The 65631-nt window shown below is 42.1% G+C and overlaps 2 protein-coding genes across 3 annotated transcripts; one reads left to right on the top strand and one right to left on the bottom strand.

Moving 5' to 3' along the window:
* Positions 1–10970: 10970 nt before the first annotated feature.
* LOC149830733 (fasciclin-like arabinogalactan protein 17) lies at positions 10971–14902 on the top strand. Its single transcript, XM_090015917.1, has 2 exons — positions 10971–12302; positions 14296–14902. The coding sequence occupies exons 1-2, from the start codon at positions 10985–10987 to the stop codon at positions 14373–14375; spliced, it is 1398 nt and encodes a 465-aa protein (XP_089872043.1). The 5' UTR covers positions 10971–10984; the 3' UTR covers positions 14376–14902.
* A 20786-nt stretch (positions 14903–35688) lies between these two features.
* LOC149830734 (uncharacterized) lies at positions 35689–42598 on the bottom strand. Of its 2 annotated transcripts, XM_090016752.1 has the most exons (10): positions 41960–42127; positions 41826–41874; positions 41451–41599; positions 40994–41371; positions 40724–40782; positions 40561–40635; positions 40350–40431; positions 40189–40260; positions 39936–40046; positions 35689–36351 (listed from the first exon to the last, which is right to left on the bottom strand). In XM_090016752.1, exons 1-10 carry the CDS (start codon positions 41993–41995, stop codon positions 35917–35919), a joined length of 1446 nt encoding a protein of 481 aa, XP_089872878.1. In that variant the 5' UTR covers positions 41996–42127; the 3' UTR covers positions 35689–35916. The 2 variants fall into 2 exon arrangements, with proteins under 2 accessions (XP_089872878.1, XP_089872879.1); XM_090016753.1 differs by lacking the exons at positions 41826–41874; positions 41960–42127 and adding an exon at positions 42357–42598.
* Between the last annotated feature and the right edge of the window lie 23033 nt (positions 42599–65631).

Consider the following 65631-nt stretch of genomic DNA (forward strand, 5'->3'; position numbering starts at 1 on the left):
AACTCATTCATTATGCTCGGGTGTTTAAACCGAATGAGCATCTTGCCTGTAAAGGCGATTCCAATATCAATTGTATGTGTGTGTGTTTTTTTATTCTATAAATGAGAGTGCCTTGCCCTACAACTGGGTTCACAAGAACCCCTTGCTCCTCAGGATTGATACCCATACATGCATGTTCGTGCACGCCTTACGGTAACAAAACACATATCTCAATAATTCATGACAGTTTTCTTAAATCATAAGCTCCGACACAAGTCATAGACATTTCATGTATGTAAAACCTAAATACATTTCTAAAGTTAAGTTTCTTGAATTATCATGCATGCAAATCAGTTTAAGTAACTTTATTAAAAAGTGTGCATGCCAACCATTTTTCGAGAAAACATTATTAACAAACATGCATGCAAACTATTTTACATAAAAATATTATGGTTAAGCATGCATGCATAAATTATATATGTAAAATTTTATTGAAAGTATGCATGCAAACTATTTTATTTAAGATTTATGAAAAAGCGTACATACGAGCTTTATTTTATATACTTCAATAAATTTATAGTTTTAACATGATAATTGTATAAGAATATGTATATATATATTTTTGACATGAAATACATAAATATTTTAATATTAAAATCTTATATAGAGAGGTAAAAATTCTCTACCTCAAAATTAGTCACAAGATCCCAAAACTAGCAAAAGGGATTTTCCTTTAAAAATAGGCAATGTGGATTGCATTCATTGACTGTAGCCGAGTTCTGCCTCCCGGTTCAGTTAATTTTTTTTTTTTTAAAAGCCCAAGCCCAACCCTGATTCCATATGAAATAGATTTTTATCCATTTTTGTAGCCCAGTCCAAGCCCAGCCCAGTCCTAGCCCGGCCCTGACTGCAGCAAATAGTTTGATTTGTCCATATGAAATAGATTTTTATTAATAATTGTAGCCATTTTTTATTTTATCTCAAAAAAAAAAAATTCGGGGGCGCTGCCCCCCGAACCCCAGATTATCACACCAAATTATTATTTTTTTTTGCTACACCACTGTTTGCCCCCCTTCACATGAATCCTAGCTACGCCACTGGCTACTGTGATCCTGTGGCCTACTTCGCATCGATTTATCAGAGTATTGGTAGATCCACCGATCTTGATCCTCGGTGTCTCAACTCCCCAGAAGACGTAGAACTTACACCAAGATCAAGGAGTCTCTCGGGCGTCGGTGAAGTCAGGTCGACAACAGGGCAGCATAATCACGACAGTCGCTGCTGTTATAAAGTGCAGAACCACTGATCAAATGGGCATTTTTAAGGCTTGCTGCCGGAGATCTGACCAAGGTTCGAGAGGGAACCCCACATGTCCAGGATCACGTCGACCCTCTCCTAGTTGCCGGATGTTACCGGAGGGTGACAGAATCTGATCGACAACAGGGCAGCAGAATCATGACAATCACTGCTGTCATACAATGCAATAACCCAGCTGAACCACTGATCAAATGGGCGTTTTTACGCCTTGCTGCCAGAGATCTGACCAAGATTCGGGAGGTAACCCCAGGTGTCCTGAAATTACTCATGTCCAGGAAGACGTCGGCCCTTTTTTGTCACCGGATATTACAGTACGACTACGGAATATGGACCCAAAGTCTGCCGGAAAAATTGAGATTTTAATATTGCAGATTCTGCACGATCTTCCGAACGAGATTCAAACACCATTCCTCCACCGAATTGAGCCTGTAAATAGTCAATTTCGGATTTTTCGAAATGAGAAACCCAAATATAAACTTATTTTCAATCATCAGGCGACATCCTGACCGAAATTTATGCCAGAATCAGCTCGCTGAAAAGAGATAAAAGATGAAAATATGAAGATGGTGATAGTGATCTTCCGGCCACCCGGCTGCAGCAAGGAAGAAAGAAGAAAAGGAAGGAGTCAGCCACTCAGATAAACCAAGGTGCTGGGAGGCGGAGCCTCCTGTGTCCTTCCAAACTGAGAGAGAGACCATCTGAAAAAAAAGAGAGAAACGGGGAGAGGTGGTCGACCCACCTCTCATGGTTGAGAGAGAGAGAGACATGGATACGAGGTGGAGATGAAAAGAGAGAAGGGGGGAGGGGGTGTATTTATAGGCAATGCATGAGGGTTTTAAGGGAGGGGACATGCGTGAACCGTGGGATTTGAGAGGGGGAGTGGGTGAGTGAATTAGAGAGATTGGTGAGGGTTTTAGGGAGGATTTAAGGAGAAAAATACAGTTTCCCTTTATGAGATCCAAATGGATCCAATGTGGGTCGACCCTCTTTGGGTCCCCACCAAATCCAATCCCAATATATATATATATATATATATATATATATATATATATATATATATATATAGAGAGAGAGAGAGAGAGAGAGAGAGAGAGAGAGAGAGAGAGAGAGACCCTTCTTGCTAAACTGGACTAGAAGAATCTCAAATTGTCGAGTTTTTTTCAAGTTAAGAGGCATGAAAAAACCTACCTACATAAAAAGAATCGGATAACTGCACTTCAGAGAACCAAAAGCCATCCTGCTAGAGATATGAGATGTGCCACATCTTAAAAAAATATATCAACTTATAAAATGAAGAGCCATAAAAAAAAGATATGTAAAAAATCACTCAATTGCCTTTCCAACAGTTTTATGCGGCTGTTGAGTAACTGTAAAAAGACTTTAGGTGTTAAACCTTATGGGTTTGCATGAGGTTTTTGGTTCCATTATCTTTTAGTGGAAGGCATGGTCATGGAGATGTGGTGGTTGGACGCGATGGTAGAACAGCTGGGGTAATGACATCTTAACCAATCCCCCTGGTTTTTAACTTTTACCCTTACCTATGCCAAACAACTTTGGGTCATGATTGTAATGGTTCATTTTCCAATTACCATATATACTACTCGCTGGTCATTGTGCCTTTGCTTGTCTCACTGAAAGGACCCTAACTCTATTGGCTTGTTTGCTAGCTACTAATGGGTTTTGACTCGACTCCTCTCTGGTTGTATCCTCCAAGATAATCACATAGTCCCTATAAAAAATGCATGTCAAAAAAGTTTATCTTTAAGTCATTCATTTCCTATATAACCTATCATCCATGAGTTATATGCATTGCAGACCACTTCACTATCATCTATCTGGATTTTGATCCAGCAGTACTCAAACCATGGGAGCAATTTTGGCTCTAAAAACCAGAGTGAGTCCATCAGAAGCTGAGTCAACCTTCCGGCCGGTACATGGTCTGATCTAACTTTTTTGCCAACGCATTTGCACTGAAGCTCAATGATTGTGCATGAGAAGTGTATAACTTTTTATTGATCACTACATCTTGTTTTTGGAATCTCTTGTTATTGTTTCTCTTATAATTAAATAATCGTGGACTAAGTTCTGATTCTCTACATCTTGTAATGATCAGTCCTTTTATTTTTCCTTATTCTGCAGAAAAATATTGTAGCATATGCATAACTGTCGCTGGAAATGTTGTGCTGCAGATAGAGGAAAACCTTTTTTTATGGATACGGGGAGGATGGACAACACCTCTAGAGAAGGATCATGCTATCTACTGCTGAATATTTTTAGGAAATCTTCATGTTTCTTTTAATCTACTTTAACAAAGAATGGTGTCCTAACGCCAGTGGATTTGTAAAATTTGGCTGTAAAAATTCTCGAAGAAGTTGTCACTGATGTAGATCTGTCGCCAGATTTACGCAGAAACTACCAAACTACAACTATCTCTACCAACTATCTAAGCAAAAATTGAAAAAAGCAAGAAAAAAAAATGAACAATTCAAATAACCAAATATTTAAGCAAAAGAAATTAAGTAGGATTCTCGTATCAACTTTGCATTAAAGATGAAACCTGTTCTCCTCTTAAAGAAATTGGCTCTCAAGGGCATTAGATTTTGGACTTTAACAGACCTTTAATTTTGGATTACACACAATATTTATATTTATATTTGGATTTTGATTTAGATTTGTGTTTGGGTTTGAGGATTACGAATTAGAGGCTTAGACCAAGACCCGAACCCAGCTTCGGTTTGATCTTTGACTTTATTTTTAGTACTTGAAACTGTTTTAACCCTTAAGTATATTTTTGACCTTTGACCAAATATTAAATCGATTTTAACTTTGCATTAAAACCTTTTTTAATCTTCCTGAATCTGATACATCTCCGTTTGGACCTTACCCTAACATTTTGCATGGGATTTTAATAGTCAAAACGGGTTCAGTAGTCACCCTTATCCTTCATTGGTTTGACTTTTGACCTAATCTTGGTCGGATTTAACCTTGTTAGGATCATTTTTGTCCTTGTTTGATGACTACTTTTTGCCTAACGTATGAGCCTTTATGAATGACCATTTTGGCCAGCTATGGCTTTTTATTGCTAGATATTTTGGCCTCTTTATGGTTTTAATGATGACCTAAGGGCTGGGGTCTATATAAACCCTAACTCTCTCCCTTTTTTCTCATCTCTCTGCGCTCTCCTCCCCTCTTTCTTTCTCGAGCCCTCTCTCTTATTTTGGAGTTTTTGTTTGGATTCAGATCCAGCTATGGTTCTAAATCAAATCAAATCCTAAAATCCAAGTTTGGTTATAGTTCATATCCTTATCCAGGATCCAGATTTAATTGCTAATCAGACCCATATCCAATTGTTGTTTGAATCTCGACCCAATTACTGTTAGAATCTAGATACATAGTCAATTAAACCGTAGTCAAGAGGTTGTTTAAGGGGGTCCGTGTCAAGATTGTTTTGGGTTCTCACAGTGCATGGTGTGGTCCAATCATTCAAGAGAAGGTAAAAACTCGATTGTATCCTAAGAGCATAGTTGCACGAATACTGATTGCACTGATAACTTGTTCACAAGTGGGACAACTATGGCTTGAAAGGTAATGCGTTTATGCATACCTCTGAGCTCACTGGTTCAATCTCAATTGCCTGAACCACTAAGTAAGGTAAAATTTTATTTTCAGCAGAATGTCAGGCAACCTCAATGACTCATAGACCTAGCCACAGTCTGAATGGGATTTGATTACTTAAGCGCGGGTCAGAGCCTCAACTAGGTACTAAGCAAGAAACTCAGGGTTCAGGCGCTATGTGTGATTGGTCAACCCATGTCCTAGTCAATAGTAGGGAAAGTTTCCCCTGGAATTTTGCATGTGAATGCTGGTGCCACCCAGACGTAGGTCACATATGACTTGCATGTTTTTGGGCACGTATTTGTTGATTGGCCTCACATGGTTTACATTAGAAAAAGTATCGCACAGCCAGGATGAGTGTGCTTCTGCACCTGGCTGCCATCCATCTTCTTTTGGGTCGTACAACTGACAGATTGTCAGCCAAAGATGGATGGTATCAGGTGCAGCGACACACTTCAAAGTGTGCCATGTGATGGCACCTGATCCTAGCTGGGCTGGAATGGACCTCAAAGTGTGCCATGTGGATGGCACCTCCTGGCTAGGCTGGGATGGACCTTTTTAAGACAATTATTTGAAGATGTAAGGAAATGTTAGTGCTTGATTGCTGAGATGAATATGGAGAAAAACGAGTTGAGTTTTTTTTTTGGGCCAACTTTAATTCATCTTAAACAATTAATGTTTAATGAAAATCGATGGGATGGTCCAACGACATTCCACAAGGATTTACTTAGACCCAAGAAGGAGTGGGGACCTGTGTGATGGGTAGTTGCACTCCTGTGTGACCATCATTTTTTCTCCTATTCGTTGATCACGTTCTGGACTGCCATGTTTTTTACCTTTTTGCTATGATGTATATACCTCTTTGGCACTCTAGAGTGCCCCACAAGGCCTTGCGGCCTAAGAACCCGTGTATTCGGACCCTCTCTTCCCCTCTTGATGTACTTTGCTTTCAAGTATCTATAAAGAAGCTTTTTGCATCCTTGTCTCTCTCTCTCTTTCTCTCTCGCTCTTTGTGTTTGTGCATACGCGTACTCTTGCTTCCGCTCGTGCGCATGTGTTGTGCATTGCTTGTGCGCTTAAAAGGCCTACCTTCGGTGTTTGTGATTACTTGAAGCTACGTCATGGGGGCCTTCGCTTTCAAGCCCGTGACAAGTTGGTATCAGAGCCTTGTCGACATTGGGAGTGACAATGGCACCAAAGAAGATTGCCATGACCCCTTCAAGGGGTATGGTTCCTGTTGAAGAAAATTTCATGACTGATGATCGGGTGTCAGCCATCTCACGCGATGTTGTGGAGTTGGCTGGGTCAGTGACCAACATGGAGAAGTTGGTTAATGAAACTTATGTCGCTTTTAATGATCTCAATGCAGAGATTAAGACAACAGTAGAGGGAGTGGAAGACTCGGTGGAAAGTCTTGCCACTAAACTTAACTACTCGGTGGAGGACTTTTCCACCAGATTTGATGATTTTCTGGGTCGGTTCAACATCATGGCTGCTGAATTAGATGTTGTTCGACGAAAGAATGAACAGTTGGAGCGGCAGTTGAGAACTGCTCCGGATAACGGTGTTGCGACATACGTGGATAGGCCACGTTACAGGCTACCTGAGTCCGCAAAGTATAAAGGCACGCGGGACTCAAAGGATCTCAAAAATTTTATCTACGAGATGGACCAGTTTTTAGAAGTTGCGAGGATAGAGGAGGACGCAGATAAGCTGCGGACCGCAACAATGCACTTTGCGGATTAAGCGACCCTCTGGTGGAGACGTTGCTTGGGTGATGTTCGACGGGGATTGGTTGCTATAGTCTCATGGGAGGACCTCCAGAAGGAAATGTGAGACTACTTTCTACCTAAAAATCAAGAGAAAATGACCCACAAAAGGTTGTTGGCATTGAAACAGACAGGGTCAGTGCATGACTATGTCAAGGCATTCTCTTCGATAATGCTAGAAGTGGAGAGAATGGATGATTAGGATCAGTTGTTTTACTTTGACAATGGGCTGCAAGGATGGGCAAACCAAGAACTCATTCGGCATGACCCTGCAACGCTAGCTGAGGCGCTTGTGGTTGCAGAGAAACTTGCAGAGCTTGATAGAAATGACCCTGAATTTCAAGGCAGACAACAGAGAAATGATCGCAACAATCGAAAGGACATCCGAAGAAACGACCAAGGACAAAATGCTGGTCGAAAAAACCAGCAGAATCATGTTGAAGCTATTCAAGCATGAGAGCCGCCCTCTAAGGTTCCTGAGTTGCGCTCCTTCTTGGGGATTGCAAATTATTATCGATGCTTCATCAAGGGATACTCCCAGATTACGGCTGCGCTCACAGATCTGTTGAAGAAAAACAAACCAAGGCTATGGTCTGATGCCTGCCAGAAGGCTTTTGATGGGTTGAAGCATGCCTTGATCGAGGAGCCAGTGCTAAAGTTGTCTGACTGTCGACAACCGTTTGAAGTATAGACCGATGCGTCTGACTTTGCTATTTTTGGGGTGTTGCTCCAAGAAGGCCATCCTATCGTATTTGAAAGCCGAAAAGTTGAACGACGCTGAACGTTGAGACATTGTGCACGAACGCGAGATGTTGGCCGTTGTGCATTGTCTCAATACCTGGAGACACTATCTTTTGAGGTCGCAGTTTGTTGTGCGCACCGACAATGTTGCGACAAGATACTTCCAAACTCAGAAGAAGTTAAGTCCAAGGCAAGCATGTTGGCAAGATTTCTTGGCAGAATTTGACATGGTCCTCGAGTATAAGCCAGGCAGGACCACTGTTGTGGCTGATGCCTTGAGTCGAAAGGCAGAACTTGCAGCTTTGCTCGCTTGGGAGGGCAGTGTGAGCCAACCGACGAGCGATCTTCTTAAACAAGTGCGAGAAGCTTCAAAAAGTGACCCAATGGCTCAACAATTGACCACATTGGTGAAGGAAAGAAAGACGCAGAGATTCTGGCTAGAGGATGGTTTGCTCCGCACTGCGGGCGATCGTCTATATGTTCCGCGACAAGATACCTTGAGGAGGCGCTTGATGCACGAGTGCCACGATACTACTTGGGTGGGTCACCCAGGGCAACAGAGGACCTTGGCATTGTTGAAACATGCATTCTACTGGCCGCAGATGCGCGATGACGTAAATGCTTATGTGCAGACTTGCTTGATTTGCCAACAAGACAAGCCCATCAATCAGAGACTTGGTGGACTGTTGGAGCCCCTACTTGTGCCAAGTCGTCTGTGGGAGTGCATAACCATGGACTTCATTGTGAGCTTACCGAAAGCACAAGGATGCAGTTCGATTTATGTAATTGTGGATAGGTTCTCGAAGTATGTTGTCTTTGTGTTTGCCCCAACCACCTGCTCAGCTGCAGATACTGCAAAGTTATTCGTGCGAAACGTAATCAAACATTGGAGAATTCCAGAGAGTATCGTCAGTGATAGTGATGTACGCTTCACTAACAAGTTTTGGCGAGAAGTGTTTCGCTTAATGGGGACAAACTTGCATTTCAGCACAAGTTTTCACCCCCAAACCGACAGACAGACAAAGAGAATAAATGGCATGCTGGAGGAATACCTGCGGCACTTTGTCAGTGCCACTAAAGAGATTGGGTTGATTTACTTAATGCGGCTCATTTCTGCTACAACCTTCAAAAGAACGAGTCATCCGACCATAGTCCATATGAAGTCGCAACTGGAAAATAGCCGCAGACTCCGCACTCCCTTGTTGTGCAAGGACGTGGCAAATCACCTTATGCATACCAATTTGTCAGAAACTGGCAAAATCAGATAGAGTTGGCGAAGGCATATCTAAACAAGGCAACCAAGCGCATGAAGGAATGGGTAGATGAGAAACATCGTCCAACAAAATTTCGTGTTGGAGACAAAGTTTTGGCCAAGCTCTTTCCTGACCGCACAACTATCTTTCGGGGCCACCACCAAGACCTTATTCGCAAGTATGATGGTCCCTTCACAATTATCAAACGTGTGGAGAACTTGGTGTACCGGCTGGACTTGCCAACAAACTTTCAAGTGCATCCGGTATTCCACATATGCAACCTGAAACCGTTCCACGAAGATGAAGAAGATCTTCAACAGAGTATGTCTCAACGTGGTCTGATCCTGCATAAAGCTCCTTCAACAATCAGTGTACCAGACAGAAAGCAAGATGTCATCCTCAACCATTCCAACAACTATCTAGGGAAAGTAAAAAAGTACTTAGTGCAGTAGAAGGGATTGCCAGAATGTGAAGCTACCTGAGAAAAGGTCAGCAACATGTTTCAGTATCGACAACTTGTAGAAGGCTACCATGAACAATTGGCATCAAGTATGGCGCCAACTTAGGTGGGAGAACGTGTTTCGGACCACCATGTTTTTTACCTTTTTGCTATAATGTATATATCTCTTTGGCACTCTAGAGTGCCCCATAAGGCCTTACGGCCTAAGAACACCGTGTATTCGGACCCTTTCTTCCCCTCTTGATGTACTTTGCTTTCAAGTATCTATAAAAAAGCTTCTTGCATCCTTGTCTCTCTCTTTGTGTTTGTGCATACGTGTACTCTTGCTTTTGTTCTGTTGTTTGTGCACTTAAAAGGCCTGATTTCGATGTTTGTGATTGCCCGAAGTTACGTCATGGGAGCCTTCGCTTCCAAGCCCGTGACAGATCATATGCCATGTTCTTGCACTTAGTGTCCTTCTAGCGCTTGGTCGAACCCAATTGTCTTGGGATACGTCAGGAACCCTCCAGCGACATAGCATGGATAAGTAGTCTGAAAGCAAGCAAGCCAATTTGCTATTTTTACATACATCAGGCTTATTGATGATTAAACACTGCACTTGGGATTTAATCTCTTTCAGGTAATGAGAGGGAGAGAGATGATAACTATAATTAAGGGCACAGTGGAAGACAAGCAAGCATTGTGTTGGCCGGGTTCCTTATGGGTAACGAGGAGAGACTAACACGTGTCCCATCAAGGCAGATGCTACGTCTCTTTATACCAACTACCACCAAAATATCCTCCGTAAAAACAAAAATGTTCAAACTGCAGGAAAAAATAATGTCAAAAAACAAACAAAAGAAAGAAGACCTACCAACGGCGGCTACGCTTGTCTGGCAGGAGCAGTTTGTGTTGGGACGTTGCAAGTTCGAATCCCAATGGTATTAGTTGTACAACTGATAGGGATCTCCCTAACCCCAGCTTTCTCTGTCAAAAAAAAAAAAGGGTTCTGTTACCCACGCTAACGGAGGTAAACGGCGCCTCCGGGAAACGTCAAAAGATTTCGGGTGGGACGTTTCCGTCGTTGGTGCCCCTTCCAGAATGACAAACACGTCCCGCCCGAAACCTGTTTGACTTTCGTTTAGTAAACTCCGTTCCCTCATTTTTACGAATATGCCCTTATGACGACCACAATGCTATAAAAAAAAACCCACCACCATTACAAAATGTCAAGAACGCCCTTATGAACCCGTGTCCCGTAGTAGGCTTTGTAATAAAGAGCTTGTAACTTTATGAGCTACGTTGGCTTTTGGAAACGGGCCATGTTACTTACTTTGGAGGTCTGGACAATTTGTTATTGATCTCGCAAGTCCGCAACCGACCAATGTCCCTCACCTGCAAATACTTGTGACTGTGCGCCATTGGCCTGACCCGACAAAAGCTACGTAGGTGATGGGGGCTGGGATCCCGTCAGAACAAACGAAACTCAAGGGCTTTCTTGTCTTTTTCCGCTTAAAAAGATGCACATGATATGGTGAAGTAGAAGTGAAGAAGGAAGCTATTGAGGAGGAGAGGTGGGCCACCACAACCACCCTGTTTGCACATTGCCCGCCACGCTCCCTTTCCTTCCTGACCTCACGGCACAAACCACTTTATTAACCCCCTGAGACACGCAGTTCCCCGCCACCCAACCCCGAACGAAAATAAGCAACACCCCTCCATTTCCAAACAGAGGGACGCGATTCGATCGAGAGTGGAAAATTAATTTTAGCCAAAAAAAAAAAAAAACAGAAGAAAGGCGGAACTAAGAGGAAGAAAGAGAAGCTGTACGTAGCTGCGGCGCAGAGCCTCGAGGGATCTCATTCCCAGCCATGGACATCAAGATCTGCGGCTGCAAAGCATTGATATGGGCAGTCATCGTCCTCCTCCTAAGCAATGCGAGCTTCTCCGGGACGACGACGGAGCCGTCGGCTGCTGTAAACTCGAACTCGGTGCTGGTGGCGCTGCTGGACTCGCACTACACGGTGCTCGCTGAGCTGGTGGAGAAGGCGTTGCTGCTGCAGACTCTGGAGGAAGCCGTGGGAAAACACAACCTCACCATCTTCGCCCCTCGGAACGACGCCCTCGAGCGCGACCTTGACCCCGACTTCAGGCGCTTCCTGCTCGAGCCCGGCAACCTCCCCTCCCTCCAGGCGCTCCTCAAGTTCCACGTCGTCCCCCAGCGGATCCTCTCCGGCGACTGGCCCGACAACGACCTCTCACCTCGCCGGACCCTATCTTCCGGCGACGTGCTCCGCCTCTCCCGCAGGGACGGGGACAGGAAGGTGGTGGACCTCGCGACGGTCGTCCAACTGGACGCCATCGTCAGGCCCGACGGTGTCATCCATGGGATCGAGCGCCTCCTCGTGCCCCGCTCCGTCCAGGACGAGTTCAACCGCCGCCGGAGCCTGGCCGAGATCTCGGCCGTCCTGCCGGAGGGCGCGCCGGAGGTCGACACGACCACGATGAAGCTGAAGGTCAAGAAGAAGAAGCCGGACCAGTACGGGTACTCGGCTCCCCCCTACACGCCGTCGATGCCCATCTACGAGGCGATGGCGTCGGCCCCGTCGATGGCGCCGGCGCCGGCTCCCGGACCGTCGTCGGGGCACCGGTGGTTCGACGGCGAGTCGCAGGTGAAGGACTTTATCCACACGCTGCTGCATTACGGTGGGTACAACGAGCTCGCCGACATCCTGGTGAACCTGACCTCGCTCGCCACCGAGATGGGGCGGCTCGTGTCAGAGGGATACGTGCTGACGGTGCTGGCGCCAAACGACGAGGCCATGAGCCGGCTGACCACGGACCAGCTTAGCGAGCCGGGCGCGCCCGAGCAGATCGTCTACTATCACCTCATCCCCGAGTACCAGACGGAGGAGAGCATGTACAACGCGGTTAGGCGGTTCGGTTGGGTCCGCTACGACACGCTCAGGCTGCCGCACAAGGTGACAGCACAGGAGGCCGACGGCTCCGTCAGGTTGGGCCACGGCAGCGGGGCGGCCTACCTGGTCGATCCGGACATCTACGTGGACGGCAGGATATCGGTGCAGGGGATCGACAAGGTGCTCTTCCCGTCCGAGCCAAAGCCCAAGCCCACCAACACCAGGGCCTCCAAGCCCAAGGACGTCGCGCCCACCACCGCCACCCGGAGAGGTGCTCTCTCTCTCTCTCTCTCTTGATTCTTACTTTTCTCATCGTCATCATCTCATTTTGTGGACGTTTTCTTTTTTCTTTAGGCATTTTGATTGGTTGGTGACTTGAATCATTCTGCATTCCTCTGTTTTTCTTTTTCATTTTTATTAATTTTTAGAAATGTGGGTGACCTGTTGACCTTAGTCACCGATTGATTATCGCTGGCTGGCTGACAATTCGTCTATGATGAGACGTTTTAGAAGAATAGGTAGAGTGACATATACTTCATTTTGAGTGCGCTAAGCAAATGGAAGTGGAACAATGCTGGGTTTCTTTTGGGTGCCGTGCCGTGTACCCATGGCTTGGCTGGAAACCGGTAGGTTTGGCGTGCAGGGATTGAACGGAGACATGTTGGTTGATTAATTAATGCAATCTATGCAGGAAAAAAGAAAAAACCTTCGTCCCTTTGTTTGGCGTTCACAGGACAAATATGGGAAACCGATGAAGAGGTGCCATTCTAGCCAGGCGGCACCAATTCCTCCGGCTCTGCGCTCTCGCGATGTCCAGAGAATGTAGTGTTGATGGTTGTCCTATTAACCGGTTCAGATGGTACATCTGGTCCTGTTCACCCATATAGATGGTACCTCTAGGCATGGTTTACTATCATTGTTCATCCGAAAACCGGAGAAAAGGGGCACCCCTCGTGCTAGATGTCGCTAATTTCGCCCGATTTCCGACCTTGCTTAAGCCAGAAACCGGTAAATAGCACCATGGTGCTGTATAATAGTCATCGTTTATTATCTCACTACTCTGGTCGGTGTTATTATGAGTATAGTTCATTATTCTCTCGATTTATCGCCTGTGGCGGATGACAGCTAGTTCACGATCGAGATCTTTATGATCATGAGAGCATCCGAGGTCTACCAGAGTTACAGAAGTGGGGTTTTCTTTTAGGGAAATGACGGAGTCTTGTGCCCTCTACTTGTGCTACCGACAACGTCCCCATCTGAAGCGTGTCGACCTTTCCCCTGTTCCTTCCCGGAGTCTTCTGCCCAATCATTGAATGCTTCTCCCTGCATGTGGCGGTGGGCTGTCTATTTTATAAAAACTCAGGGTCGTTGCTGTCTTTTCGTCCAATTAAAGTATAGCCTACCCTTGTGATTCGTGAAACCAACTAACCCCTCTATAATCTAATGTATATTTGTTTCAAGTTTCGGGAAATGAAGAATTTATTTCTCTGTGTTTAAAAGAGGGGGATCGTTGGCTGCCTGCCCTGCCTTATTTTTTTTTATTATTATGGTTATTTACTGTTGTTATCGTGTTACCGGGTCGCCGTCGGTTTCTGGATTTGTGACGATGCTTCGTGGACTTTATGTTTGTTATTGGTGACCCAGGCTGTGTTGCATGTGTCAGAAGCATTTCTTTCCTCCATTGTGTTTGCTCTTCCTGACTATTGTATTATGATTTTTTAGTGGAACAACAATCGTGTTTGGTGAATTATGTGAAAATGGGAATTCATCCCCTGGAAGTAGAAAAGGAACAATTTGGTGCTGGTCTAGTCTACAGTGGGGTTTCATCTTCTTTTTTTTAATGGATATTGAATACGTTTTTCAGAAGAAAAATGCGGTTTACTTTTTTAAGTTCTGCAAACCTATCAATGAAAATAGGATTTTTTTTTTTTTTGGGTTTATGGGATATTTAGTGTAAACTACTAGAAACTCTAGATATCTCAGGTGCTATATGACACGGCGTGAGTGGCTGAGAAAATATGGCGGGGAGTCCAAAGTTTGATCCTTTCCCACCAAAGTAGTTTAATCGTGTTATTCTTATATTTGCTAGCTGTCATTTTCTCATTATGTTATTTTAATTGCACAAGGAAGTTGCTGGGTGTTTTTTTAACATGGAAGTTGGTAATGAGCACGCTAAAATTTTGTGGGCATTTTTATATGGTTGACCTAAAGATTTTTTCCGAAGATCGCTTAAAATATAAAGTTATTTTGGCATCTTTTGACAGGGAAATTGATCGAGCTAACGTGCAATATGCTAGCTATGATTGGACAGCATTCACGTCTCTCCACATGCCTGCGGACATGAGGTAAATTAGCCAAATTTCTTCAAATTTCCCGTTCATCATGATTTTGGCTGATATCCTTAACTTCTCTACATGCAGCATTGATGTGTGTGTGTGCGCAGAGAGATAGAGATAGAGATAGAGAGAGAGAGAGAGAGAGAGATTGGATTCTAAAACTTTGTTTGTTTTCCTTCTGTCAGACTGACATGTTTTCAAAGGATGTGTAAATTCGTGGGTGTAACCCCGACGGGAATATGATTGAAGGTGAAGATGCTCATTTTTTAAAACTATTTTTTTGGATTGGGTAAGGGTGCAAGACAGATGTTATACAAAGTTTTTCCCCAGTCTGTCAAAAGGGAGGTAGCTTGTCTAGTACATATAAATCTCAAGTTTTTGTGCTTTCAGGCGTTGTTTGAAGTCTAAAAGTTGTACGTTGACCCGTTTATGTTTCCGACGATGGAGGGACTTGTACAGAGTGTCTTCACGTGGTCTTCGCTGCCACAATAAACAGGAAAGTGAATAATAAATTCTTTTGCGTTTATAGCAACTGTAATTAAACGCATGTCCCTGGATGCTACATCATTCTTTGCCTCTCGTACTCTGTATTCTTACATGAAATTTTCTCCTACGGCGTATGAGATTTACCCAACCGTTGCTATGTTTTGAAGTTGGATGTCGGTTCTTGGATAATTAGGAAGATATGGAGGTTGGTAAAGTAACTCTATGAAAGATTACCTGGGAGATGTGGAACGCTAATCTGGTTGACCATCATTGTTAAGATATTTGGGTTATTTTGCCACTCAACTACTTGCTCGATTGTGAAAGCTGGCCTACAGGATCCAAGCAACAGCACAAGGGGGGGGGGGGGGGGTGTCTTTTTTTTTTGTTGTTGCTGAAAAGGAGCACAAGGGAGCATCTTAGGGTGTATTCTTTCAATCCACATCATAATCCCCAAAAACTTCCATTTCTTGTTAGAGATTGCTGCAACCAATATCTGAGTTGTGTCTGATTGGCCACATAGTTAAGTTGCAGCATCCTGACCAAGGAGGCTATTAGACGCTGCATGATGAATTGATCATTCACTTGCAACAGGCAAATGAAGCGCCATAGAGAGGTCCTCAAGATTAAGTTGTAATAGAGAAAATCATCTTTGTCCTTGACTTAATTGGGATATATGGGGCTCGTAATTAATGGCCCTCTACAATTTACCTCACCTCGTCCCTTTCCTTAATCCATCAGCATCCTCTGCTAATTGGAAGATTATCTTTCCCTCCAGTAGGGATGTAAACATGTCGGATCTGGGCACTACCGAGTTTGACTTAATGGGGTTCGATTTTGGATTTGAATTCAGAAGAAATTAGATAAAAAAAGAATCTGGATCCTATATTAGCTTAAAACCTGATACTTACAGGTTCAAGTTTGAATGCAAAACTCAATACTGAACCCAAATTCGATTACTAATCTGATTCGTATGTGACTACCGAACCCGACTAATTGGATTTGGGTTGGATGCTGGGCTAAATCCAACCCGTTAACATCCCTATCCTTGAGGCGTAGTCACTTTTTTTTCATTTTTTTTGGGTGGCTACCCCTGCAGAGATAGAGATAACAAGAAAAAAAAATTAATTTGCTCTTTCCAATTCCATAATTAAGGCGGCAAACCTTTTTCACCTCCTCAACAATTCATTGCAAAAGTTACTTTAGTGTCTCACCAATTTGCTTAAGGTTGAAACTTATGTCATTCTAATCATGGAGAGTTTAGAATGTGTCCATTTATGTTGCATGCATGCCACACTGTCACGGCCTTTTTTTAGGTGGCTATGCCTGCAAGTATTTTGGGTTGTGCAGAGCTAAGTAAGTCTGGCAAAAGTGGATTTGAGGCTATGCATATCTCATATCTCATGCAAGTTTAGTACAACAAAATATATAAAGTGACATAGTCGAATGAATTAATATATAGCAGGACGATGCCAAAGTCTTTGGTGCACGAGCGTTCAAGTCAAAGAGGGATGGGTGTGTTGCCTTTATGTGACGAGCGCACAAGTAATTGAGAGCTGTAGAGTCAGCTACAAGTCCGAATAAGTATCACGGACATTGGAATGAGCATCGAGTTCTCGAAATACACTGAAGGAAGAGCATATTGATTTTTGTGACTTGCAAGCCTCGATGAGCACAGCGTGCACCCCACGGGTAACCCCCGCTGCAACCGGCCCGTTTAATTCATTTTTTGTTTTTTTTCTTGTCTAGCCTTGCCTGCTCACAATATGACACGGTCGTGTCCCTTTTGTGGTTTCATAGGGTTGGCCTCGGCATGACATGCATGTCCTTGAGGTTTTTAAGGTTGGCCCACTTATCTTTTTTAAAGTTTGGAGCTTTAATTTAAATAGGTCTGGACGAAATTGATAAATATTTCAATGTTTTTTAAAATATCGTAAAAATATCATGACAGTTCGTTTTTCATTTTAAACATGCAAAACATCCTGATATTTTGAAAGTGTCGTTGTATTTACATTTTTCATCGATAAAGTCTGAGAAAAATGTGTTTGTATAATTTCTTTACGTATTTATGTTTTTATTATTTTATTATTTTCTTATTTTAAAAATTGAAGATTAATCATGCAACTGGTTCTAGTAAATGACAGAATTACCAAAAAAACAAGAAATTACTAATTTGAATTCCTGATATGAAATTAATAGTCGTTTTGAATTACTTTTGGCACTATGGTGTGGACTAAGTGGGGTCAGGGCCTTAAAACTTGTCTGAGTCCTGCTCTACGTCTACATTTCTGCCCACCTTTTGTGGCTTTGGGTTCACACCCAGACTGGCACTGAGTTGTCTGAGCCTGCCAAGCCTGGTTTCATATAATGTATTTCAAATTTCTCATCTTGGCATTTCTCGAGATAGGTGTGGCCTCCATTTGAGATGGGTGGCTGTCAATAGCTGTACAACGGCGTCGCTGCATTAAAAATGCCCTCATAGATCATTGTTGAAAATGGATACTCGTGTCATGATTGCCGGAACCAGCTATGGATCAGTTCTGATCTCACCAGGCCCAGCTTAGGTCTATTTCTGGATCCAAATCGCTTAAAGAAGCACATGGACCCATTTTGGTTGGATAAGGTATGGCTCACACGTATACACAACCCATTGTCAAGTCATAATTCTATCAAGATAGTTGACATAATCACCTTCTTTTTAAGTCTGAAAGTAGGTTTATTTTGATATTTGGCGTGTACTCTAGCTGATTGCTAGTACACGACATGTACTCGTCGATGCCTTTGCAAGAGTGCGAGGTTAGGCGGTAAGGTGGGCGACAAGACTGAGATGCTTATTGAGAATTTGCATACTTATCTCGTACACTTTGATGTGCTAATCACAAGATATAGGGGTTGCTCACTTCGGACCGCAGGGTGGCGCACCAATGCAAGTCAAGAGAAAGGTTTTCTATATAAGTGTTATGGGCGTTGACCCCGCCAGTAGGAGAAACCCTAATATTCTTTGAAAACACTGTTTTGTTCTCAATAAAATTTTCAAACATAGACTTCGTATTTCGCTGAAACGATCGCACCAGGGTCTTCCCCATATATTAATGTATCAACAATTTTTTTATCTTGGCTTGGTAATTCTCAATGTGAATGGAGATGTGTGGCCTCGAAGTTCAGGCAGGCCCGTGTGGGCACCAGCATGGCACCACCGAATGAAGTAGCTTCTTTTTGTATTCTAACTTCACGAACGCGTTCTCCATATATAATTGTATGAAAGATATTCGACTGTGGCACATGAAATCCACATAAATGTCGTTCGTATGCGAACTTGAAGTTGAGATGGGCCACGGGTGGCATAGCACCCCCGAGGCATGGCACATAGATGGCGATGGGCGAATTGACCCCCGTGGCCAGGAGCATGGAACTGAGCACTTGAGAATTACACACATTAGTATTGCAACTTCGACTATGGACTCACAACCGACAACTGCGAGGATGTGCATGCACACGCGCCATAAGCCTAGCGATGGGTGTGCACCCGACACGTGAGTAACATATGCACAATCCACACATGTGAGGCACACACGTGGCAGCAATTGAAGATGAGCGCTAGGTTGGTGCAGTCTCAAGTGAGCATCATAAGGACGTTGCCTTGTGGATTTGATGTGTGGGCTACCAAACCCTTGCCGCCATTTGATTGGAAGGACTATAAATAGTGCAATTCTTTGTAAATAATTCATTATGTGTGAAATGAAATGCAATTTCTCTTTGACTCCACAATTTAAAGATTGGGCCTCACTTGAGGATTAGGTTTTCTTTAAGATTTCGAATTCTAAAGATAGATTTGTTTCTTCTTCCTCCTCCAACTTCTTAGGGACGTATAGCTCTAGCTAAGACTTCTCTCCACAGTAGCAGATCCTCTTTGTTGCAGCATATCGCAACACTTGAGGATTGGTCTGCATCAGCCTAGCCACCGTTGCAGTCGTTGATGCACTGCACACTCATCGAAGCACAGAGTGTGGCCTATGCGTGTGCGCCAACTTATCAAAGAGCACAAACACTCTTAATCATCTTCTTTAGCTATGCAAATAACTGTATTTACAATGTTTAGAGATAATCACTTGATTTTAAGCATTTATTTGCCTGTTTGCACATTTTGCTCGTGTAGCTTGAACACAGCAATCCGATCTTCGTTTTGCTCATGCGCACGCATCTGTGCACTGATGTTGCACGATCAATCACATCGTTCAGACCTCTATCTGTGTGATCTGTGCATCTAGTGCCAGCTAAGCACTCTACTCACTGCGTCGTGTCATCTCACTCAGCTAAGTGCAAACAGATCTCTTTATGTGCTTAATTCATTTACTTTGTGATTGCGCAACTTGTGCATTGTTTGCAGCAGGTTGACGCAACATTGGCACCTGTGATGGCTGACAAACTGAAGTTGTGTGGGAGTGTGCACCTATCCGCATTGTGTCTTCGGGCGTTGTCGAGCCTACCTCACATGCCTTAGACTTCCTTGAACAAAGTGCATATGCAATGCACTTGAATCTTGCAGATTTCTCAAATGCGCTTGATAATACCCATTGTGTTCGCTATTATGACAGATACAACCCGACGATGCATTTGTGCTGAGGAGTCCTGCACGGATGTCGCACGCGCTGGAGCTGCAACTGACATAGCACATGCACGCATTTGCTTGTGCCTACGTGCATATTTGATACAAACTTCACTACAACTCCATGAGCCTCCATTGAGCAGAGGTGGCTAGGCGCGTGGTCAAGAGTGCACAGGCAAAGCGTGGCATGTGGGCGGAAGTACTAGAGTGTGTCACGCATACGAGGATGTGTGGGTGCTCATGCCACAGGACGCATGAGCAGATGCACATGGCGCGTGCAGGCAAAAGTGCTACGCACGATGCGCATGGCACACAGTCGCACAACGCATATGCGGAAGCACAGGGGTGCGACGCGCGAGCAAAAACATGTAGGCATGATGCGACGCGCAAGCGCGAGACGGTGATGTGTAAGCAGGCATTGCGCGAGACATCGAAAGACGTAGGCATTGCGCGTCAGCAGAAAGCATGCACGAAGGTGGTCAGTCAGCAGAGTGAGTTGGCTAGGCTGAAGTGGTGTGTTTTGATTGGAAGACAGTGGCAGTCAACATTGACCAACCATGTCAATAGCTGACCATTCTGGTGCACTTCACTATTTCTCATGAGCTAGGCCTTTAAATAAGGCCAAAAGACTATGTAAAAGGAGTTGGGAAATAGTGTTTTTAGAGATCAATTTTTGTAGATACGTGAAAGCTAATTAGTCATCCTCTGCTTGAGAGAGCTGGGCCTCACTAAGTGAGGATTGGTCTGAGATTAAGCTTAGGCTTAATCAAAGGATTTCATGCCATTTCCTTCCTTTTCATTTCTTCTCTTATCTATGTCTTCTTCATTAAGAAGTGTTTGTAGCAGATCTGGACTAAATGCAAAGACAAAGACATCAGTCCACCAGCTAATAGGATCTGAAGCTACAAGGAGTATGAGAGAAATCGACCAGAGCTGATCATCAATCGAAGATTGCTAAAACTTGATCGATGTAAAGTGATGTTGGATCCAGATGAGGATTGGTTGAATTGAGTAATCAACTACCTACATGAGTTAGTTCAAGTTCTTTCCTGCAAACTCTGATGAGTCACAAAACTCTAAGGAAGATCAGATACAAGATCCATTCTTACTACAATGTTTCTGCTGTAAATGAGCCTAAATTGTTGTATAAGGCAATACTACATGCTACATGTTTGTTTAAATACATTTGAGGTTCTAAAAGACATAGATCTCAGGCACGATCTTTAGTAAAGTCGTATTAATTGGTATTAGAGCGATTTGCCTATTCACCACAGTTGTTTCACAGTTTACAGCTACAACAACATCATAAGGTCTATGTGTTTCGGAGCCATGCGTGAACCCAAGCAACAAAATTTCTGTGTGCAGACTAGAACAGAGAATTAATCTGCCCTAGGTGTGCAACAAATTAAGCCAATCATATTGTGTTTACGTGCATAATGGACCAAACATTGGTGTGATAGCTGTCGTGTCGCATTTTCATTCCTTGCTAAGCAACACACAGTAAGGCAAAAGCACCACAGTGCTGCCAAGTCTATACAGTGGCAAAGGCCGTAATGAGTTGGCATCTTTTCATAGCATTCTGGCCCTCGGATCCTCCTACCAACTACTATAGAACAATTTTGTAGTTGCAGTATACCGCAAGAGAACCTTATGTGCTGCACTCTATAACGTGTCAATCACTCAACACATTGCAATGTTACAGTTGATGCCTCGAATTACAATGCCTATATCCATTGAAACACATTCATAAGTTTGTTTCTGCAAAATGACAACAATGATGCAAGTAATACAGCTGAATAACAAGCAATACATCTGAATAAATCTTTATGGAAGTTGAGCACATGGTTGCGGAAATATGCCCCAGAATTATTCGAGAACGGAAGTGAAGATTCCGTGTATGTTGCTTTAAGTTTGGAATTGCAAATTCAAGGAATTTTCAGGTAGATTGAGCATCACCTTGAAAAGGAGAATCATCGTATCAAAGTGGTGTACCTAAAACGAATTGATGCAGTTATCAAGAGACTAAAAAAAAATTAGAAGTAGTGTCTCAACCCAGCTGTGACTTGAGGAAATTGTCGGGAGCTATTGCAGTTATGGAGCATGAATTAGTGAATTATACTTCACTAGTTCTTTCGGTATATGAACGGGAAGTGATGAAACTAATATTAGCAGATTCCATTCAGCTAAGAAGGTGCGAAGTTGATGAAGACTATAGAAAATCCATATGCCATGTGTATATAGAGAGGTATAACCACCTAGACGTACATAGCAATGTGCTTGAGGAAGACCTAACACAGTAAGGAGGTGACACAATGTGTAAACCAGAAGATAATGATTCTCAACTGATGAAAAACAGTGTGGTCCACAATGATGATAAAACTTTGGGGGCGGTAAAGCAAAAACATGAAACTATTAACAACAATGAAACTCAAGTAGAGCGGAGCCTTAACACATGGATGAGGACAAATAAAGATAAGGCTGACAAAAGAATCAAATTGTCTTGTGAAGGACAACAGTGGAGTCTATTAGGCCGATGCTTAATGGACAATAAGAAGCTATGAATTGGTCGAAAGCAGTCCACAACCTTAATGCAAGAATGGAATAAGTTTCCATTTGATCCTACAGAAGCGAAAGTATTATTATGTCAGTAGTGGCAGTTCAGTGTGAATAGGAAGCAGTTTGTGAGACAAATAAGCACAAATAGTGCAGATAACTTCAATAAGAAAATTAGAAATAAAGCATGGAAGTTAAGGGTCCATAACCCACAGGCGACGAAGGTGTCTTATGGCAAGACCAGGCGGAGCGTGGTGGTTTGATATGAACTTCACTACAACTCCATGAGCTTCCATTGAGCAGCGGTGCCGAAGCGCATGGTCGGAAGTGCACAGGTGCAACGTGGCGTGTGGGCGGAAGTACTAGAGTGTGTCACACATATGAGGATGTGTGGGCACTCATGGCGTAGGATGCGCTTGCACGAACAGACACGCAGGCAAGCTTGGCATGCGGGCATGCATGGCGCATGGGCGTGCATGGCACACAGGCATAAGCACTATGAGCGATGTGCATGACATGTGGTCACGTGATGCACAAGCAGAAGTGCAGAGTCGCGAGAGCACGTGGGCACAAAGCAACGCGCAAGCACAAGGCGGTGATATGTAAGCGAGCATTGCACGAGACAACAGAAGATGCATGTGTTGTGCGTCAACAGAAAGCACGCACAAAGGTGGTGAGTCAGCGGAGTGAGCTGGCTAGGCTGAACTGGTGCGTTTTGATTAGAAGACAGCGGCAGTAAACATTGACCAGCCATGTCAATAGTTGATCATTTTAGCGCACTTCACTATTTCTCATGAGATGAGCCTATAAATAAGGCCAAAATGTTATGTAAAAGGAGCTGAGAAATAGAGTTTTTGGAGATCAATTTATGTAGCTACGTGAAGGTTAATTAACCAACCTCTCCTTGAGAGAGCAGGGCCTCACTGAGTGAGGATTGGTCTGAGATTAAGCTTAGGCTTAATCAAAGGATTTCACGTCATTTCCTTCATCTTCATTTCGTCTCTTGTCTCTATCTTTTTCATTAAGGAGTGTCTGTAGCAGATCTGGACTAAATGCAAAGACAGAGACATCAGTCCACTAGCTGATAGGACCTGAAACTATAAGGACTGTGAGAGCAATCAGCCAGAGCTGATCATCAATCGAAGATCGCTAAAACCTAATCAATGTAAACTGATGCTGGATCCAGATGAGGATTGGTTGAATCGAGTATTCAGCTATCTGCACAAGTTACTTCAAGTTCTTTCCTGCAAACTTTGATGAGTCATGAAACTCTAAGGAAGATCGGATACAGGATCCAGTTTTACTACAATGTTTCTGTTGTAAATGAACCTAAATTGCTGTAACAGGCAATACTGCAACCTACATGTTTGTTTAAATGCAATTGAGGTTTTGAAAGGAATAGATCTTAGGCGTGATCTCTAGTAAGGTCATATCACATTAGCCCTGCTATCACATGCCTATGTGTGCATTAGCTCTGCTATTGCATGCATGTTTGCATGCTTCCATATGGGCCTGCTTACACTATATCATGTCTGTAAGCATGTGAACATGTGTCTGCATGTGTAGTGCAGTGTGTGTGTGTTCTATGAGCTCTGTGTCTAAGCATGCGTTAGAGCATGCATCACCGTCGCATCGCATGTGGCCATGCTAGCGCCTATGCGTGCCATCAATCGTCTGTGTCTAGTATGATACCTCAGTGTCTACGTGCACTTGAGTCTTCACGGGCTTGTATTAAAACCTGTGCACAGGACAATTTATAGTGAGCCACCTGCGCACGTAGTGGGCCACTTATGATACAAACCCTCCTACATGTGCCTAGCATTTACACATGCAAAGCACCAACTAGGTAAGCACAAGTGCATGGTGCACTGCCAAGGCGAACCAAAGCCACAATGTGAAAGCAATGGTGCGCAAGTGCACGCAAAACGTAAACAATGAGATGCAGGCGCAGGGTGACGTGTGGGCGAAAATGCCAAAGGGTGTCACGCGTACAAGGATGTGTGGGTGCTCATGGCGCAGGACGCATTAGCAATGTGGCAAAGATGGGTGATGCACGAGAGGGAACGCGTGTGGCACGTGGACGACAACACACAGATGCACAGTGCATAGCGCGTAAGGTGATGTGCCAGGAGTAGAGGTGGGGAGCGCGATATGCAAGTGTGTAGCGCATTATGCATGTAGCACAAGCGTGCATGGCACACGAGCGTAGCACACTGAAGTGTGGTGGCATATGCGCGCACCGCTGGCGCTTATGTGTAATGAGGTCCAGCTGGAGCGACTTCATTGGGCAGAATAAGATGCCAAGTTTGACCATTCCACTAGGCGCCATCTCAGCTTGGGTTGACCAAGCTAGTCATTGTGTTGTACAGATTGGTTGGGTCTATAAATAGGACCCAAAGCCATGTGTTTTATATCTTTTGACATTTGAAGTAATTGATATTTCTCTTTTCTGAAGAAGTTGTTCTCCTTGGCTGTTCTTATTAGAACAGAAGGCTAATAAGCCTATTTGGCCATTTGAGATTAGCCAATCTCATATGGAAGGCCATCTGAGATTAACTAATCTCATTTGGATAGTTCAGTTCATCAACAAGTTCGCAACGATCGTCTATGTTGTTCATGAAAAGAGAGACTATCTTGCTATGCGATTTTGTCGTTCCTAATGGCATGCATGCTGCAGACGATCTGAAGGAGTTGGAGGCACTTTCGACAAAGCTAAATCCAGTAGCATCTGAATTTGAAAGCTCAATTCGTAGGATGATTCCCTCATCTTTTCTTATTCATAACCGTGATGCTATAGAGAATTCATGCAACTGGATTATTGATCGAATTGATCCTCCATTAGCATCAGCTACCGAATCATTATGACCTAAATCAGAGTTGGATGAACAGTGGAGAGCATGAATGATAAACATAAACTGTAGACATATTACAAAAAAATGAGTCACTTGCTCATTTGGATCTCCACATTAGAACTTGCTTAATGCATCAACGTCTTTGACAGAGCTTAACAAAGCTTACTATCGATGAATCTCCTTCTTGCGCTGAGCAAAAAGCATTTCCTATTGTTACAGAGGTCAATTGCACATTAACTGTTTGGCAAAAAGCTTGACAGGCTTTATTGGCATAGATCCTTGGGAAGGACTTCTAGTGAGGTCCTATCAATTGGTATCAGAGTGGTTTGCCACCTACATCCAAGTTTTCTCCGCTTAAGTGTGCACAAAACAAGTTATAAAATGCATCTATGTTCAGTTGCTAACTACAGATCTCAGTGCACATGTTGGAGAAATCTTTTATGATTTTTGTCGAGTATTATATGAGCATCGTTTGATGTGCATCCAGAGGAGTAGTAAACTGAAGCACTACAACACACACAGCACATAGCTTCACATTGTTGTAGTATCATTTATCAAGCCGCCCTCACGTGCATGCTCCAACATCGTGCACCATTCTGTGTGTGTCATAGCATACAGCAGCAAACACGCAACATCCTGTGCGCACCCATCAAAACTGCAGAATTGCCTACAATGCAATACAAGTTATCCCTGCACATTGTGCATCGCAGCCAACTGCGCATCTAGCATAAAATTTTCTCTGCAATGCACATCTTAGCAACTCAACCATTGCTGCATTCCATACAACATGCACTGCAGTAGCATCTACTGCAGTCGTGCACTAGAACCCGAGAAACACTGCAAACTGCAGTGATCTTTTGAGAGCACCTCATTGCGCATTCCAGACCTTATCAAGATTCACATCTAGCGCCTGAATTTTGTTTGTAACACGTACTGCTATAGACTTGATCCTTTGCAGGCTGAATGTAATCATTGATTTGACTTCATCCACTTCACTCTTTGTGATAATGTTGAAACATTTAAGCATTTTACAGCTCTAACAAAGCGACGCGATCATCTCCAATTCTTTGCAAGTGCATGATTGTTGCTACAAAACCTCCAATAAGTATTAGAGCTTCATTGAGCTCTAAAATCATCACACCGTCGACTGCGGGATGACCATTGGGTCACCGACGGTGGGGGCTGACACCTTCTCGCCGGCGATCGTTCGATTGTCGGAGCCGGCGGCAACACCCTGCAACAAAAGAAAAAGGCGAAATAGGGTTCAAAAAACCCTATTTCGCCTCTTATGGTTTTATTTTCGGCTCGGGTTTCTTAATCCGGACCCTACCCACCCGAATCGATCCATAAAGCTCATTTGGATCAAATCCAGGATTTGGGTGAGGGCTTGTATTGCACCGACCGGGATCAATCAAACCCCGGGTCAGACCCGAATCTAGTTACAATCGGGCCTGACCCGGATCCGGTTAACCACCGGGTCAGACCGTCATCCGGTAAGTATCGGGTCTGACCCGGATCTGGTAAACCCCGGGTCAGACCTGGATCTGGGAACTACCGGGTCAGACCCGGATCTGGGAACTACCGGATCCGGGATGTACCGGGTCCGACCCAGATATAGTTATTACTGGGTCAGAGCCGGATCTGGTAAGTACCGGGTTTCGACCCGGATCTGATATATATCGGGTCTGATCCGGATCAAGTTAAACCGGGTTCGACTCGGATCCAGTAGGGTCCAGGCACTATTTAGCCTGAACTGGATCAGGGTCTGATTAAGACTTTTTTCGGGACCGGTTCAGAGCCATTTTTTGTCGGTTCTTTCCACTTTCTCACCGGTTCCGAGATGCTAAGACCCTGTTTTCTTAAATATAAGAAAATGCAGGGATTTTAGCATATGGTCATTGGGTTTTTATGAACTTTTGTTCATTATTAACATCGGTTCATAAGGTTCAGAACCGGTTTGGACCTTTAAATGACTGGTTCGGGGCCATTTCAGACCGGTTCAGAGTGCTTTAAGACCGGTTCATGATACATATGACAGATTCATTCAGTTTTTGAACCATTTTGAGGGTCATATGTCTGGTCCATTCGGTTTACGGACCATTTTAAGATATTATTTTGCATATTGGCATTAAGGATAGTTAGATGACTCAGTGTTTTCATGTCACCAAAGTGATTGAATACACGTAAGTCATCAATGAATTCTATACTATCATACAGTTTAAGCCGATATGCACATTATACTTAGATTAATGAAATGATAGACGACCCAAATGTAATTTTATCGTGTTTGGAATTTAAGTAGGGTAGAATAAGGTAAATGTGTCGAGATACATCACACATGAGTATCCAAAGATACCTTGTGTTGATGATTTATCTTCGTAAGAACCTTAGTTTTACCGAATATGGTCGGTAGGCGAAGTGTTTTTGTGTGTCGAAGCTCTTACCAAAGTAGGATTCTGATGACCCCCTTCACTCGCCTGGAAAGAAGCACATTAAGAGCCTTTATTATTTTGTTTTTTCCACTAAAGTTTTAGTCTCGTACGAATGCTTTCTGATATATGTCTTTTGTCGTGCAGTTTCAAGTTCTGTGATTTTAGATGGCTCTAGTTGTATACCTTTTCTAGATGGATCGAATTTTAGTGATTAGAAAGAAACTATTCTCTATATATTATGATATATGGATCTAGATCTGGCCATAAGGATAGATGAACCCACTGCCCTCACTGATCAGAGCACTGCTGATCAAAAAATTATTTTTGAGAAGTGGAAGCGCTCGAATAGGCTTAGCCTATTGCTTTTTCAATCTAAAGTGGCTAAGGACATTGACAGTGTCATCCCACAATGAAGAACAGTGAGAGAATTTCTGAGTGCCATTGAGACACAGTTTGTGAGTTCAAACAAGGCCAGAGCCAGTACCCTAATGTCTAAACTTATATCTATGAAATATATTGGAGGGGTAAACATTCGCCAGCATATTTTGAAGATGAGGAACATTGCATCTCAGTTGAATGACATGAAGCTCACCATCTTTGATTTTTTCCTAGTGCATTTAGTCCTAACATCCTTACCCTTGGAATACAAACCTTTCAAAATCTCGTACAACACACATAATGATGAATGGACATTTAATGAACTCATGTCCAAGTGTGTTGAAGAAGAAGAGAGGATGAAAGGTGAGAAGGTGCAGAGTGCATATATGGCTTCTCATACATCCAAGGTAGGACCAAGGAAGAATGTATTTAAGAGAAATGCTAGGAAGAAGCCAACTGGGGATAAGTCATCCCAAGACAAACAATCCAACTCTGCTTCCATAAAGTGCTTCTTTTGCAAGAAGAAGGGACACGTGAAGGCAGATTGCATAAAGTATAAAAAGTGGTTGGAAAAGAGAGGTAATTTGTTATTTGTTTCTCATGAATGTAATTTATTACAAATTCCTGGAAATAGCTGGTGAATTGATTCTGGTGCTACTGTTCATATTTCCAATTGTCTACAGTTGTTCCTGAGCAAAAGGGAACCAACAATGTATGAGAAAAGCATCTATTCGGGAAACAAGATGTGTTCACATGTGAAAGGTGTTGGAACCTACAGGATTACTCTAGATACAGGCATAGTTTTAGATCTTCATGATGTGTTTTATATTCCATCATATAGTAGAAACTTAATTTCAATTTCAAAGTTGGATAAATTTGGATATTGTTTTAAGTTTGAAAATTCCAAATTGTTCATATTCAGAAATTCAATTGAAATTGGTTCTGCATCAGTTTATGATGGTTTATATCGATTGAGTGTGAAGATACAAACTCTGGAGTCTTTGACTTCTGAATACGTATTACTTGGAAATAAACGTAGCATGACAAATGATAAATCTTACATGCTTTGGCATCAAAGGTTGGGTCATATCTCTGAAAAGAGAATAAAGAGACTTGTAAATGAAGGGATCTTGCAATCTCTAGATTTTACTGACAATGACCCATGTGTTGATTGCATAAAGGCTAAGCATACAAACACATATAAGGAAGGTGCCAAACGCAGTAGTGAGATATTAGAAATAGTCCATACGGATGTATGTGAACCTTTTTCCTCTTGTTACACAGGCGAAAAATATTTTGTCACCTTTATTGATGACTATTCTCGGTATATGTATCTCTACTTTATCTTAGAAAAATTTGATGTTTTTCAGATGTTTAAGGAATTTAAGAAAGAAGTAGAGAAACAAACCGATAAAATTATTAAGATAGTCAAGTCTGATAGAGATGGCGAATATTATGGTAGATTTACTGAGATGGGGCAAAGGGAAGAACCATTAGCGCGATTTCTCATAGAGGAAGGCATTGTGCCTCAATATACCATGCCTGGTAGTGCCTATCAGAATGGTGTAACTGAAAGAAGAAATTATACGCTTAAGGAAATGGTTAGAGCTATGTTGAATTATTCAACGCTTCCCATAAAGTTGTGGGGTGAAGCCTTAAGGACTGTTGTGCATATTTTGAATAAGGTTCCTACGAAATTTGTGCCTAAAACTCCTTACGAGTTGTGGACAGGTAGGAGACCATCATTGTCTTATATGCACATATGGGAATGTCCTGCAGAGGCGAAACTGTATAACCCCCACATTAAAGTCTTTGATTCAAGAACAACCAGTGGATATTTCATTGGTTATCCAAAAAGATCAAAAGGGTACAGGTTTTATTGCCCATCTCACTCACCACAGATTGTTGAAATGGATAAGACAAAATTCCTAGAATATGGTTTAGTAGGATTGAGTGCACTTCAAAGCCTTGGTTTTGAAGAAATACAGGATCTAATTTCGTCACCTGTTAAGGAAAACATCGAAAGATACCACATTGGTATTCCTAATGATGGTGTGGTTGATCATTCGATTGTTAATGCACAAATTCAAAGTGAACTTATTGTGGACAATGCGGAAGAGCATGAACAAGATTATCAGGTTCAATCTGAACCTGAAGAACAACCTATTTGGAGATCCACAAGGATTAGGAGATCTGTCATACATCCTGATTATGTGGTGTACCTTCAGGAGCCTGGTGATTTCATAGATATGGGTGATGACTTGTTGACTTTTATGGAAGCTGTTGAAAGCAAACAATCTTCGCACTGGATAGAAGCCATGAAAAAAGAGTTAGACTCTATGGCTAAAAATCAAGTGTGGGATCTTGTCATGTTACCTAAAGGAGTAAAGCCCGTAGGGTGTAAATGGGTCTTTAAGATCAAGAAAGACTCCAAAGGTAACATAGAGAGACATAAAGCAAGATTGGTTGCTAAAGGATTCACCCAGATGGAGGGCATTGACTATAATGAGACATTTTCTCCTGTCTCAACTAAGGAGTCAATGAGGATAATTTTGGCCCTCGTAGCTCATTATGACTTAGAGCTACATCAGATGTATGTGAAAACAACGTTCCTCAACGGGGATCTGAATGAAGAAGTATACATGGAACATCCTCTTGGTTTCTCTAAAAATGATCGTTTGATTTGCAAGCTTAACAAATCAATATATGGACTTAAACATGCCTCCTGACAGTGGTATATTAAATTTTCCCAAGTCATTGTGACTTTCGGGTTTACAGAAAACATTATTGATCAATGTATATACCTTAAAGAAAGTGGGAGTAAGTTCATTATATTGATGTTGTATGTGGATGACATCTTACTTGCAACCAATGATATAAAGTTACTTTCAAAGACAAAATAGTTTCTTGCATCACATTTTGATATGAAAGATATGGGTGAGGCTGCTTACGTTCTTGGCATTGAGATTCGTCGAGACCGAGCAAAAGGTTTTCTAGGCCTCTCCCAAAGATCCTATATAGAAAATGTGTTAAAGCGATATGGGATGGAGAATTGTTCTCCTAGTTCTATACCCATATCAAAAGGTGATAAGCTGAGCCTAAAAGATTGTCCACAAAACGACATTGACAAAGCACAGATGTGCGCTTATCCATATGCATCAGTTGTTGACAGCTTGCAGTACGCGCAGACATGTTCTCGACCAGATATTTCTTTTGTAGTAGGGGTGCTTGGAAGATTTCAGTCTAATCCTGGTATACCCCATTGGAATGCTGCTAAGAAAGTCTTATTGTACTTGCAAGGGACAAAAGACTATATGTTAACATATCATAAAGTTGATCACCTCAAGGTCATTGGCTACTCAAATGCAGACTTAGAAGGATGCCTTGATAGTAGAAAGTCTACTACAGGGTATGTTTTTCTACTTGTTGGGGGCGCGATCTCTTGAAGGAGTGAGAAGCAGACGACCACTGCTGCTCACACCATGGAAGCAGAATTCATAGCATTGTACGAGACTACTTCACAGGCTCTATGGTTAAAGAACTTCATATCACAGTTGAAGGTAGTGGATTCAATTGGGAAGCCACTGAAGGTCTATTGCGATAATGAAGCTGCAGTGTCTTTTTCGAAAAACAACAAAAGTACTATGTCATGTAAGCATATGAAGCTGAAGTATTTTGTTGTTAAAGAAAGGACGGAGAATCATTTAGTGTATATTGTTAATGTTGGTACCAAAGAAATGATTGTTGATCCTCTTACTAAAGGGCTAGCACCAGGATTATATTTCGAACATGTAAAGAGGATGGGCTTGTTAAATTCTTTTTGACATATGCACATAAATAAAGTGATCACTTTTAGTTCTTGATTCTCATTATGGTTGTTGTTAATCTCATAAAGATTAGAGATTCAACTAAGGACCTATAGAATAGAATAAAAAGGTCATTCTATTCATCAAGTTATTCCCATAATGTTTTATGGTTAAAGAGTTTATCGTCGGATCAAGTGGGAGAATGTTGGATTAACCACCACGTAAAACGTGGTGGTTATCCACGATGCGGTAACTCCCCACATCAGGGATGCTCCATCCCGATAAACTAGCATAGATAAGGGGGAACGGTTATGCAAACCGTTCTCATACTATGCTTATTTAAAGGGGTTTCATAAGCAACCCAAAACAGCGAAAACACACTGTCTCTGTGAGAAAATAGTAAAGGTGGGATGAAGGTCGACTCACCGTCTCCATTCGGTAGCCTGCGCTTGTGGTGGCTGCAGACCGGCTGAGTTGAAGAGCGCCATTCTCCGGCAACGTCCTCCGCCCTCCGACAATGGCCGCCTCAGGTATGCTGTTGTGTTTTATATTTTCTTCTTTGCAGGGCTTTCGTCGGATCAGGTGATGGCACAGTCACCGGCGCTTCAGACCGGCGGTGGAAAACCCCGTCCGACCCAACAATTAATTTTACAACAGTAGATATGAACAAAGTGCAAATTTAAACCATATACTGACCATATTACCAGGTTCACAGATGTACCTGGTACAAACTGAGCCAAGCAAGTTCATGTTGGTGTAGATGCACGTGCCTTTACCCTACAAGGAGAGCTAGAGAAGCATACTACAATACAATGGGGCTTACATAATGCCTAAAACGAGCTTCGTTACTCTACAAGGAAAACCATAGCAAGATATCCTTCTTAGAAGCTTACCAACTCCATCATTATAGTAGGAAAACGAAAGGGTGACATGAATCCCTTCTTTTTTATGAGAACAAAAGTTGTCCCGAATGTCAATCAAAAAGGACAGGAAAGTGTATTTTCTCCATGGCGTTAACTCATGAGACAGGTCTCTCTCTCTCTCTCTCTCTCTCTCTCTCTCTCTCTCTCTCTCTCTCTCTCTCTCTCTCTCTCTCTCTCTGTGTGTGTGTGTGTGTGTGTGAACCTTGATGAGCCCCGGACAGCCTAATGAATTTCCAAAGTAAATCCCAGCACTGGTGGACAAGTTGATTGATGGTAATTACCTTATTGTGATTCAACCAGATTTTATGTGTATGAGGATACTTGGTCAATTAAACTGAAGGCCAAGGAATGACATCTTAATGAGGTTAACTGAATCACGTCTATTAGAAAATTATGATTGCTGAAGTTAAGAGTGGAATTAAGCTTGGAAACTCGTGTGATGCTGACTGAAGTACAAATTCACCTCTTCAGCGGGATCCCAAAGCATCAAAAGCTAGGAGGCAATCCAGCAACTTCCATCGCTTCGTATAGAGCAGCAATGGTGGTGAAACTGAATGTGTATGGTCAACTCAACCTTTGGCACATATTCAAGATGAATGGCAGTTCTATGACTTGGAGCAGAAATATTGCTTCAACTATGCTAGTTCGGCATGTGGTATTTCCATGCTCAAACCAGTCACGGTAAAATTCATTATACATTAATTGGGAGAACTTATCAAATGCAGTGTCTGGCAGAGTATGAACAGTTGAGTTTTTCACATAATTAGAGGAGGTGAAGACACTGTTAAGTCCAGAGAGTAAAGTCTTTGTCATTATTTTATATAAGGTAAATTGGTAATTCGAGAAGCCATAGCTGTTGTAAGCAGCGGCAGCCAGTGTATAGAAAAATCACTCCAAAAGGCTTAAATTTCACAGATAAAGATTACAATACAAAGGTACAAATTACAAGAAAACTCAAAGAAGATTTTAACAAAGCTAAACTCTCACAACTCTCAAGGCTCTCAAAACACTCACAGAACTCAACTCAATTTCTTTCAAATTCTAAGAAACACAAAGGCATGATGACCTTACAGATCTCACTTGTCTATTTGTAGAGAATTTCCCACCAACCTCACCCCTTAAGTTGTCCATGTAAAACATATTTTTGATTCTACCAAGCACATGAGTCAAAAAAAGTGTCTTTCACACCTCTCCATCTTTTTCTTTTATTTCTCACACTAGCACAACCTACTTTGGTAGCCCAACTATTGACAGCTCATCTAATGGGTTAAATCCCCACTATTTGGGTAGAACGTTCACATTGAAAGTGAGGGCCATATCAACAATTTCTATTTTAGCCCGAATCTTTTCAGAGTAGAAACATTAAGCAAATTCAAATACCGCTTGAAATTTTCCTTCAGTACTGGCTTGGTCAATACGTCTGGCACATTCTCTGTCGATGCAACCTTCTTTACGAGAAGCTTCTTTGCTTTGATGACATTTCTGATTGAACACATTTTCAATGAAATGATATCTTACCTCATTATGCTTGGTTCTTGAATGAATTACTTAATTCTTCTTAAATTATATTGCATTTTGACTATCACAATACAACATGGTGCTCCTTTGCTTTATAACAATCTCAGTCACATGCCCATTCAACCATAGTGCTTCCTTCGCAGCTTCACACATTGTTATGTTCTAAGCATGATGCATTTTCTAGACTTTGAGTTAAGCTGATCCAGTCTGAAGGTTTACTTGAGTGTCTTACCATTCAATGGTATAGACAGAGACCAATTCACCAAGTAGCAAGCAGTGTTTACAGCTTTCACCCAGAACTCCTTGTCAAGTCCTGCATGATTCAATATGCATTGCGCCTTCTCTAATAGTGTGTTGTTCATTCACTCTGAATCACCATTATGTTGAGGATTGCCTGGTACAATATAATGCCTTACTATACCATTTGTTCTATAAAAGCTCATATCCAATCCATTTTCACCCGTATAGCGAGGAGTAGGAATGTAAACGGGTTATGTGGATCAGGTCAAGCTTGACTTAAGACCAGATCCAATTTTTGAAGATCGGGTCCAGTTTCAGATCCATTATGGCCACGCAGCATAGCTATAATTTACGGACACCAGAAGTTTGAATTTTTTACTAAACAATAGTAACATACATAGTAATCATCAGCAGGTCCCAACTACACAAACTCTCTCTCTCTCTCAAAAGATAGAAACGTCTTTTTTTAAATGAAATGGAGAAAAGCTAGCAATATCCTCTCAAAAGTTTTCTGATTTATTTTTAAACTTTTTACAATTTTCAAATGTTGAATCATCAAGATTGTCTCAAAAAAAAAATCCGAGAACAACAAATTCTGCAAAACATCCCAAGATTTTTCCTTGCCGAGAAAATCCTGAGAGATTTACTGAACGTTCGGAATAGAGTGGGTTTTAATCCTACTCAAAACTAGTTAAGCTTATCGCACAGGTTGCATAGGGGCCGATGACACGTGTCGTATGAAGTCAGGTTCAGGTAAATAAGTGAACCACGGTAACTATTTTTTATATCAACCTAGCTGGTGGGGTCTAACTAGGACGATTACCGCTTTCTGTTGGATACCTCCAATTCTTCAAAGCAGAGAGAGCACTAGATACATGCGCTATTGAGCTTAAGGTTTGATTACACTGACCTATAAATCTTAGTCACATTTTGCAACAGATGAGGATCTTTATCGGCCTTGCAATTTCTCCCTTGAAAATTTTTTAAGATTAAAAAATAAAAGCTCCATTGTTAATATTAAACAAAAACCCGTAGCATAACATTCCCACCACAAGCAACAAGGGTGATGCGATTGATGTAGTGGTTCAAAATCAATGCCAGCCCTATCAGTTTCCATCTTCACCAATGCCAGAATATACTCGATAAGGTTCCCAGAATGCTTAAAAATTAGAACACATCAAACCATCTTTACTGTCATCTGTACGTGCCCATTTGCAATGTCATATATTCAAAAGCAATCTGCCCCACCAGACAAGCAAGAAAGGACACTCGACACTTGAATACCTATACGGCTTTACCTCACAGCTTTTGACTTTCAATTTCTCTGCAATAAACATCATGCACGGTTTCTGCTAAAAATAAAACAGAGAAGAGAGGAAGCAGCAGCAGCAGCAGCTGGGATATCTAATAAAAAAAGAGAAAATCATATATGATATTTCCACACCACAAACATAAACCAAACAATCGAGCAAGGCAAATGTGGTGAAGACTTTATACTACAGAAGGACATCTCACCTGACAACTCTCTTCCATCATTGCAAGCAGCCCCAGCCCGCTCTCCCATCCATAAAACACAAAAAAGGCATATACCTACTGTCGTACAAACAGGCTGAGCATCAACACAGAGCTTACTTCTGCAACATTCATAGATATGCAAAGATGCAACAATTACATACACAGCAAAACACGGACTATTCACAACATCCATTCCTCGCACTAGACACACGCCCAACACTGTTGAGAAAAAAAAACTGACGTTTATGCAGAGGCTTCAATGACATGGATATCTGAATCAGACAGCTTCTGGATGAAAGAAAATTCAGAACCGTTTATTGAATCAAATCCAAGCTGGTCAACATTTCTGGCATCCGCATTCAGGGCCACCTTAGATCCATTGTCTTCTGATATCTCTCCCTGCAATTCTGGCTCTGGAGCATCGGACGGTGTGTTGAGAAGCTTCTGTTCTGCATTGACCACCGGCTTTTTGGATGGCAACTTTCTGAACGAACGTCCAAGTGGCTTCTTTGAAACAAAAGAGTCCTTGACGTTGCTTGGTTTGTTAGCCGTCACCTTGCTCTCTTCAAGGTTTGAGCTTGTGCTTTTATCAGTTTGACCATTCCCTGCTGCAGCATCAGCAGTAGAAGACGACTTGTGACGCCCTAATTTGGGAGATATAGGCCGTGTTGTTGGTATCTGCAAATCCATGCAACTGACTAAGATGATTATGTATGCCACAGAAAACATGAAAATGCAGAAAATCATGGATTCGCTATGGATTTTATTTATACAACATAAAAGATAGCATAAGTTGATTAAAAGTTTAAAACTAATAAACCCAAATATCTAAATGCGTGCACAGATGAAACAATAAATTTCTGGCCAAAAGTCCCGATCGACCAAGTGCTTCATGAGTCCTTGAATATGACATCGGGTATTAAATGCTCGCCCAACGCCCTAATACCACTTTAGCTCCGTGGAAGTTATTGACAATCAGCATAGGATCTTAAAATCCAAATCAACCAGCTTGCCACTAATATCTTCACCTCATGAATTTAACCATTCACGGGCTTACTTTTTCCAATAAGTCAGTGCGGCGCAACAATCCTACATTACCGCCGCAAGCCTTTCTATCGCTCTGTCACGGGCATAGAATGCTTCGCAAACCCGCAACGCGCCAGGCTGTCCAAGCTAGCCAGCCTAACGGCCAAAGGCCGCTACCAACACCTTTCCATATACTGAATCATTTTCATTAGCCCTGCGTACTACCCTCGTGTGCAGCTGCCTAGTGGAAGTTGATCAAGCGCATTTCCAAATGCACATTCCATGTACTTCATGCCGCTTAGTGTATAACCGTCTCATACCAGTTATCACTTCCGAAAGAAGCACAAACTTTGCCTTAACCTTGCATGCCATGAAGCGTATTCCAGCTCCATGCGCACAACATAGCAAAACCATGTCACTGTAGGAACAAGACCTTGCGGCCCCCAATCCGAAGACCAGTTGATGATTGAACACCATAGCGAAGAGCACCATCCAAACTCATTCGTCGACGCCTAGGCATTCACTCGCCTAGCTCCAAGTCACCATACTCGGTTGGAACCACCTAAGGTGATCCCTCGAGAATTAGCCCTAACCCACACGCACCCTTGAGAGTTCAACCGCTACGCGTGGGACACTCTTGCAAGCCGAGAGGTCCTTAACCAAATCTCCAAAAGCAACATCCTCTGATCCACTGGCACTACTTAACCGAACAACGCTTCACGTATGTTCCGCCACACAGCGATGCACTAACGATGATACTAATGCCTATCGTATGTCATGCTACCACCGTATGTCACCAATCAAGCGAACGCATACCACGTGTTCCTACACTCGATGCATTTTCCATTCAGTAGAGTTCCACACTGCACATGCCCCGTTCTGAAAGATCAGTCCGAGACATTCTCTCCCACCTAAAACAATTATCGTCCTCGATAATGTTGGTGCAAATAAGAACACAGACTTCACTGATATGTCAATTTCCCTTTGTACTTATCTTTGATTTACTCTTTTTCTTCAGCCTACTTAACTTGTTTTGGAATACACCCACCAACGTCGCAACCTTTAACACGTCAAGTCTCATACCTTTAATGCATCTCCGATCACTTAGACAGCGGTCTTCAGTATTCTCTGCTCGTGAGACCCCAGTGCAGCCTCAAACACAAACAGGTCATCCTCGTCCGCACGACAAACTTGTCGTCTTCATGCTCATGGCTGGGGTGCCTTCCAACCCCAGCAAGGGCAAATCCAAACCCCTTGTGATCTTCACAGAGAAAGACGACTACCAATGCGTGTCGCAGGGATATCAACTCCCTTAAGCACCAACTTGTGATTTTTCAATTGTCCAAACTAGTCCTCAAGTGGGGGGACGCCTTCTTGCGTATCACCCCAAAGTGGTCTTTCAAAGCGTCTTCCTGGGTACTCGTCCTCACATGGGCACCTTTGGCCCAACGCTGAAACTCCCCTCCCAAAGCTAGCTCAGAGTCAGCAAAATGTTCCCGTAGGAACCTACGAGCCACGAACAACAACTTTTTCTGCACACACAATCTACTGAGGATCTGCCAACTCAAGGGACCAAAACAATGAACACTCTGCTCAACGTGGGCACTCCGCTAACCTACAATCTTGAGAGAGTATCTAGAAGTTTAGTTGAGTCTCCCATACCCAAAGGTGCAAATCCATCCAATCGAATCCAACATACATTCTCTGCATGCACAAGGTAAATGTCACACTCCACCTCTGAGCCTAACGCACAACTAGTAGAAATATTTGGCTTATCTACGTTCCCTTAACCATCTGAACAACAACCTTACACTTCTGCTTGTCATCGACAAGATATCCCATACCATCCTGCCAACATCTTGCTTCTGTGCTAGGTCAACCACACTTCAGCTACGAACATTTGTGTGACCAAGATAAACCATCATTGTCCTTTACAGTGTCGCACAATAAGCCAGTGTGACTCGACGATCCTTCCTTACCGCCGTAAGCCTTTCTATCGCTCTATCACGAGCATAGAATGCTTCGCATATCCGCAACATGCCAAGTTGGTTAGCCTAACAGCCAAAGGCTGCGTACCAACACCTTTCCATGTGCTGAATCATTTTCATTGGCCCTGCACCACCCCGTGCGCAACTACCTAGCGAAAGCTGATCAAGCGCATTTCCAAATGCGCATTCCATGTAGTCCATGCCGCTTAGTGCATAATCGTCCCATACCAGCTATTACTTCCGAAAGAGGCACAAACTTTGCTTTAGCCTTGTGTGCCATGAAGCGTATTGCAACTTCATGCGCACAACATAAAACAACCTCGCCACTGAAGGAACAAGACCTTGCGGCCCCCAGTCCAAAAACCAGTTGATGACTAAACACCATAGCGAAGAGCACTACCCAGATTCATTCGCCGACGCCTAGGCATTCACTCGCCTAGCCCCGAGTCACCATACTCGGTTGAAACCACCTAAGGTGATCCCTGGGAGAATTAGCCCTAACCCACACGCACCCCCGTGCATCCAACCGCTACACGTAAGACCCCCATGCGTCCAACCGCTACGCGTGGGACACTCTTGCAAGTCGAGAGGTCCTTAACCAAATCTCCAAAGGCAACATCCTCTGATCCGCTGGCACTGCTTAACCGAACAACACTCCACGTCTGTGCCGCCACACAACGATGCACTAACGACGATACCGATGCCTATCGCATGCCGTGCTACCACTGCACGTCACCGATCAAGCGAACGCATACCGCGCATTCCTACACTCAATGCACTTTCCACTCAGTAGAGCTCTGCACTGCACATGCCCCATTCCGAAAGATCGGCCCGAGACATGTACTATTGATGGTAAAAGTGCAGCAGCAGGGGTGACTGCCACTGTACATGCACAAGTGTTTAAACATTTACGCATTTACTCCACATCACCTATTGATACAGTACCTTCTTGATTGGTAAACAAGAACTGTATGCCATAGAATTGCTTGACAACAAGAGGTCTACAATTCCCTTGACCAAAACATTCAGAATAACCTCCTAGAAAAGACACATGTAAGAGAATAACCTTATGGAATGTGTCATGACCTAACCATGGAGGATCACAATTGTCATGATTTAAAAGGAAAACTTACAGGCTTATGACCACATTCATCGCTAAAATACAAAACCATTCTATATCAAAACACAAGAAGCAGACTATTGAAAGTACAATGTGCAGATCTAATATGAATGAGTAAGAGCCAAAACCTTCTTCAGGTCAACTTTTGGAGGTCCAGGTTCCTGATAGAAACTTGGCATCGGCGTGGCTTTAAATGCTAAGTTCTTCCGGAGTTGCTTTATCTCTGCCTCCTGGCTCTCCTATAAAAGGTACACAGTAGACTAATTCAACAAACGGCTGAATGTTTAAGTGATGTGAAACCTAAGTAAAAAGGATATGGAAGACATCTTCTAAAGCACTAAAGAAGAGCTCCTTAATTCATGAAACACATCTCTAGCACACCTTCGATTTAGCTTGCAAGTTAGTCTTCTCCATCTCCTTTGCGTGAATCTTTTCCTCTAGCTTAGAAAAGAACTGGCAAGCAAAGAATTGCCAAAAGATTCCAACTTTCATTAAAAAAACATCTATTAGTAATTTCAATCTTTTTCTTCCATCAGTACTACCTCTTTTCGCTTCTCTGCACGTTCATTGCATCTGGAGGCAAAAGCTGTTCCACTGTTTCTCCTTGAATTCGAACCTCTAGGACTGGTTGCAAAAAAACAGAGACAAGCAACAAAACAAAGAAAAATTACATAAACCATTGCATTAAAAATGTTGGCCTAAGTAAATGACATATCACATTAAGTGGAACTGCATGAGAAAAAGAGAGAATACGATGTAGCGGAGTGCGCATCTTCCTCTTTTGTGGGCAAAGCATGTTTCGGCTGCTTTTGGTTTTGATCTTGTGCTCTATCAACATAAAATGAGTAGTTATCCTTCCGAGGACGAAAAAGACTGTGCTGATCAGAACTAGAGTTATTCTAATAACAAAACTTACTTGAGAACTTTAGAGGGCGCAACATTCCCTGTGGCAGCTATTGAAGAAGGCTTCCCAGACTAAAATTTGGCAAGAACACGTTATATCAGAACCAAACGAGTAGTTCCTATCTTAACAAAATTCAAATCCATCTAAAAGAACAACTTTCATTAAAACCAAAATTCGAAATTATATCCTGTGGTGGAAACAAGTGGACAATTTCAGTCACCTAAAAGAAAATTCAAACTAAGCAAAGAAACAGAGTACAATAAGAGATGCAAAATCTCGTACCTGAGAGAGAGTAGTAGTCAATGTTGAACTCAAACTCGTTCTTCCATCCACTGAAACTGAGAGACTGCCTGGTCTTTTTTCTGATGGCTGCACGCTACTCAAAGATTTCCGTTGGTTCATAGAGACAAACGTCTGGGAAACTCTGTGGTTCGATCGAGAGGTAGAAGTGAGAGATCCATTGGAAACAGACGACGCAGCATCATTTCCAGCAGGATTATTCCCATCTTTTGTCATCTTCTTCCCTTCAACACTCTTTTTAGTAATTCCTTTTGGAAGAAAAGAAGAGCTCTTTGAAATATCAGTTTTCTTCACCCGGGAAGATGAGTTTACAGTCTTTGAACTAGGACGACTCTGATCATCATTTTTTACTGCATTTTTCTGCATCAATTCACAACAAATACTTTTTTTTTATCAAAGCTAGTAACTTTGTCATCGGAGAACAGTGTGCGATCCATACCTCCGAAAGATTTGAATCTTTACTTTCACAATGAACCACCGGATTTAGCGTTTCCGACTTTGCTTTTGTTTCGATTAGTTCAACCGTACTGCATCCACTCTCCGGCGTGACTCCAGCATCGGCGTCCATTTCAAGTTCACCAGATTCACCTGGCAAAAAATGAATGAGCGTCTCTGATAAGGAGAATGCAGACGCCAAGCGTTTAAGATCCACAAATAATAAACACAAATGCGATAGACTTGCTTCAGATCCACAGAGCGCAAACAGAGACTATCGAGAATTCCGTTCTTATGTGAAAAACTACAGTAACATATTCGGTATTTTAGCATGGAATTCACGAAGAACTCTATATTTCAGGTGAAAATTTTCACATACCAGAAAAAAAGAGAAGGATCTCTGAAAAATCTTTAAGATCTCGGGCAAGCTTTTGTAATCAAAGCACCAGAAACTAAAATCACATTGAGAATGAATATCTTTTTTTCACCGATCAGAACAAAACAAGAACCTACCAAGGACCAAAACATTTGCATATTCGACGAGATCATGGATAATCCACGAGCATCGAGAGGGAGAATGAGAGAAGCACTCGCATTCCCTGCGTACTACTATAAAAACAAAGAAAAGGGAAAAAGTTATAGCAAAAACTAGCAATTTTGACATTTTTTTTTTTTTGCGCTCAATGAATCAAACTGAGAGACCTAATAAGAAGAAGATGATGAAGAAGAAAAAAAAAGCATTTCCATTTCGGGGCTCCGCTCGTGATTGAACGTTCAAGAGCGAAAACGAGAGCAATTCTCACATTTCTGGATAAACACATCATAAATCTCAGAACAAGAGCAAGATTTGTAGCAACAAGAAATTAAAATAAAAACGGAGGAAACGAAGAGGAAGAGAGCGAAAATACACGGAAGCAAGACGATCGGAGAAGGGGGGGAAGTTTTGGAGACTAAGAAGATGGGGGTTGCGCGCCAGAACGGAAGAAGCAACAGGCGAGATCTCGGCAGAGCGGCATTCGGGAAATATCAGAGAACCAAAGCCCCTAATAATTGTGACGACTCAAATTCTGAATCAATCGAACAAGACTTGAGGATGAGAAAGGGCGATTTCTTCTTCACACTAGTCACGCCATGCCCTGTCTTCAAAATCTCGGTGGCTCCCTATCCCGGGTAAGAACTAAAAGTTTTGTCACGAAAGAGCTCCTACATTTCTACGAAATAACATGACTACCCTTCCCATCCCACCTGTACAGTATACACGACACCGAGAAAGCGGCCCTGACTCATCAACCCTTTCTCCTCCACAAACGAACGAAAACAGAAGGTTCCGTTTTTTTAAGTACTTCTTGCCACCGTTAATCGTGTCTGGTTCCGCTTGGCATGCATGAGTGGCTAATTCGTAATATTGCAATTGAAATTGGTTAATTGTAGGTCGCAACCCGTTTTAGTTCAGGGGACGGAAATTGTATTTGTACGTAGTGTTCCTGATTTAATATTGGACGTCCATATTCCCCTTTTCCTTTGTCTCGGATGACCAAAATGCCCCTGAGATGAGCAACCGTGAGATTACTATAACTTGCAAGTTTCCAGTGATGTCGGGGGGCTCAACCGATTAAATGTTGATGCAAAAGAAACATGATGAGTGTAGATGTCTCCACTTGACCAAGCCCAATGGCAGGCCCATCGTGTTGATCCAGTCAGCATGAGAGCAAGAAGGTCATTCGTTGGAGTTGGGGCTCACCAGCGATCAAAGCATCTGAAACTGTTCATAGTCCTGGATTAGTTGGCTCGAGCTTGGGTAGCATTGAGCCTACTTGCTTTAAACTGCAGCATTCCTGGCTCCATCCAGACAATCAGTTTGGGTACAAGGGTGCTTTCAAAAATGAGAAGGGACATTTCCGGTATTTGAGAAGAGAGTAGATGCCCTGCTGACGTGGAATGAGCAAACCACCGATTGGTGCGGCGACAGATGCACATGACGAGGAGTCGAGTCCAGCTAACGCAGTGAACTGGCGCCAACTGCGAGAAATCGGACGGCCATGGTTCTGTCGCTCAAACGGCCTGAACCGTCCATCCTTGGCTAATCATTGCCGTTTTGTCCAACGCTTATGCGCTTCCGTTGGGCCCAATGCCCCCATACGTTACAACCCGCCATCGGAAACGGTGTTTTTGGACCTACTTGCCCAAATTACGTAAAACCACCTCGGATAATAGAGGCGATGACCAAAATGGCCCTCGACATCGGACGGATGGGGGGCTCAGGCGCGGTGTGTGTGAGCGACCCACAAGTAACATGCGATGCGAGTGTATCGGGGAACCACTGCATGTGCTGGGTGTATAGCCCGGCTTGGTGCCAAACATTGTTCCAAAATAATCACACCTATTTTGAAGCCAACTTTTGCCAGATTTTCAAAAGGTCTATTTTATAAGACTGTGTTTGGATGGTGTTGAAAAGTGCTATGCAAGCTGCCATGATGATGCCAATGGCTTGTTTTTGGTTCACGCCAGGACAAGTCAATTTGATCCGGTCAATGTACCAAACCAAGAGTTTGACTGTAGCATGCTTACAGGTCAGGTTTATCCGGACTCTTATGATGGGTCCAGACCCGATATCATACTCAAAAATCAGGGTCAGGTCAGGTTCCACCTGGGTCCGAACCAAACCCGAGACGTCGACACCCCTACTTACGACCGAAGGTTTATTCGTCAGTCGTCATTCACAACAACAAAAAATGATGAGATTGAGAGGGGCTGTTTCGTGCATGTTGCGAGAGGATAACGCTATTTCTGTAATTCACTGCGGATCTTGAGACAAAATATGGGTCCCGCAGGCAACCACATGAGTCCAAACCTACCCCATCCCTTTCAGTGCTCACGTTTAAGTTAAAAACTTTCTGGGGACGGGAAATAAGTAATAACCCTTCCGCATGGGAAGGAACTAAAGGAAGAAGAGATGTTAGGGGTGGTTCAGTCATTTCACACACAAAGAAGCAAAAGCTGCAAAAAGCCAGGGAGGAGCGAGAGGGCACTCTTTTGTGACCATCCGGAGAATGTGAGGAATTCCTTTTCTGACTTTTTTTTTTTTTTTTCTTACCTTTGGAGTTTACCTACTGGATTGATGACTGCTCAAGTTCGGTTGTTGTTGGATTGGACCCAGGTCGATTGGGCCTTGGGCTCAAGCCTTAATATCAACGCATGCAGACCCACCCGGACTTAATCTTGCTCCAGTTATTCCACCAACTAGATTTAGGACGTGTTTTGTTATGATTTGATTGTGTATATAAAAGGAATTTTGTTAAGGACCCACTCACTTTACAGTGAGTAAAGCAGCGTTCATGTCTCTCAGTTTAACAAAAGTGTGGCCTGTTGAGAATTTTTCTTTCTTTGAGAACCCTGAGAAACGTTCCCCCAACTCAACCTTAACTCAATGGTTTATTTAAACCATGTTTTTAAGCACAAATATAATGGCTGGTGGATCACATAAAATGCTAAATATCATATATATATATATATAGAGAGAGAGAGAGAGAGAGAATAATTTATTGAAATAACAGCATAATACAATATCGTTTAGGATAATGATATCAGATTATAAAATGCTAATATTATTAACATCGAGTCAAAGGCCAGTGTCACATTTATGTTGCATATTGCCTCAAGAGATGCCCTCTTCATTGACAAGCTGTCTCCCAGTTGCGTCTTTCTTTCTTTTTTTCTCATGGGTCAATATGATGAGTTAGCAGCTCCATTGGTGGTTCATCCTACTATAATTCCACCAGATTCTATAATGAATATGATGTGAGTTTTTCCATGGAAATTCAGCTCCCGGACCAAGGTGAGTGATTCATCAATGTGACGACAATCGCAGGAACCGAAGCTTCTTATCGTTGCAAGTGCGTCCGTTGGATGTATTCATAATTAAAAGTGGGCCCCAAATTCATTAACTAACGGATCAATTTTTGATTGACAAGTCGGACTTGCACAAAAGAGTTTTATGATTCCTTAAGTTAGGACGAAGGGTTGTAAGTCATGTTTTTCAATTTTTTGTTTTCTTGGCCTAAGTATCTCTCTCTTCTTTTCAGTGCTTCTAAAAGGGCTTTGCCCTAAGAACCTCATAGTAAGTATTAGGTGAATTCGAGGTCCCGCTTTATTCCTTAACTTTGTTAATAGAAGTTGCACATGCTTGTGTGACTACGCCCGCACGCTTAATGAGTGACAATCAGCTCAATTTTTGTTGTGCATTTGAAAGATGGTTATGGTTTTAGGGTACACCGGGGCACATCATGAAGGCCTTCATTTTTTTAGCTCTTGTGTATGATGTCGTCGAGCTGACAAAAACTATGGCCAAACATGAAAAATTTGGTTCATAATACAAATGATTTTTTTTCTGATGCTTGATCATGAGATTAAGACTGCAATAGAGGAAGTGGAAGACTCTGCAGACATCTGTTGAAAATGTTCAACACCATGGTTGAGGTTCGTAGGAAGAATGAACAACTAGAGGGACAGTTGATGAATGTCCCAGCTAAAGAAAATGTGACTCATAGGGATAGACCACATAGCAAGTTGCTCAAGCTGCAAAGTATAAGGGCACTCGTAACTTGAGAGATCTCGAGAATTTTATTTGTTTGATAGACCCGTACCTCAAGGTTGTAGGTATTGTTGATGATGTAAATACCTTGTGCTTCGCAACGATATACCTTGCAAATGACATTATGCGCTTGTGCCACCTAGGCGATGGTAGGCATAGATTGGTTGTGCATGGTAGATTCGTGGGAGGACCTCAAGAGATAACTCCACGACTATTTTTTGCCCAAAAATGATGAAAGAATGGCTCGCAACAAGATTAGGTGTTCTACATCATGCATGGATTGCAAGGGTGGGCCGCTACTGAGCTGAACCGGCAGGACCCTCCAACTCTCGCAGTGGCTAGTTGTTGCTGAGCGATTGGGAACTATTGATCTACGCAACACAATATTTCAAGATAGATCATTAAAAAATGATCATAACAACAATAACAATAAGAGAGATGACCAAAGGAATGATTAAAGGGATAATGTTGTCAATGGGAACCAACAAGGAGATAACCAACATAATAGTGCTTGATAGGATGAGCATAACAACAATCGACAGATGAATGACAACAATAGGAGGCAAACCACTCATGAGCAAGGAGCTAATGTACTTGAAAGTCCTTTTGAATGGGATACTCACCAAGGCCTTAGTAGACACATGTACCAAAAAAACTTCATTTCTTTTGAAGAAGCGAAGCGGTTGGGGTTACCCTAGAAAAAGAAAGAGAGTCGGATGAAGGTGGTCAACTCTGAAGCCAAATTCATGTATGAGGTTATTTGTGATGCGCCGATGTAAATCCTAAGTTGGTTTCGAAGGGGCACATTTTTTGTAGCCTCGATGGATGATTTCATGGTCATCCTTGGAATGAAGTTCCTACAAAGCAATAAGGTTGTGTCGAAACCTCATTTGAATATTGTCAATTTTGAGGATGAGAATCAGTCTTGCATGATTGCCACATTGCCTATAGAGAAGCCTTGCAAGCACTTAGTGTCTATGCTCTAACTAAAAAAAGGTCTCAAGAGAGGTGATGAGATTTTTCTCATGGTGATTCTCGAGATTGAAGAAGAGAAAAACATTGTTAACATCCCATTGACCTTAGCATCAGCGTTGAAGGAGTTTGGTGAGATAATGTCCTCTGAAATGTTGAGGAAGCTACCTACGCGAAGAGAGGTAAATCATGAGATTGAGTAGGTGTATTTGACCCTCAAAAGCACCCTTTAGAGCATATGTGTTATTCCAAGCGAAGCATGATGAATTGAAGTGATTGTGTGTAGACTACCGAGTAATAAATAAATTGACTGTGAAGAACAAGTATCTGATTCCTTTGATCACAAACTTATTTGATCAGTTGGGTAAGGCTCATGTCTTTTTGAAGCTAGATATGTGATCATGTTATTGGAAGGTTAGAATTGCTGAAAGGAATGAAACCAAGACCACATGTGTGACTCGTTATGGAGCGTTCGAGTTCCTTATGATGCCTTTTGACTTGACGAACATGCCCATGACCTTCTCTACCCTGATGAACACGATTTTTTACCTATTTATTAACAAGTTTATTGTGGTTTACTTAGATGACATAGTTGTGTATAGCAACTAAATGCAAGAGCATGTTCAATACCCTCAGATTGTGTTTAAGATTTTAAAGGACAATGAGTTGTATGTCAAGCAGGTGAAGTGTCTATTTGGCCGATCAAAAGTGTATTTTCTTGGTCATATTATGGGTGGAGGCATGATGAGGATGGATTATCAGAAGGTCATGGCAATTTAAGGGTAGGAACCAACAACTAAATTTTTTGAGTTGCATTCTTTCTTAGGGCTTTCAACTATTATTAGTTGCATTCTTTCTTGGGGCTTATCACCTATTATTAGTGATTCATTCATAGATATTCTTTTATTGTTGCCCCACTTATTGATCTGCTAAAGGACAAACTATGGGTGTGGTATGATGCTTGCCAAGAAGCTTTCGAGAAGCTAAAGTACACATTGACTAAGGAATCTATGTTGAAGTTGTCAGATTGCCAAAAGTCATTCGAAGTGTAGACAGATGTATCTGACTTCGTGATTTGAGGGGTGTTACTGCAAGAAGGGTATCTCATTGCATTTGAGAGCAACAAGCTGAATGATGTCAAATGATGTATATTGTGCATGAGCAAAAGATGTTATCTATTGTACATTGCTTCGTGTGTGGCGACATTACCTTTTAGGGCCACTGTTTGTTGTGCATACTAACAACGTTGCGATAAATTCTTTCTAGACCCAGAAGAAGTTGAGTTTGAAGCAAGCTTGTTGGCAGAAATTTTTTATAAGTTTTGACATGGTCCTTGAGTTTAAGTCAGGCTAGGCCAATGTCTTTGTCGATACATCGAGTCGAAAGCCAAAACTTACAGTGCCGCTTGAATGAGATGACAACACTAACCATAAGATGAGTGATCTTCTCGAGCAAGTTCGAGAAGCTTTGAAGAATGATTTAATGACCCAACAACTTATCACTTTAGTAAAGGAAGGAAGACTTGAAGATTTTGGTTAGAAGATGGTTTTCTCCATACCACCAGGGATCATTTGTATATCTCTCAACAAGATACTCTACGAAGACACTTGTTGCATGAGTGTCATGACATGATCTAGGTTGGTCGCCCAAGGCATTGGCATTGTTTGAGCGTGCATTCTAAGGGCCGCAAATGAGCGATGACGTAAATATATACATGCACACTTGTTTGATATGTCAGTAAGATAAGGTCATCAACTAGAGCCCGACGGATTATTGGAGCCATTACTAGTATTGATCTGTCTATGGGAGTGTATCACTATGAACTTCATTGTCAGTCTGCCAAAGACAAAAGGGTGCAAATAAATTCTTGTGGTTGTGGACAAGTTTTTGAAGTATGTTATTTTCGTACCTACCACTATCACTTGCTTAGCTATTGACACTGCGAAGTTGTTCATGTGGCACATGATCAAATATTGGGGAATTTCATAGAGCATTGTTAGTGATCACGATACTCGCTTTATTGAGAAGTTTTGTCATGAGGTATTTCTATTGATGGGAACATACTTGCATTTTAGCATGAGTTTTCATCCTCAAACAAATGAGCAAACCGAGCAGATTATTGGCATGTTGGATATATCAAGCAGATGCTATCTGTCGCTAATCCATCGCTAAATCTGTTTAGCGACAGATTAGCGAAGGATATCGTTCGTCGCTAATCCACGTTTTTCTTGTAGTGGTATGTGTGGGCCAGTTAAATAGTAATAAATATGCTTTACATGTATTCTTCATCACATAGTGTAATGTAAAACAAATTGTTTAAGTACTTGGCTTACAAGCAATACGTTTAATTAGAGACCACAACATAGGCGGAGCTGGGGGGGGGCAGAAGTGGGTTGTAGCCCAGTCCTGCCTCCTGGCCGAGTTAATTTTTTTTTTTAAAGCCCAGCCCTGATTCCATATGAAATAGATTTTTATCCATTTTTGTAGCCCAGTCCTGACTGAAGCAAATAGTTTGATTTGTCCATATGAAATATATATTTTTTTTTTTCGCTACACCCCTGTTTGCCCCCCCCCCCCCCCCCGCCTCACAGGAATCCTAGCTACGCCCTGGACCACAACATATTATTTTTGTCAACTTTGAAATAGTGTTCTTTTTTTTTTTTACCATTCAGATCAGGCTAGCTTCGAAATAATGCACTTTTGGTAAACCAGGTAGCTTAAGTTTGTCTCCTTTATCTTGTGCTCATCACCAGCTTGAACTCAGCGCGACTTCCACAAGCACAAGCCATTTGGCACGTGTGCCAACTACGGCTTTTATGATTAACTTTTTGTGTTATTTTAGTAATTTTAAGTTTAATCCGGAATTTGTATGTGTACATCTTTAACAAATTCATATGATGTAACAACGAATGCATTTTGTTATATAAATTGTTTCAAACTTTCCATAAAAAACATGTATTGATTGACATACAAGAATTTGCATGAAACCACTGATGGATGGATATGGAAAATATTGAAGGCGTTCTATTGGTGGGGAGTTTGTCGTTTTTGTAATTGTTTATTGCAGTGTGGTGTGCATGCACATAACTACGATATGAATTGGAGTATCATAATTATAACCATCTCTCTCTCTCTCTCTCTCTCTCTCTCTCTCTATATATATATATATATATATATATATATATATATATATATATATATAGCATGAGTTGTAAAGGTGTGATCAATTAGTAAATTAAGGAGGGATGTGGGTTATAGGACCTTCGAACAGTATCTTCTTATCGTGTGCTTTTCATTATCCTGTATCTAGATTATTGTGTTGCAAGGGAGACGAAGAAAAGAGAGAGCATGAGATCCATCCAAAAATAAATGGTCTCTATTGGTGGCAAGTTGATTCTTGATTATTAAAAGACAGTAGCTTGTTTTATTATAATATAAAAATGCAAGGTGTGAAATGGATATGGATACACGTTTGATGGTCTGGCTTTTCTCATTAGTCAGATAACCAGAGCAAAGAGAATACTACTTTATTACATGATCGACCAAGATGCATGGGCTCACAGCAAATTCATGTTTACAGAGGTTCAATGCATTGATATATCTTCAAAGAATGCTAAGCGTGATGGTGCAACAGAGCGCGAATAAATTCATGCTTTGCCATGATTTCACTGTAAACCCCCAAGAAAGGCATGATACACAGGAATTGCCACCTTCATGTAAGCTAAATTCTTAATTCTCTGGTTTGGATTTCCTGCACAAGGACGAGATAATTGTTAATTCATTTTTCCGCCAAAAATCTTGTTCCCTTGAAAGCGAATTATTTCATAGAGAGCAGATGGTTGAAGTGTTTACTTTGAAAGTAATAAGTTTATAAGAATTCACATCCTATTGCTAATGCTTGAAACAATTTGTTTATTCTGTAAAACAGCCAATTTGAGCTTCTCGGTAGGTTTAGATAGAGTTCAATTTCTATTATTTGTAATTTTAAAAAATCTTTTTTTTAGCTCGATCTCGGCTGGTTTAATTACCTCGAGCTTGTCATGGGCTTGATCCCAGTTTGACCCGCCACAAGAATGACCCGAACTTGAACACTCTCTATTTGGTTCATTCAGCTTGTTCACCAGGTCAGACTCCACCAATTCCTTATTGTATTTCCTGCACGAGGAGAAGATTGCTTATTCCATTCTTCTGGCCAAAATTAATTTCTAGGTGGTTTCCTTTTGATCCCCAAAATGAAAACTTCAAGGTATCCCCTAATTTTGCTGTAGCTAATCCTCCTCTAATATAGCAACTATCCATGTGTAACCGTGTACATCTTTTTTGGTTCATCTTTCTAATAAAAATAGGGATAGAGATGAAAAACCTCTTAAAGAGAATCAGAGGTGTTGAGACATGATACGTACGTGGACATAGCTCCATCTAACGCCAGAAGCAGATCAGGTCATTTTGAAAATGAGCGTTCTGCTCATCCGAACATGGCAGCCGTCCAAGCCACCATTGTGGATGAATGCCACGTCTCACTTTGCTTTTCCATTAATGGCATCAAGTTTGCTTTTTAATGTAAAATAAAAAATGATTCTGAAAAGCGGGCCTCCTTCCGGGGTCTCTCTCTCTCTCTTCCCCCTCTTCCTCTTCGGGAAGATGGTCACAAGATTGTTTAGATGGCGTAGGCCAGATGTAGCTGAACCAAGGTTGCCAAACTAGGAAGCGGAAGCAAAAAACAATATGGGAAGCGAGAAGCGAGGCATTTTTCAATTTATAGGAAACGAAAAGCGAAGTATCAATTTAAAAGCGAAATATTAAAAAAAATGAAGCAATATGGTAATTGAATAAGAATCGAACAAGAAACAAATAAAAACTAAATTAAAATTGATCATTCTTATATTTCATTATTTTTTAGTAAAAGAGTTAATTTTTTGTTAAAATCTAACAATGATGGTTACTAATTTAAAGAAAGTACATGAAAAGTGAGTGAAAGTGTAAGAGAAAATACATGAAAAACATGAAAAGAAACGTGAGAAAAGCATATAGGAAGCATAAATCATGTGTGTGGGAAGCATAGAAGAAGCATGGGGGAATCGAGATTCCCATGAAGTTTCTGAAGCGAGGAGTATCGCGCTTCCGAAGCGAGTTTTCGGAAAGCGAGCTTCCCACCTACCTAAGAAGCTTTCGGTAACTCTGAGCTGAACTGAAGCAATGTGGTAGATATAAAATCAGTGATAAAGATTAATGCATTTCAGATTCTTGCTTTGCAAACCACAATCAGCAGCCTTTGGGTTTATGAGTTGGTTGTCCGTGTGTTTGGTCATCTTTAGCAACAAAAATGCCAATTTCAGTTACTATTATTCTTAATGGACTTGGATCCTATAAGGCCAAACCACGTAACAACTTTCGTTGTTATTGATCTCACGTTATTTTAAGTTAATTAATGCTTTCCATCCTGCTTTCGACTCACAAACATCGAAAAAGAGTAGGAAGCTTGATTCCTTGGGAAAATTAAACAAGAAAAAAGTTCAAATTTCCATCAAATAATTATTTATCTTGGATTCCTTTCAGATCATTTCCACCAATTTTCTTTGAAATATTTCCTACCAAACACAACCAACAGATTTAGATGTCTGCAGCTAGCGCACCCACTGATTCGTGAAGGCAGGACAGTTGAGGAGCTTGTGTGGAACATTACAATGCAAATTACAATCAAAAGGAGCCTTTCTAGCTAGTCGTCTTATTTTTCTAGACAAGTGGTTGCAATCTGTAGACATCCTTATTAGATAAAGTTGGCTGATCAGAGCATGTCGCAATCCTAATCTCTTGGGGCTTGTTTTTGTCACAAATTAAATGAGGCAAATTGTTGTTCCCTTGCGACTTATAATGTACAGTTGCGCTTAGAGTCTGTTTTGCTTTTGTTGAGTCTGATGTAAGCTGCCCGGTTCAGGTGAATCAATACCCCGAAGGGGCAGCTTGTATACTTGAACTGTAATAGCCTGCGGGCAAAATTGTGAATGAAGTAAATGCGTTGAGCTTTTTTTTGTTCACCCTCGTTGTGATTGCTTCTTGTGATTGTAATTTTTCTTCCTCTATTCTCTCTTGCTCTCTTGCACTCTGATTACAAGCTTCCGTGATCGGCAAGCGAGTTCACAAGTAGGCTGGCGGCAGTGGGGAAGGACCATCACACCGCGCTGGCCCATTGAAGGAAATAGGCCTGTGACAAGTGGTACCAGAGCCCGTTCTCATGTTGAGGAAGGGACTCCGGAGTCGGTGTCGACAGACTGCAATTTGTGAGCAAGACATCATGGCGCCTTATCAAAACTTGCGCAACACGAAAGGCAAGGCAGTTGCCAAAGCTGAGGAGATGGGTTCACTTTAGGGCCAAGAAGAGTTGGCTGCAACTGTTAACAAGCTGGTGGAAGAGGTGACTTCGCATGAGGAAGCGATTTCTCGTGCATGCGAATCATTCAATGGATTGAATGATGTGGTGGCGAGCCTACAAGAGCAAGTAAACTTACTAATGGGGCAGGTCACTTCGTTGACGACTACAGTGACCGACTTGCAGACTGAAGTAGGGGAGCTTCAGTTGAAGAACCGTACGTTACAGCTGACAGTGACTCTAAATGGCAGAAATGGTGAGAGGCCATCAATGATTGATGTGCCAAGACCCGCAAAATTCAATGGTTCTCGTGACAGCAAGGTCATTGAGAACTTCTTGTTCCAAGTAGAAGACTACTTGGATATCCAAAATGTGACCCTTGAAGATCTGAGGATTAAGGCTGCAGCGGCCTTAATTGATGGAGATGCTATCGCTTGGTGGAGGCGAAAGCGCAATGACATGGAGAGAGGTCAATGTGTGATAGACACCTTTGATGACTTCAAAATGGAGTTGCGCAACTACTTCATGCCAAGAAATGCGCAGAGACAAGCATACTGAATGGTTTGTGAGCTCAAACACACTGGTTCATTGCATGACTATGTCAGAACGTTTCAGAAGCTTATGCTGGAGATACCTAACATGCCAAAAGACGACATGCTCAATTGGTTCATTGTGGGACTTCAGCCATGGGCACAATCTGAAGTGGAAAGGAGCAACCCTCGTATTTTGGAAGATGCATATGTGGCGGCTGAGCGCTTAGTTGACACTCAACGCAAGCCTTTCACCCCATCAACCAAAGTTGGAAGAAGCCTGACCACGGAGGCAAGAAGGATGAGCAACATAATGATAAAGGTGAGGCATCGACATGCTATCAATCCGAAAAGAATTAAAACTTCACAAAGCATAACAACAGCAACAAGGGTACGGTTGTGACATGTTGGTTCTGTGGCGATAGACATATCATCAGGCAGTGCCCAAAGCGCCTTGTAAAGGACGACGGGCAAGCCAATGTTGCACAAGAAGAATGCAGCGATACTGAATACAGTGACACTGAGACCATGCAATCAAGGATGAGGGTCATGCAATCGATTAACGCAGCTAGAAGTTGTGCAGCTAAGAACATGCAGGTCAGTAAGGAACTTATGTACGTAGAAGTCATTATGAATGAAAAGTCTACTTCAGCAATGATAGACTCTGAGGCCACACACAACTTTGTCTCGCGGGAAGAGGCAAAGCGATTGGGGTTGAAAACTGGGCCAAAGCAGAGGACTATCAAAACAGTAAACTTTGAGGCCAAGCCCATCCTTGGTGAAGCAAGAGATGTGGCTACTCAAGTGGGGAGTTGGGTCGGCAAAGCCAACTTCTTTGTGGTGCCCCTGGACGATTTCAAGGTGATTCTAGGTATGGAGTTTCTGCGAAGCTAGAATGTTATGATGTTGCCAAAGTTTAACATGTTGACGATCATGGGGTCAGACCTGTCCTACACAATGCAGTGCCTTACGCAGAAAGGCAAGTCTTCAGTGTTATCGGCAATGCAACTAAAGAAGGGTGTCAAGCATGGGGAGCATACATTCTTAGTGGCAGTGCGCACAGAAGAAGGGAAGGTAGAAGCAACAGTATCGTCGACCCTAGCCCCACTATTGGAGGAGTTCCGGGGGGTGATGCATCCGGAATTGCCAAAGCGTCTTTCGCCAAGGCGTGAGGTCGACCACAAGATTGAGTTGACCCCGGGAGCGAAGCCTCCCGCAATGGTTCCATACTATATGGGGCCAGCTGAGCTGAAGGAGCTGCGCAAGCAGCTAGACGAGATATTGGACAGAGACATTGTTTGTCCATCAAAAGGCCCATTTGGTGCCTTAGTCCTTTTCCAGATGAAACATGATGGCTCTAAACGGTTATGTGTGGATTATCGTGCTTTGAACAAGGTCACAGTAAAGAACAAGTACCCATTGTCATTGATAGCAGACTTGTTCGATCAACTAGGCAGTGCCCGTATCTTTTCCAAGTTAGATCTGCGATTGAGCTTCTAGCAGATGAGGATTGTTGAAGGTGATAAGCCGAAAACAACTTGTGTCACCCGCTATGGTACTTACGAATTTTTAGTAATATCATTCGGGCTGACAAATGCTCTAGCCACATTCACGACTTTAATGAACCAGATTTTCTACCCTTACTTAGACAAGTTCGTGGTAGTCTACCTGGATGATATCGTGATTTACAACAACAACATGGAGGAACATGTTGGGAACTTGCGAACAGTGTTTCAGGTGCTGAAGGAGAATGACCTCTGTGTCAAACGAGAGTAGTGTCTCTTTGGGTAGGAGGAGATCAACTTCCTTGGTCACGTTGTGGGGCGTGGTATGCTGCGTATGGATGGGCAGAAGATAAGGGTCATCCAGGAATGGGTTTCGCCAAGCAAAGTGCCAAAATTGCGGTAATTACTCGGTTTGACAAACTATTATCAATGTTTCATCAAAGGCTATTCCCTTATTGTTGCGCCCCTCACAGATTTGTTAAAGAAGAATCGGGTATGGCTCTGGACAGGAGTGTGCCAAGATGTCTTTGATGGCTTGAAGAAAGCCTTAGTGAGGGAGTCAGTGTTGCGACTGCCTGATCATTCGAGACTCTTTGAAGTCCACACGGATGCCTCAGACTTTGCCATTGGCGGAGTTATTATGCAAGATGGTTATCTGATCGCATATGAGAGTCGCAAGCTGAAAGATGCAGAGAGGCGTTACACAGTGCATGAACGTGAGATGACCGCCATTGTGTATCGCCTCAGGACCTGGCGGCACTACCTTTTGGGTGCCGAGTTCGTCGTCAAGACGGACAATGTGGCCACGAGCTATTTTCAGACGCAGAAGAAGTTGACACCTAAACAAACTCGATGACAGATGTTTTTGGCTGAGTTCGACTTTGCCTTGGAGTACAAGGTTGGAAAGACCAATGTTGTGGCGAATGCCCTGAGCCGTAGGGCTGAACTGGCAGTTGTGCGCGCGGAGCCTTCTGAAGTGCATTTGGAGGGTGAATTGTTGAGCCGCATCTGCGAAGGTACGCAGCAGGATCCGACCGCACAACATCTTGTTTCTCTGGCGCAGGCAGGGAAGACTCAGCGATTTTAGATACAGGATGACCTCCTCGTAACAAAAGGGGGACGAGTCTTTGTGCCGCGGTGGGGAAGCCTTCGCCGAGAGCTACTTAAGAAGTGCCATGATACACTATGGGCCGGCCATCCTGGTCAGGAACGGACCTTAGCACTCCTTGAGTGCGGCTACTATTGGCCGCAGATGAGAGACGACGTTAAGGGGTATGTGCGGACATGCTTCATCTGCCAACAAGATATGTGTTCAAACTAGAAGGCTGTTGGTCTCCTTGAGCCTCTACCAATTCCAAAACATCCTTGGGATAGCATCTCCATGGACTTTATTGTTAGTCTGCCAAAGGTAGAGGGTCTCAGTTCTATTTTGGTTGTGGTGAATCGTTTCTCAAAGTATGCCGCCTTCATTCCAGCTTCTAAGGAGTGCCCTGCAGAGAAGACTACAGAGTTGTTCGTAAAGCATGTGGTGAAACACTTGGCTCTGAGTTGTTGTTTTCAACAAGCTTTCATCCGCAGACAGATGGGCAGACAGAGCGCATCAACGGGATACTGGAGCAGTACCTCAGACACTTTGTTAGTGCCAATCAGAAAAATTGGGTGAAGCTCCTTGATGTGGCACAATTTTGTTATAATCTGCAGAAGAGCGAGTCTTCAGGCCATAATCCATTTGAGATAGCCATGGGGCAGCAACCACTGACCCCGCATACTCTTTTCGCACAAGAAAAGGGAAGGTCGTTCTTCGCCTATCAGTTTGTTCGCGACTGACACGAGCAGAATGAGTTGCCGAAGGCATTCTTACACAAAGCGACAAAGAGAATGAAGAAGTGGGTGGACAAACACCGTCGGCCCGCAGGGTTCCAAGTTGGGGACCAAATGTTGGTGAAGTTATATCCTGATTGCACAAACATCTTCCGCGAGCGGCACCGCGGACTACTCAGAAAGTATGAGGGACACTTCACCATCACAAAGAAGGTGGGCAAGCTGGCATACAAACTGTAGTTGCCCCCAAACTTTAAGGTGCACCCAGTGTTCCATGTGTGCAACCTCAAGCAGTTTTATCCAGATGATGGAGACCCGGAACGCAGTGTGCCACAACGCGCTCCTATCATGCAGAGGGCTCTGGCAGCACAACGAGCCGAGAATCACCTCAGTCAGATCCTTCGCCACAAGGTCAACTACTTGGGGCAAGCAAAAAAATACTTGGTGCAGTGGGAGAAAACAACGGAACCAACGTGGGAGCATGCATTTCGAATGAATAGCTGCTACCCGGCTGAAGTCAGGGCTTACCACGAAACAGATGGCGCCGAGGACGGCTCATGATTTGAAGGGGAGAGCATGTTTCCTTGCGACTTACAGTGTACAGTTGCGCTTAGAGCCTGTTTTACTTTTGTTGAGTCTGATGTAAGCTGTCCGGTTCAGGTGAATCAATACCCTGAAGGGGCAACCCGTATACTTGAACTATAATAGCCTGCAGGCAAAATTGTGAATAAAGTAAATGCATTAAGCTTTCTTTTGTTCACCCTCGTTGTGATTAATTCTTGTGATTGCAATTTCTCTCCCTCTATTCTCTCTTGCTCTCTTGCACTCTGGTTACAAGCTTCCGCGATCGGCAAGCGAGCTGACAAGTAGGTTGGCGGCGGTGGGGAAGGACCGTCGCGTCGCGCTGGCCCATTGAAGGAAATAAGCCTGTGACATTGCAAAACCTTGTTTTAAAAAAGAAAAATTCAGAATGTTGATCAATTCTACGTCAACCCATCTGTGGACTATGGTTGGGCTCATTAGAAGTTGGTGGGCCTGAGAAAAGGTCTGACCCACCTGCCACTAGCCTGACCTGGCTTTATCGGGTTTGTCTTGGATCCGACCTATGGGTCACACACTCAAGTCCGAGCCCTACCTGAGACTGTCTGATCAGCTCTACAATTGAGTCAGGCTTGGGTCCAACAACAATAGCAACAATACTGGTGGCTGAATCAAACTTTAGGCATCCGTTGGTAGGGCAGGTAACTGAGCTGAACTAGCTGAACAGAGGGTGTTCAATCTCGACTCTTTTCATGTGTCGAGCCGACCGAGCTTGAGCTCATGAAAAGCTCGATCTAAATAAGGAAGCGCAAGCTAGTTCATTTACAATAAATATATTTTTCATAGTTGAACATATTAGAATTTAAACACTAAATTAACCTGCTAAGGCAAGCTCAAATAATTGGCTAATTGCAAGCTAAGTAATTGCTTTAAACTTGTAAGTAATCAGGATTTGAGCTCTAAACTTATTGTTTGCAAGTCATGCTGGAACCATCATGTCCTCAACTTAAATATGATGAAGGTCACTGGATAATGAGGCTTCTGCGCGGGAAGGAAGGGGTGAACCTCCAACCTTGTGAATCCATATGTTCTACCTTATTAAACTATTCTAACCCCTCTTCGAGCATGAGATATTTCACAATGAGCTCACATAATGCTCTATATCACTTGTTATGGCCATCTTCTTATTATATAGGCAACCATGAAAGATTGAAATTGACTTCACCATTAACTTGAAGAAAATGTTTTATTAATCTCAATAACCTTCTTCATTACCAATAAATAGGTTACACATGCATTCACTAAATAACATTAATATAATATTAATACAAGAGCTATAACCTTCATTCCATATAATGTTCTCATAATAGGCTCACCACTTCACTTGCTCTTGGGGTTTCCTTTGTGAGACCCTATGGTCACACCTTGAATCTGGTACCAAGATCCAACAAGTCAAACACTTCAACCATCTTCATTCTATGTTATAAAATGTGTCAAATATATTTATTATTCAATTAATAAGCCTATACGATTGAGCTGAGTTGAACATTGGTTGTTCATGATTCAGCTTGCCGAGCCTATTTCATGAGTTTGAACGAGCTCTTCATGAACCGAACATAAGTTGCATCTCGTTTCTCAACCCTATCCATAGGTGGAGGAGACCTGATCTGCGCCAGAGTTGGCTTTTGCAATCGTGTATATGATCTATGAAGGGTGTAGTAAGGATAAAGAATAAAGGCTGGGGTAATTTGTAAAAGCAGTAATCTATTACTTTAGAGGCGGCAGACTGAAAGTATAACATTTACCAACTTATCTTGAACTTCGAGCTATATCTTCTACCAAGATATCCAACAAGCAAGCAGCAGCCCTTTTGAAAGATAAAAAGGTAATTCTAGGGCAGATCAAACTATTTCTGATTCACAAACAAACAAAAACAAATTAGTCATTTGCGTTCACGCAACCATTTTTTTTATAGCAAAACCACCCGTGGCATCAGATATGTTGGTGGTATGTCTTTGAGTCAAATATTAGACCAAAATCCATTTAACCAGGAATTTTCTTCCCACACCTATAAAATTTGTATTTGGTTTTTCTCAAAACCAAGTAAAATTGTATATAAGCATTTGGATTTGACAAAAAACTTAATAGAATTATGTTATTTTGTAAAATCCTGTCCCATATGCTCGGGGAGCTAATCACAAGGATATCAATGGTTGGGTTCGGGTCTTGTAATATGCTTAATTAATTATGACTTACCTTTTTTTATGAATGAATTATGGCTTATTGGGATCTCTTCTAAAGGAATATATATATATAGCAAAACCACCCGTGGCATCAGATATGTTGGTGGTATGTCTTCGAGTCAAATATTAGACCAAAATCCATTTAACCAGGAATTTTCTTCCCACACCTATAAAATTTGTACTTGGTTTTTCTCAAACCAAGTAAAATTGTATATAAGCATTTGGATTTGACAAAAAACTTAATAGAATTATGTTATTTTGTAAAATCCTGTCCCATATGCTCCAGGAGCTAATCACAAGCATATCAATGGTTGGGTTCGGGTCTTGTAATATGCTTAATTAATTATGACTTACTTTTTTTTATGAATGAATTATGACTTATTGGGATCTCTTCTAAAGGAAGATATATATATATATATATATATATATATATATATATATATAAAGAGAGAGAGAGAGTGTGTGTGTATGTTACGGCCTAATTTTTAGAAGACCTTAAGATCCATGCTCCAAATTTTAGATGCCACCTCATGCTCATGTGTTTGAATATAATGTGAAAATGTCAATGAACACATGCTCATACTAGAGAAAAGGAAAGTATGATATATGTTCACTTCAAAACCAAGGAGAGCTACTTAACGGGGCCCTTACATGGGGCATCTAATTGGAAGAATAGGGTGAGACATCCCACCTCTTTAGATGCTTCTCAATTTAATTAGGTAGAGTCTAATTGTGTTTTTTTCTTAATTAATTAGTTAGGACTTTTAATTATAGTAGACTCTACAATCATCTCTCTAATCTAGTTTTTGTTTTGCAACAGAATTCATTGGTGACTTATGGATTAGTTGTTGGATTAGGACTTTACTCCATACCTTCATGCCATAAATAGAAGTTTAGAGAATTCCTATTGATTATTGAATAAGAGTGAATTGACTTCCTAAACCCCTCTCTAGATGTCTTTCTATCTTAACATCTCTCTCTCCTTCTTCTTCTTCTTCTTTAGTAATACTCATAAATTTTTTATATTGGTAGTTTACTGGAAAAAAAATGGAAACTACTAGAAGATTTTGTTGATTGAAAGCCTTTTGTTGATGATCATGATGTTATTTGATTATCTAGTTTGATGATCAAGCCTGAATTTATCATAATGATAATCGATATACAAAAGAAAACCCCCCAGTATGCGAAGCTTAAGGCACTCTCTCGAAAGAAAAATACCTCTTTTAGACTCAAAGAGGATGGGAGCATCTAGATAAAAGAACGATTTTGTATGCCTAATGAACCTAAGCTGCAGAAAGAGCTACTAGATGAGGCTTATAAGACCTAGTACATCATTCACTCTGGGAGCAAAAAAATGTTTAAGAACTTGCAGTGAAGATATTGGTAGAATAGTATGAAGCAAAAAGTCTCAAGGTATGTCTCGAAGTACTTGACTTCTCAACAAATCAAGATTAAGAATCAGAGACTTGACATATTAATGTAGTAGATAAAGATCATGCAGTGAAAATGGAAGGACATAACCATATATGATGATAAACTCGAAGAGATTTGCCGACATGCCGAAAATGTCTTGGCGATTGTCGAGCAAACCCAAGTCAAGTTTTATCGATGAAGGCAAGAAAGCATTGATAAAACCAATCACTTGAGCATATTTAGAGGGTTATATAAGCCCTAGCAAATGCTCTCCACAAGCAAAAGCATGGCACTAACTGGAGTGTGAACTTTAATGGTTGTCGAAAGGGGCACCCGATCAAACCATTTTTGAGGGGGGCAATGCATGAGTTCACTTGAGGCATGTGTTAGAAGCCTCACCTTGAAGTCCCTACTTTTGAAGGTGAGAATGTGTGTTGACAAAGGCAAGAGAGCATCGATAAAACTAGCCACCTGGAGCGTATTGAGAGGGTTGTATAAGCCCTAGCAGATCAATCAGATGTTATCCACAAGCGAAGGCATGACACCAACCAGAGTTTCAACTTCAATAGTGGCTGAAAGGGAGAACCGATCAAACCAATTTCTGAGGGGCGAGTGCATGAGTTCACTTAAGGCATATGTTAGAAGCCTCACCTTGAAGTCGCTACTTTTGAGGGTGAGAACATGTGTCAATGAAAGCAAGAGAGTGTTGATAAACCCATATGTGAGGAGCATATTTAGAGAGTTGTATAAGCCCTAGTAGATTAGTTGGATGCTCTCCACAAGCAAAGGCATGACACCGACTGGAGTGCCGACTTTAATGGTGGTTGAAAGGGACACCTGATAAAACTAATTTATGAGGGGCCACTACATGAGTTCACTCGAGACATGTGTTAGAAGCCTCACCTTGAAGTTCCTACTTTTAAAGGTGAAAATGTGCATGAATAGATCTTTAAAATCAAATACTTCTTTATCTGCCATAACATGACCCTTAAGGAACATGTTGTTGAAGTAGTCGCCCGCCTTGAAGGCGGTTCCCTTTGATGGTATGAGTGACTTGACCTCATACATGGAAAGCCCACATTGGCTGATTTTGATGATCGAATCATGGAGAGAATTGGCATCTGCGATAGCAACCTTTAAAGGCCTCAATCTCTGCACAATAGTTCTATAGACATATTTTCCACAAAAAGAGATTCCTCCTCTAATAGGGTCATCACTAGTACTGCAATAGTACACCATGGGCCAGGAACACGTTCAGCCAGACTAGCAACTCAATCGGTCCTCATCACATGGTTGTAGCCATAAAGACAACAACCAAAATTTCTGCAACAATGGACCTATGGAGGAGGATGCACATGTGCCCAGCAAGAAAGCACCATTGTATGCAACAACGACCTAAAACACTCAACTCACAAGGATCAATATTCTCTTGGGTGTGTAGGGCACTCAAATCGGGCTACCCTTGGCTCGACCTAACCAATAGCCAAATGCAACCTCTCACCCTCTCTTGCTACAACTCACGAGCTTAGTTGTAGGGAACATTTTTGCAGACACGTTAGGGCCACCAATTGAAGTGTGTGCAAGCACTCATATGCCTCCCATCTGACATGATTTCATGAGCAATGTGTTTAGGCTTAGAATAAGGGATAAGCACGCTCAACAAGATACCATGGATCTGATTGGATCATCGAGCTGCACTTACCTCAATTTCATTGCAATGTGTGAAACATATCATAAGGTGATATTTAATCTCAGAGGAGATCAACATCATATGTGTTACTTGCTTGAGAGAGTTCCTATTATCATCTTGAAACCCTGCCCCTGCAGATCACGAGCTAGTAGACAAGCCAAGCTCATTAGAAGTGGTGTCACATATTGTTGTTGAAATGTGCAAATGAAGATCTTTAATTCTGGTGGAGCGACAAAGTGGTGCAGAGCATGATAGTCTATTACGGCTTGATTTCTAGGATACACCCCAAGATCTATGTCCCAAATCCTTAACACCAACTCATGACTGTAGGGGACGATTCTAGCTTGTATGTGTGGGTCATTATGTTGATGTGAAAACTTATATGGCTGAATATAGTGTAAAAAAGTTAAAGAGCACATGTTCATACCAGAAGGATGGATAGTCTGAAACATGTCCACGGCAGAACCAAGGAGAGCTACCATGCGGGGCCCATACAGGAGAGCATCTAATTGGAGGAACATGACGGGATGTCCACCCCTCTCTAGATGTTTTTCAAGCTAATTTGGTATAGTCGAATTAGATTTATTTCTTAATTGATTAGGACTTTTAATTAGAGTAAGAGTCATGATAGAGATATGACTCTAAATTTCTCTCTAATATAGTTTTTATTTCACAGTAAAATTCTTTTATGGCTTATGAATTAGTTATTAGATTAATACTTTACTCTAGACCTTAGGTCTAAAGAACCCCTTTTGGTTATTGAATAAGATTAAATTGATTTTCAAAACCCTCTCTCTCCTTCAATCACGTTTCTTCTTCTCTTTGAGATTCACGTAAGGTCATGCCTCCATAACCTGGTCCATCATTTATTTCAAGGGCCCAAGCTATTTTTGTGCCCTTGTCTTCGCTGTGAAGTAATCCTTACCTTGAAAACCGACGTAAGAGCCCTGTTAGACATGGTTCTACTAACTAGTCTTTCTTACAAATGTATCTCAGGCATTGATACCACTCATTTGACCTTTATCATACCTTAGAACCAGTCTATAACCTTTCCTAAAGTTGTCCAAGCTCCCTAAGCCAAGACTGCACCCGAAGAAACAAAATGCAGTCCTATTTTGTAGGCTATTTTACCTTTTCTAATCTCTTGAACATACCCTGAACGCGTAGACCACTTTAAGACCTTCTTAGACTTGTTAGATAATCATTGGAACTGATTTCAGTTTTAACTAAGACCTTACCCATATTCGAGACCTGATCGAAACACCAAAATTGTACCTTGTTGATTAGACAGAACACGTAGTTTTGACTGTTTAGCCTCACCTGCCGCTCCAACGCCCCCAACTTGACCTCTCTGACCCACAAATTTGGACCGAAACTCATGCTAGAATTGCTTATCAAACCAAAAATGGTTATATCTTGTAGTTTCTCATACCTACTAAACTGTCACCATTAAATTACCACACCCTTATCAATAAAGGTATAACACTCTAAGCACATTAGCCATGTGTTCAAAATCACAGGTACAATCATCTTGCTTTCACTGGACTCCAACTAGAGTACTCGTCTGTTGTAAGCTTGAAGCTCATTTTAGGTCTAAATTTTGAGCCGTTAAATCCGGTTATCGGAGAGGGTGCAATAGAAAGAGATGCAATGATCAGGAAGACTACTCTTGAACCTTGCAAGATCAATACTATAGTGCAGCTACAAAATTATGAAATTAAGAATAGATGAAAAAATAACTGAGATTTGTAATCATTCATCGTCAATTCTCTCCTTCTCCCTTTTACAATGAATATTTATAGCAAATAAAAGAGAAACACTAACCCTAATAAAATTTGAGATAAATTCAAAACACATCTATGATAAAAAAAAACTGATATCTAATTAAATAATTATAAAAAAAAAATGAACACAGATGGATCCAAATAAACCCTATGGACTCAATAGTGTATTGCTTCTGCTCCTGCATCAAAGTTAGTCGCTTGGGGATGAAGTTTTTGGTCTGAAAAGACTAGAACACCTGCTGGGTAAGCTTGCAAAAAAAAAAAAATGCCATGATCCACTGGCACTGAATGGAGCAACTCTATTTCAACTAAGACTTGAAGAAGCCCCAAGGGGTTTGGCATAGTGGGAAGGGGTTTTGGTTGTCAGGTTCTATAATCAGGGAAGATAACACCTTGGATATAAGAATGGACGAGGGTATCATATGCCTCTTGTTCATCGGGCAAGGGATGCACCACAAGTTTAGGTCTCTGATCAACTCATGAAAAAAAAAATAATAATAAGGCCAGAAGACCCTTCAATTGCACCCCAAACCCTTTCAACTCTCAATGCTGAGTCCAAGCAGAGACGAGCGAACATGAAACCAGATGGTGGACACACATGAAACAGTTATGTATGGCAGTGGACCGGGGCAGGGGCGGGGGGACAAGGTCTCCACCCCGCCCCGTTTCAAAATCCGAACCTTCATCCCCGCCTCCATCCCTGCACAGGGTTAGATTTCAACCTCCACC

Source organism: Nuphar pumila, chromosome 8, assembly GCF_984573655.1.
Source record: "Nuphar pumila chromosome 8, dmNupPumi1.hap1.1, whole genome shotgun sequence".
NCBI classification, from domain to species: domain Eukaryota; kingdom Viridiplantae; phylum Streptophyta; class Magnoliopsida; order Nymphaeales; family Nymphaeaceae; genus Nuphar; species Nuphar pumila.

Bases quoted from the DNA above. Each gene is read 5' to 3' on its own strand.
- LOC149830734 (XM_090016752.1), bottom strand. From the start codon at position 41,995: ATGATCTCGTCGAATATGCAAATGTTTTGGTCCTTG. The intron at 41,372-41,450 runs GTATGGATCGCA...GAATTGATGCAG, and splicing joins AAGATTCAAATCTTTCGGAG to AAAAATGCAGTAAAAAATGA. The intron at 40,783-40,993 runs GTACGAGATTTT...GCCAAATTTTAG, and splicing joins TGACTACTACTCTCTCTCAG to TCTGGGAAGCCTTCTTCAAT.
- LOC149830733 (XM_090015917.1), top strand. From the start codon at position 10,985: ATGGACATCAAGATCTGCGGCTGCAAAGCATTGATATGGGCAGTCATC. The intron at 12,303-14,295 runs GTGCTCTCTCTC...ATCTTTTGACAG, and splicing joins CACCACCGCCACCCGGAGAG to GGAAATTGATCGAGCTAACG.